At 36.3% G+C, this 72,089-nt stretch overlaps 3 protein-coding genes and 3 long non-coding RNA genes across 6 annotated transcripts; 4 read left to right on the forward strand and 2 right to left on the reverse strand.

The window, feature by feature from the left end:
* Positions 1-10,005: 10,005 nt before the first annotated feature.
* On the forward strand, positions 10,006-10,771 carry LOC108652594 (androgen-induced gene 1 protein). Its single transcript, XM_018102816.3, has one exon. It carries the CDS (start codon positions 10,063-10,065, stop codon positions 10,732-10,734), a length of 672 nt encoding a protein of 223 aa, XP_017958305.1. The 5' UTR covers positions 10,006-10,062; the 3' UTR covers positions 10,735-10,771.
* Positions 10,772-28,068: 17,297 nt separating this feature from the next.
* On the reverse strand, positions 28,069-28,946 carry LOC108650599 (thioredoxin-related transmembrane protein 4). Its single transcript, XM_018099787.3, has 2 exons — positions 28,150-28,946; positions 28,069-28,094 (listed from the first exon to the last, which is right to left on the reverse strand). The coding sequence occupies exons 1-2, from the start codon at positions 28,861-28,863 to the stop codon at positions 28,077-28,079; spliced, it is 732 nt and encodes a 243-aa protein (XP_017955276.1). The 5' UTR covers positions 28,864-28,946; the 3' UTR covers positions 28,069-28,076.
* Positions 28,947-29,485: 539 nt separating this feature from the next.
* Positions 29,486-32,164, forward strand: LOC149091487 (uncharacterized). The gene is made up of 3 exons (XR_016196813.1): positions 29,486-29,926; positions 30,856-31,915; positions 32,024-32,164. It is a non-coding gene; the product is annotated as an uncharacterized LOC149091487 (long non-coding RNA).
* A 3,080-nt stretch (positions 32,165-35,244) lies between these two features.
* Positions 35,245-49,290, forward strand: LOC149091488 (uncharacterized). The gene is made up of 3 exons (XR_016196738.1): positions 35,245-35,366; positions 35,542-35,973; positions 49,259-49,290. It is a non-coding gene; the product is annotated as an uncharacterized LOC149091488 (long non-coding RNA).
* On the reverse strand, positions 42,800-43,432 carry LOC149091489 (uncharacterized). Its single transcript, XR_016196814.1, has 2 exons — positions 43,332-43,432; positions 42,800-43,270 (listed from the first exon to the last, which is right to left on the reverse strand). It is a non-coding gene; the product is annotated as an uncharacterized LOC149091489 (long non-coding RNA).
* Positions 49,291-50,258: 968 nt separating the features above from the next.
* Positions 50,259-51,752, forward strand: LOC108652424 (alpha-tocopherol transfer protein-like). Its single transcript, XM_018102611.3, has 3 exons — positions 50,259-50,876; positions 50,944-51,316; positions 51,394-51,752. The coding sequence occupies exons 1-3, from the start codon at positions 50,572-50,574 to the stop codon at positions 51,652-51,654; spliced, it is 939 nt and encodes a 312-aa protein (XP_017958100.1). The 5' UTR covers positions 50,259-50,571; the 3' UTR covers positions 51,655-51,752.
* Positions 51,753-72,089: the final 20,337 nt, after the last annotated feature.

The raw sequence follows: 72,089 nt of genomic DNA on the forward strand, positions 1-72,089 counted from the left end.
TATATTTCTTCGTACATATTTCTTTTTAAACTGCCTAAAGATTTATAAAGAATATTTGAAAAGTCAATTCTGAATTATGCTGAAGCAATAATTCCCCTGCAAACCGTATTATATTTAATATATTCATGTCTAATCTACAGCACATCCAAAACCCCAAATTGATTTAATATCGAAAATATCAAACAGATGTGATTTCACTCAACTTCTGGAGGCAGAAAAAACTTGAAGTTCCAGTTAATTAGCAGCAGCTGATGCGACTCTTGAGTTGCTGCCGCACAGCGTCGAAAATCAAAAGAGAGAGAGAGAGCGAGATTGAGCGAATGAGTGAGTGTTTCGTGCTCTTGAGTAAGTTTTGTTGTATATTCTCTTAAATTGAACTCACTCAATGCTCTTAAGTGAATAATACGCTCAGCGCACGCTCACCTCTCACTCACTCTCTCTCTCTCATTTTGACTGTGACTCTCCATTCTTGTGGCTTTGAGTCAGTCTACACAGCACACCGACTGAGTATGAGTCTCTGCGTTTATGTGCTAAGTGTAAGAAAACTTGGCAATGTTTCCATTTTACCTATCTTCGAATAAGCAGCTGGTAGCCTGACTAACTCACAATGTGCTCAAAGTGTTGTAAATATATAATGATTTATGCACGAATGCAGCCCTATAGATCGTCTCTTATTGCTAGGCAAATAATGAATTCGCACATAAATCTAATATAGGTCTGCATATAGATATATGTATGTATGTATGTATGTGTATTTATCTATATATACATCGACATAATGAAACTAACTAGACAGCGTGTCGTTTATTATTTTGCGTGTTTACTTTTTGTTGTTGTTTCTTTTTGTCACTTTTGCCAGACGACTTAAATTTTATGTGCAAATATTAAATTTAGCACACATTTAACAACAAATGATGCAAATAGCTAGAAAAAAAAAAAACATAATAATAAAGAAAAAGAAAAATCGTTAACAAGCAATTATTATGAGTTTGTGCAGAGTATTCAAATTAAAGTTGAATATCTAGGAAAATTTTAATGTAAATATTTGATTTGATGGTCAACTATTTTTAAGCAATTTATGATTTGCGAATATAGTTCATTGCCTATAGTAACAAACAAAATATGTAAAATATAATTTTCAGCATTAACTTTAAAGCATATAAAATATAAAGAGGAATGCTGAAATTTCGGTTTTATAATAATAAAATGAATAAATTAAAAATAATAAATAGAAATAAATCTATAAAATTATTGAAAAACAAATGCATTTATATACAAAATTATTAAAATATTAATAATTAATGAAAAATATATTTTTTTAAATAATAATAATAATAACTATTAAAATTTAAGTCAATTCTGAAGGGTTAGAAGTTAGGGTACTTTTGACTAGCTGTAGCCTTAAAGTTTATAGATTCGATTAGATGCACAATGCGAAATTTTCGCAGTTTGCGTATTTGCTCAGTGCTTAAGGAACTAATTTGAATCCAGTAATATTTGGTAATCATTTGAGTATTGCTGCAAACTGAACTTAAAAAATTCCACTATCAATTGATTGCATTATTTTGACAAGAGTTAAACTATTTCTTCGTTTACAATGCACAACTATTTGTATTTGATTAAATTCTAGTTTAATTAACTTGAGTAAATTATGTTCAGTTCAGTTAAGCGCTTTAGTAGAAAATACTTAGGGTTAATAAAAGTACATATGCATACTTTATGTATAGATTATCCACGGATATATTTTGCATTTCAGTTTCATTAAGACATCAACATCTTATTACACTCCCAAGAGGGCACTGCATCTTCTCTCTCTTTATCTTTCTCTCTCTGCGTATACTGCTTTTCTGAAATGTCCGTCTTGCTGTCCGTCCGACTGTTCGTTCGAGATTATAGCTGTTATTATAGCAGTCAAGTTTACATATTACCCTCCCAAGCAAGCATCGTCAAACTGTCGATTAATTCTCCGCTATCTCTCTCTCTCTCTCTCTCTCTCTCTCTCTCTCTCTCTTTGCTTCTTTCTCTCTTTCGTTTTGTCGTGTGGCAATTTTCAATTGACAAATCGTGACCATTTTGTAACGTATTTCAGCAATTACAATCGGTCAACTGTCTTTTCTTGTTCCACTTAAGCTTACGCACACGCACAAACACACACACACACAAACACACACGTACTTATAAATAATCTAACTAAATATGTACACTGCAATTAGTACAAATGTCTATTGTAAATATTTGAATGTGCGCGCGCAGCTTATCAGCCGCAAAAATACGAAGAGTCTCTGCACTGAAATGAAAATGAGTGTGAATGCGACCGGGTGTGCCTTTACCCGTGTGTGCATGTGTGTGTGTACTTAGGTTATATATAAATATGAGCGTATATACTATACATGCATATACATAAATCTATGCATATAGAGTATGACATCTGCGCGACTGTAGCGATAAGATGAGTCTCATGGATTCGGAACTTTGAAGACAGCACGGGGCCGTCGCAGTCAGTCGTGTCGGAAAGCTTTGATAGTTGATGTTTTTGTTTGTACGCCGCTGCGTCTGGCAGCGAAAATTTTTGTTTTTCCTTTTTTCTTTTTTGAAAATTTTAACCGACCCTCCCACCAGAAAGAAAACCCCTTCACCCATGTTAGTTTTTATTTTATTTTGTCTTGGTATGGGTTTATGAAAAGGTGCGATAATTTGTTATTTAGCTAAAGAAAAGGGTTTGCTGGCTGTCAACAAGGGCGCTGCCTTATGTTTGAACTAGTTTTTTAATGTTTTCCGCTGTAACACTAGAACTTACTTCATTTACATAACATTTAAAATAGAATTTGTATATGCCTTCCAGTAGATAGCCAGACAGTAGATAGATAGATAAATATACATATGTATATGCGAAATAGTCTTTACGTTTTTTATCTGTGCAATAAAATGAGTTTGATTGAAATTTCAATCTTGATTATTGAGATATTTCTTTGAGAAAGTGTATAAAATCAAACAAAAAGTGTTTGTATATTTTTTAATTTGTGAATAGTTTTCTTTTTTTTTTTCATTCGTTCTGCAAGATATATTTTTATATTAAATATTATATAAATTAAACTTATAAAATTATATGGTTATCCAGCTATGTAGCTTCTAATATGAGTTTATTGTTAGATCATGCAAATGAACTAGAAAGGAAATATATATACATATATACTATTATTCAAATTCTGTTAATAAAATTCCAAGTTAAATTAAATAAGTCGTATATCTAGCGATAGTTCGGATAATAATAAATTTTATACAAATGCAGTCATAAATGGGAATACATTTATTCATGTTTATAGTGAATATTTGCGGTACATATTTATATTTATATAAAGTTTAGTAAGTCTATAAGATTTTAGTTTATTCTCTTATAGCATTCAATGTGTACAACATATGCTATTCAAGCAGCTTGTATTGATTTTCTACTGACAATTACTTATCGTTGCTCATAGAATACATAAACATACATATGTATATATATGTATGTATGTTATATATATAAATTGCTTTTCATGTCTTCGAGTTGTTCTTATCATGCTCGTAATTAACGTGTTCTATTTTTAGATGTCGTCTTTTAGTTGAGCGCTACGTTTCAGTCCATTATCAATTGAATCATCAATTGACTTTTCAGTTTGATGTGGCTGTTGTTGTTGGCATTGCTGTTGTTGTCGTCGTCGGACTCGTCAACGAGTGAAACGACTGCGAGTGCGCACAAAGAGATTATCAAGCTAAAAAATCAACAGTAGCTGCCTCTGCCTCTCATCTGAGTATTGCGGCAATATAAAGACAACTGCTGCTGATACTGATGTTGCTGTTGCTGCTGTTGCTGCCGTCGCTGTTGCTGTTGCTGTTGCTGTTGCTGCTCTTGTTGTGGCAGCATCTGTTGTTGATTGTTATTTTTGCTGTTGATTTAATAAATTAAAACCCGTAAATTAACTGTGAAGGCAAAACGACGCGCGACAAATCAAATAAATAAATAAATGGCAAGCAAAAGCTAAAGGCTCCAACAACAACAACAACAAAAACTACAGCAGCAGCAGCAACAGAAACAGAAAGGGATAGAGAGAAAGAGAGAAAAAAGAGACAGACAGCGCGACAGAGAGAAGTAGAATTTGCAAATTGATGCTGGCCTGAACATTAATTGAACAATTCTAAAAAAAAACATTGTACGCTCTGAACTCTATCTATTTCGGGCTTGGCCTAGACTTAGTTTAGTTCAGAGTAGATTACGCTGCCTGTATAAGGACGGAACTAGTAGAACATAAAGGGGTCTCATATTTTATTTTATTGTATTCCAAACTGAAGTAAATAAATTATCATCAATTCGAGTTTTCAATTCATCAGTTTATAAATAGAGAACCGCTGAAGCCTTGAATATGTAACCGATACTTTTACTTATACATTTTCATGTATAAAGCTCTACACCGACTTCTATTTATCGTTATATTTACTCTACTATTTATAATTTTGTTCATACTTGTTTTTATACTTAAACATAAACTCTTATATGTATACCCATACTGATACTTATATTTAGACTAATGACTTACTTAGACCTTTAATTATAATGTTTATAAATATTATATTATATATTTATATATTATATTATATTTAAATTACGTACATATAGACATTTACGGTAGAACATACAAGTTTTACTTATATTTATACTATACTATTATGAATAATAACTCATACTTATACATACTCGAACATATACTCTCTAATTTATATTTATAATTTAATTACTTTTAATGCTCATACTAATATATGCATATATATATTTTTATACTGAGGATGGTCTGACTTTTGCTAGTCATACATAACTGTCTTATATCTTTCGTACTTATACTTAGGCTGCTTCTAATACTCCCACTAAGAGCTACATCACATACTATTTCTAATTACATTTTTACTTATGCATACTTTAATGAAAATCCAAATATAAATTTTCTTTATACACATTCCTAATTATGCTTGACTAACACCTCAATTTATTCTGATTCGTATTCATATTTTGGCTATGAGAGCTATGAGAGTTCCCAGTCATCCTTGAGGGCTTTCACATCTATCAGAGTGCTTCTCCGCCCCGTTTATTTGTGTAAAGTCCTCTCACTTTTCAGCTGCTATTTGCATTGTTATTGTTGCTCGCGGCATCCCCATGAATTTCAAAGAGATGGAACATTTGTGCGGCTTCCCATAGTTGCTGTTACACTAACTAATATTTAGGGGCTAAGACCGAAAATTAGCACACGTGTGCAGGCTGCTCGGCTGACTCAATGATAAAGCCACTAAGCCAAAGGTATGCGACCCATGGGCAATTGTACGCACACACACATATGAGCATTTGAATATCTGTGTATATGCCCACATGCATATCGGGTATATATGCCCATCAATATCCCACCCACGGCCCTTTGGCGAGCTGCCTGTTTATTTAGCCACAGCTGGCAGCCCGATGACGACGAAGACTTATCAATGGGTCCCATCTGTGTTAATGATGCCATGGCGCTCTGATAACCGTTAGGTATCAGGCCGTACCGGCACGTGTGCCCTGTCTGCCAATCCATGTGTGTGTGTGTGTGTGCTTGTGTGTGTTCGTGTGTGGGGTGTGGCAGTCATTTCGTATGCCCCCAATTCCTTCTCCACTCCACCACTTGGTGTTTGTATAATATCAGCTGTGATAAAACCTTTGGTAAACTTGAGTCCATCGGGCAGTCAATCGTCAGCTTTGCTACAAAGTCGTTAACCCCTTTTGGTAGGTAATGCAGCATGATTGATTTATCACTAGGGTCGACCAGGGTCCATTCGCGAGCTGCTGCAGTTCACAAGGGGCCCATAACTTAATTGACTAGAGTGCGACTGCGACTCCGACTGCGACGGCAACTGCGAGTGCGAGTGTGACTACGAATGGGGGGCTCTGAACGGTGTTTGCTGAATCAAATCATTTCACTATTTTCATATTGATCGATCGTTTTTACGAGGCCTCAACATACCTTTAATAATGACTCCAGTGCTTATTTGCTGAAGGGGGAGCTTCACCCGGAGCTATTAGATAGAGGTATATGTGCTTTTGTTGTGTGAGCTTCTAGGGGGGTCATGGAAGATAAGAATTATAATCAAATAGCTAAATGGATGCATGAAGTTTATTTACCTACTATACATCCGATAAAAATTGTACTCATACCATATACCTATTGCGTTTTCTTAGCTTTGAACCAATCGATAAATCTCAACTAATATTCAAATAATGGATAGATTTAGCTAATCTATATAAATGTGAAAGCATGCCATATAAATATCACTATAATAACTTTAGTCTAACAACAAACATGCTTCTCTCTCAGCTATCGATTAACGATTTCTAGTTATCGAAAACTGTCACACATATCAACTCATTATCAAATTGCAAATATCGACAAACTATCATCACCTCTGATCACATGATTATAGGTCCATACATCATTTTTTTCGTCTAACAATTGATCGTCTATCGATACATCGATGTTGCAAGTCTCTGCTCTCAGCTCGCAGAGCGTACTCGAACATAAATACTTGAGTGTGTTGCACTGGGACATGTGTTGCCGGGCGCCATAAAGCGCCACTCACAGACGGCATACATACATATGTACATATATTGTATAGCCTATAGCCTTTTCCTTCCCGTCTCCTTCTCCTGCTCCGCCTTCTACTCATCTATCGGCCCCCATTTGTAGGACGCTTGGGGCAATCTGAAGTGCGGCACTTCAATTCCAATTCGACAGCAGCCAATTGCAAATCGCAGATGAGACAAGAACAAGGCTCGGGGGCGCACTCCAAATGGCAGTTTTTGTTTTGAAGACGTCCTGCGTGTTGTTTTTGTTTTCGTTGCTGCTCCTGTTGTCGCCTGTTTCTGTCAGCTTGCCTTATCCACTTGGGACACGAGGCAGCTGCAGCGAGGGGGTCGCTACGGGGCATAAACTGACATACAGTGCAGCTTTTGTTGCTGATGTAGTTGTTGTCATTGTTGTTGCTGTTGTTGCTGTTGTTGCTGGCGGTGCTCCAAGGCCCCTTCACATATCCTGTGCAGAAATTGAAAAACTACTAGAGCTAACTTCAATTGAGACGTGCTGCTGCTCGTCCGAGCCTGGCCTGTCCGAGCCACGGAACGGACACTATGATTGAAATTCCGAGCACTGCTCGAGGCGCCGCATCCCCGCCAGCCCAAGGGAACAATCCGATAAACACTTGAATACAAAACCGTTTGATGAGTGAACGGAACAACGAGCGGGCAGCTCTTGTAGGCCCTAGATGCTCGCATTACAACTAATTACGACGAGGATGAGAGCAGCGACGGGTATGGACACAGAGATGGAGACGGGGACAGGGCGCAACGAAATCAATATCGAAATTGTGCGCGCTACGCCTTTCAGTGAGGCCATTTCGCCATTTCGTTTCGTTGGCCATATGCTCGAGCCGGGTCGAGTCGGGTCGAGCCGTGTTAGTCTTAATTACAGCTGAAGATGCGCTCCGATAAGGCTACAAAGCGAATGGCCTGGAGGCTGGGCGCCGCCAAAGGAAAAACAAATAAATATTTACAGTGCGCACTCGCATTTAATTGCCCTGCGGTTGGGCTGCCACTCGCTGACCACACAGCCCTATGGCATATGGCGCTGAAATGTGAGTAGCGGCTCACTTCGGTGATTGCCACGTGAGTTGCAACGGACAGGCGGTCGATGGCAGACCAGATCAGCTGGCCAAAAAGATGAAACCATTAAGAGATCCCTTACTCAGTGAGACCCTGTCCATTTTACAGCTGATATTTTGCAGTTCCTGAATGTAAGTGAACCACGTATATCGATTTGGGGTTGGCTCTTCGAACATGAAATATGAATTATGGGATTTTCAGCCGATTTGAAGGCGCCATCATCGAATATTTATCATATAAAATAGTCATAGATCACGAAATTTGGCAAATAGATGTTTATTAGCTTTTATTAATGCTTACTTAGCACAAATTGGGTTTCATTTATTATATTTTTTTTATTTAGTTAGTATTTTTCAAATTATTTCTAGCTAGTTTCTACCTATATCTTATGATTACATTGGTATATTATGTGTATGTATATTACTGAGTATGATAATATTTTAGTGAATTAGTTATAGAGTTATACACATGGAAATTGCAAACTCAAATTCAAACATTCCTAGATCTTCCACAATCTTTAATCTCTATCGCGAGAGTAGAGTTATGTTTATGTCGATTCTATCTTAAGATTAACCTGATTATATATTTATTTATGCCAACTGGAGTCTTAAGGAAACGCAACTATATTCCTTTCTTCTTTCTAGGTACTAGAATTTCCCGCTCTTCCAGTTTGCTCGCTGTTAAGACTATCCATAGTTAGAGTCCATCCAATGGAACGATGAATATATCGATGAATAATATAATATAATATCGGTATATAATGCAATAATAATAATAGTCATAATATTATAATATCTTCCAATTAAATTGGAAGTCTATACGTTTTACTATGGTCCTATTCGATATATTCACAATGTCATCATTCAGTCGAGCTAGAAGGTTGTCATCTTTCAGTAGCATGAAAACTGCAATTTGTTTTGCTTACGTTTAGGCTTTGCACATGAAATGTTATAAGAGACAATATTTTCATTTCGAATAATGGCTCAGCACCTTGCTGTGTACTTCGGTTCCATTATCGCACCCACACACACACACACACATAGCCAAAAGGCAAAAGGGAAACGACGAGGCAGAGAATAAAACATGACGCAATAAAGACGTTTACATTCGCCTGAGACATGGGGTTAGGTCTGTGTCCTTTTCGCTAAGGATGCGCCTCACTGTTGCTGATTCTTTTTGTTTGTTTACTTTTTATTTACATGCGGCGCAAGTAATTTTTATATTTGCACAATAAATGTGGCGGCCTAATTGAGTTAGAGGCGTTTCGTGTGTGTGCGTGTGTGTAAATACGGCAAAAGTGACAAGAGTCCTTGAGCAGCACAAAGTTGCCTCCTCCTTTTGTTTGTCTTCGCTCTGTCACAGCAAAAGTCCCAAGCCAAAGAAAAATAATCTGAAAAATGTTTCACTAACAAGACAAGTAAACGCTGAAGTATTCAAGTTAACTTGACAATCTGTTAAGCCGCTTAGGTTTTCTGATGCACATTCAAAAAGCATTTGAAAATTTTCATATTGGAATCAAAAGTAATCCTAATCGCAAAAATACTATTAAAAGTTTTTCATTTAAATTTTGTTTGCTGATGTGCTACATTTGCATTGATGTTTTATGGAACATGTTTAAGATAGAGCTAAAAATATGATTTACTTTTAATTTGAATTTTGATTTTTGTTGTAATAAATTTGCATTAAAAAATTGAGGTTTAGTTTTAAGAAGGAATTCAGCTGCAATTTACTGAGAGCAGATTAAAAATTGAGAGACATAGAGGGAAGGATATAAACAAAGAAAGAAAAAGATAGACAGAGGGAGATAGAAGATAGATTCCTTGTACCATGGAATTGCCAACTTAGAATGTGCATTACCTAAAAGCTATAAAAAGAAGACTAAAATCAAATTCATAATAAAGGTGGGCGGATTAATTACAGCTTACTTAAAAGGAATTGTTAGTCAATTGACATATTGTTTAGTTTAAGACAGATTGTAACTAAAATAAAAAATTTCCTCTATCAAGATGGAAAATATATTTAAATGACATTTGTATTTTAAGCTAAAGCAAAACTTAATCAAAAGATGGGAACTCTGAACAAAAATTATTATTATATTAAACTTTACATTATATTATTATATATATTAAACAAGACCTTCGAAATATTTTGTGTGGAGGCTGGAAAAATTAAACTAAATGCCATTCAGCCAACACAAGGTGCCATGACGATTCTTGGCAAGAGTATTAACAACCTTAGCAAATCAAGTGTGTAACTGCAGTCCATAACGTCACAGCTGTTGCTAGCTTATGCCCTATTTACGCCATTGACAATTCGTAGTCCAAGGGGAGCAACGTTTGTGGTTAGCAAATATGCATAAGAAGAGCCTCGTGCTCCACTTGTTGGCCGGCGTGCATCTTGGATATACGGTCTACTATGAGTACTTTTATGTGCAGATGCCATACCTAGCCACATATTTTGGAGTGCTGCCGTCCGTGGGTGGTAAATTTAAGTACCTGACCTTTCTCAACGGAGTGCTGCAGTGCATTTACTATCTGATCGCCATTCTGCACGATCTGCTGAGGCTGCGCAGACTGCGCCAGCTGCGGGACTATCTACTGGCCAGCCTAGTGCTGCCGCTGGCCCTAACTGTGAGCTTGACCTTCTGGACGCTGTGCGCCATCGATGGCGAGTCGATATTTCCGTCCTTCATTGAGCAAATCTATCCCGAGTGGCTCAATTGGACCATGCACTGCGGTGTCTCGATCTATCCGTTGCTGGATCTGTACACCAGTGCACATCAGTATCCGAAACGTAGACATGGTCTTTTGGGCCTGACGACTGCCCTCCTGCTGTATCTAATCTGGATGTATTACGTGGTTAACTCCACGGGCAAATGGATCTATCCGTTCCTGGGCGCACTGCTGCCAGTGACACGGATTTGCTTCTTCGCTGTGGTCATCGTGTCGGCCTTTGGCTACTACCTGGCTGGCGAGCGTATAAACTGCGCGCTCTGGATGTCCTCCAGGGAGAGTGGGCCCTAAGGAATAGTTCCTAATAAAGCAATTTCCGTTTTTCCAATTCATGTTGACTGCTTTGGGGGGTTGGGGGTATTAAATTTGCATAGAAATGCGCTGAAGCCGACTCGCTGCTCGAGGGCCAACGGAAATTGAAGGCAATAATAATGACAATTGACTTGTCAAAATGTTACGAGTGCCAGAGCGAGTCCGAGTAAAGCAAAAACCAAGCCCAAAAACCAAATGCGAAGCGGACTGTGCTGTCCGTGCCAAGGGTTGGCCTGCACTTTTGTCAAGGTTTGAGGTTTTCTTCTTTTCTTTTGCGGTCGTCGAAGCGTGGAATTAACTCAAATCGATTCGCTGCACTCGAACTCAAGGGACGTGGCAATGCTTAGGGTTATAAACGTAGAATCCACTTTAGGGGCTTTCAGTTTTTCAATTGTTACAGTCGAAAACCTTACCGAAAACCTTGACCATGACAAGTGTATGATAATTGTATAGTGTGTGTGTGTGTAAGTGTGCGCTTGTGTGTGCTCAGAGTGTAAGAAAATTATATAATTTGTTCCCATAGTTTCTGGTAAGACACGATTGAAAGGTAAAATTCAACGGGTTCTGATTTGCGGCTCAGAAAAACAAAATATTCTCAAATGAAATCCTGAGAATAACTTATTCATTAGCGTAGGCAGTTAATACTAACCTTAACTATCTGAATCCTAAAAAAAAAAAATCCATTTGACTAGGACTTTAATTTAATATAAGGGATCTTTTAAGAAAGTATTGATTCACAGTTATTAAATTTATTAAAGTTTAAAATAATCTTATTTGTATTTTATATACGTATCAGAGAATCTCTTTATTCTGATCCACGTACTCAAAGTAAAGAAAGCTCTTACATCAACCGAATAAATTTAAATAATTTTTAATTATTCTTAAATAAAAAATAAAATAAATTAAAGGAAATAAATAAAAAATGAATAAGTAAAAAATAATATCAGAAAAATAAGTCCTCAGTAACTTGAGAGCTTCTTCAACTGATAATCGAAATATGTTTAACGGCAGTTAGAGCCAAACAAATCGATTAACATGAACTGATTGTTGCGAATGCATTTCCCACATTCGATGCGATTAGTCGAACCTTTTTGCTCTGTTGGTGTTGTTGTTGTTGTTGTTGTGAGCGAATGCCAATTCGGATATGCACTTCGATACAGATTTAGATACATAAATCATTGGCCGGCAGCTGTTTTTGGGTCACGTGTAGAGCTCGCTCGGGAGTCGAAATTCAGCTGTGAATGGCTGAGAAACAGCTGAAAAGGTTGGCTAGAGCAAACCCCGAGCATGCGTCCCTCAATCCTTTCAGCTTCAGTACGAGGCTCGTTTGGGTTTCAACGGAAAATGGGAAACAGTAAATGGAAAACATGCGGCGCACCCACACGCGGCACTTGTGCTAAAAATATTTCAATATTGAATGGGAACAGCTGAAATGCATTCGCACACACACATAGAGAGAGTGAGAGAGAGAGAAGGTCGCATGCCTGGGATTTGTTTATGGCAGGCCGGAACCAGTCGAACGTTACCGGAAACGTGTTTCATATGTCAGAGGAAATGCTGTTAGCTGCCTGCGCCTGCGTCTGCGCCTGCGCTCGCTCATGAATGGGCATTGGCAAGGACATGGGCAACGGGACTCGGGACTCGGGACTCGGTACCGAGAACGATGAGAAGAGCAGCACTCAGGTACTCGAGCCCAGCATGCAAATGAACCGACAAAAGAAACACTGGGAACGAGGGCATCAATTGAGTCATATGGCATCGGGCGCATGCCTGCCTCAGGGGCTGCTGAGAGGATGTGCCAGGATCTGTGTCAGCTGTCGATCGTGCAGTCGCTCGACCCCTGGACTGGCTTCGCCTGGCCTCGCATTGTTCACTTCCACGCACGATTGATTCAATTGGCGTGCTACCCCTACCCCCTCCCCACCTCCTGCAGCTACACATCAACGAGTCAGCCATTGCGGTCTGTATGTCGGATAGCTTTTATTTCAGATATGCGAAAGTATATGTATGTGTGTGCATATATTTTTTATTTCGATCTCTCCGCCCCGGCCCGCCTCGCCTCGCCCCGTTCCCAATAATTTGTGCAAATATTTTGTGAGCCGCTGGCAAACAATGGGATGCTCCTTTGTGTCCTCCTGCTCGCCGCACACAAATTGTCAATTTGTCACCCGCGTGAATTGCAGAGCCGTCCGCATGGCATGCAGCAAACAGTTACAACAATTGCCCGATGCGAGTATCTTTCAGCCATCGTGCCGGAAAATTGTTTATTTATTGTTATTCATCGCCAACGTCGACCTCCTCGTCGTCGCCGTCGCCGTCGCCGTCGTCGGCTCTCACAATGCAATTTCACGTTTAATTGCGTGCGTCTGTTCTACCAAACGATTTTATAACTCTGAAACTCGCAGCGGGGCGAGCAAAAAATGCAGGCTGTTTGTTTTACCAATCACACACAAACACTCACTCACTCACACACACAGGTAACATTTTAATGATACGGCCAAACAATTCCCAGACTTGTGCGAGTGAGCCGTACGCATATAAGTAGATAATGATATTTCATACCCTGCCACAAGCTGTGCACAGGAGTGTATCGAATACTTATCTGCATTAAGAGCTTGTTTCGCATAGCCCAAGAATCGAGTCTATATATGTATGTTATATAGAGTGAATGTATACATATATAGTATTAATTGAAAACAAGAGCTTATGCTATCTGCTGTCGGCTTTTATATATTTATTTCACTGTTTCATTATTCTGCTATATATTAAAGCCACTGATTCTACATTTTGCTGGAGAGTTAAAGGAGGTGTGAAGGAGTTTGAAAATGATCAAAGCTCTCCGTTTATATATAGAACCCATATTATAGATATATTTAGCTATTTTTTCAATGCATTTAAGCGGAATTAAGTAGTATATAAAATATATAAATGTCAAGGTATTTGTAAATAGATATGCCTAAAAACATTTTTGTTCATTGCTCATATTTCAGATGTATAAAAATTCTAAAATTAGATGACAAAAATATAATAAATATATTAATAAATAATATTAATAAATAATATTAATAATAAAAATTCTAAAATTAGATGACAAAAATATAATAAATATATTAATAAATAATATTAATTATTATTATTATTATTATTATTATTATTATTATTATTATTATTGTTATTGTTATTATTATTATTATTATTATTATTATTATTATTATTATTATTATTATTATTATTATTATTATTATTATTATTATTATTATTATTATTATTATTATTATTATTATTCTTATTATTATTATTATTATTATTATTATTATTATTATTATTATTATTATATTAATAAATAATAATTAAAATTTAGAATAAAAAGTTTAAATAAAAATATGTGTTATATATTATATTTATGTTGGTTATGAATGTAAAGAAAATATATAATAAAATTTTTAAATTGTTATCTTAAATAAATAAGATTAAATGGAAAAAACAATATATTACAAAGAAAATTCAACTACGAACATTTTGCTATGTCAGCTGAGTTTTGACTGCAATATTCTGCTCAGATTTGCAAAAAAATAGTTTAATGAGATGAGTCAATTTGAAGAAAAGTCTTTCAGGCGACTCTTTCATATCTCAATGAGCGGAAGTTTCATTTCAAAGATATTCAATTCCGTTTTGCTTGAGCTGGATTCGTGAACGTTGCCTGTAATCAGTCTTGAAGCGTCTCCTGCTGGTGCTCCTGCTGCTGCTGCTGCTGGTGTTCCTTCAAAGACAACGATTCCCCTAGTGCACCCGTTGCATCATTCATCGGCCCCTTTCCCCTTCATCCGACCATCGCATTGTCTTCTGTCAGCATTGATTAAACTTTCTGTCTGCGCTTGTCTCGCACGACGCGTCGCTGCTCCCCGTTGCATGCGTGAAATTTCGCCCATGTTGCACAAATTGATGTTGCATGCCGCTGACATTGTTGTTGCTGTTGTTGTTGAAGTTGCCTGTGCTTTTGTTGTTTCGCTTGCTGCTGCGCTGGTGGCATGTTCGCGAAAAGTCATGCGATTTCCTCAGACGTGCGCAATTAGGGTGGGGATAGCCGACCCCTGACAAGACGACCCTCCTTGTCGGTCGACCCTACACACAGGGGGAAACTTGTTTTCAATTTTTTTACGCTTTCTTCTTCTTCTTTTTCGCTCTTTTTTCTGTAACTTCAGTTAAGTAAAGGCAAGCAAAGTATTCAACTGCTGGCGCACACTATTAACCCAATTAATTGCAAAAGTTTAGCAGCTCTGATTAGAATCAGCTGCAAACATGATGACTACAAAGCGTTACGACACAACAGCTCCAAACATTGGCGAACTCATGTTTATGCTTAATCGCCTCGATAAGGTAGCGAAACTTACAAAAAGAAACAAAAATTACAAATGACCTGAGCACAGAGATAACAGAAGGCATTTAATTCGCTTGTCAATTAAATATTATTGTTATATTATATAAAAAAGTTAATCTAAGCACTTCATATAATAAATAAAAGCTAAAAAATCAACATATAAGATATTTATATATTTAATATTTTATATGAACGGCTTCGAAAACCAAATACTTTTTAATTAAAAGGATAAATAAAATATCTGCCACTCTACTGCTCCTGCTACATGCAAAATGTCCAATTTGCATAGATTCCTTTCAGCTGCCAGCTGAACGGCAGGATTAAAGATTCTAAACTATATAATATTTAAATGGAAAGCCAGGCAGCGCCATTTGCCCTTGTCGTTGAGCACGTTTGAGAGTGATGCGAATTTTTTCGCATACATTTGTGAGCAGAAGAAAAGAAAAATTTGTAAACATCGTTGAGCGGGGATTCTGTGTGTGTGGGTGTGGGAGAGAGACGGACAGAGAGAGAGAGAGAGAGAGAGAGAGAGAGAGAGAGAGAGAGAGAGAGATGGAGGAGTAGGCAACATGTGTTGGCCGTGCGAAGGGATTGGAGCGTGGCGTATCACGATTGCGGCAATCAACAAATGGAGCGGCAACCTCATTAGTCAAAAGGACGGAACAAAGCGCCGCAAAGAGGAATCACAACACAACCTACGAAGCCCCCCTCGCACAGCATAGCAGAGCTCAGCTCAGCACAGCTCAGCTCAGCTGCCAACCATTTGTACAGCTCCTCAGCGCGGTTGTCGGCCTGCAAAGAGGATGTGCGGCATATGTGGCCACATTAGTCAGTGGGTCGCTGAGTGGGTGAGCATGAGCATTCACTTACAGATGCAGAGACACACATACACACACACACTCTGGCACACTCGTGTACACACGTGCGTGTTCGCGAAATGGTCTCGTTGGGGTAAACGCAGCGGAAATTGTATATTTTTTACTCGCAAAGCGAAAAAAATAAATCATATGCGTGAAATGTTTGCAATGCCAACGAATATACCTCCGCGATGGCACACAACGGACTAACAGGACAGCATCAGCAGCAGCAGGTGCACAGTGGCACAATGTCTATAGAGAGAAGTCAAAACTATGTAGGGCTTCAACTCAATATTTTGGAGATGTTCTCAATTGTCAGTTTATGACTTGAAAAAGGTTTTTTTTTTTTTTTTTTGTTTGCTACCCTTTAGAAACTTAACTTAAACATACACTCTGGAAGGTGGTAATCACATAATGAAATCCTTAATGAAATTCAAAGAACAGATATTGAGTTTAACTAGAAAATACTTGATAAGTTGTAGGTAAAATATGTTTCGATGACACTTCTCCCAGCTTCAGTGCTTGGTCTAGCAGACCTTTGTGTTGCAATACTTAAGCTGCAATATTTCAGGATATTTATAGCCTAAGAGTATGCAACATAAAATAATAACATACGAATTTTGATTTAAATTACTTGTATTAAGATGTTTCAATAGATGACATGATTGAATATTTTGTCATTGGCTCATCAAATTATTCGGTTGGCTCTTCAGAAAGTGATAAACGTGGTATAAATACAGAACTTATTTACTTAGCAAAATTAATAGATATCTGAAAAAAATGTTTATATAACTATAAATAGTAAATCTGAATCAACAAATAGTTGAGAAAATTTATTAAATTTGTTTATTTACTCAGCTACTAGAAATATCGTGGTGACATCCTGACCACAATTCTTTCGATGCCTTCAATCAGAGATAAGTGATTACATTATCAATCTGTCAGATTATCAAGCTCAGCTCACTGTGCTGACTACCAAATGCACAGAATGACAGCACAGTCCATGCTTTAGGACTGTTGAATAAAAAGAAATGGCAAATAGGAAGAACTAAAAGGCAAAAAAATCTCGTAACACAGTCACAGACACAATTACGCTCTGCTGCTCCTGCTGGCTGTGAGCAGCAAGCGCCAACACACGCCACATTCCCTGCCAGCCAAGGCACACATCACAGGGTATCCTCAGCGAGGAGCGACACATGGCTGCCTTGCGCCCGGTGCTCGGTGCCTGGTGCCTGGCGCCTGGTGCCCTGTGCCAGGGATCGGGCATCGCGCTGAAATATATATTTACATATTCACAAATGCAAACAATCCACGTTTGGTGTGGCGAAAATAAAAACGTCATGTTGTTTGAGCCTCCGCCGCATGATGAAGAAAGATGCGAACGGTAAATTGCTGTGTCGCTTGAGCGAGTGTGAGTGTGTGGAGCGGCGGGCGTGGCAGCGAAAGGGGCCGGGCTCGCTATGGCGTAAGCTGTAGCCAACATTTCCAGTTGCCACTTTGTAAAAGACGAGATGACAAAAAAAGAAAATGTTTAAATTCGGAATAGAAGAAGAAGAAGCAGCAAAAGCAGCAGAAGGTAAAGCAGGAAATTTTCACAGCTATGAAATCCATAAGCAGCAAGTGTTTCCTTCGGGAATAGATAAGGGGGATAAAGGCGATGGAGTAGTGGTTAAAGGTGGTGGAGCAGGAGCAGAAGCAGGAGCAGCAGCTTGTGGTTTGAACAGGATGAGCCGCTGCTTGCCTGTCTGTCAGCTGCTGCCCTCTCACAGCGCGCGCGCACACACACACACACTTACACACATATCTCAACGCTTTGCATAAAGTAATTTCGAGTGACAAGCGCGCATTGTTGGAATTTTTGGTGGCACAAGCAGCGCCGCTTCCAAGTTCCGCTTGTGCTCATGCTTATAAGAAATTCTATTTCTGTGATTGTCACACCCACACACACACACACACAGAGACACAGCCCACACACATATACTCCCACACTCTCATAGGTATATAAATTATGTGCGAAAACTTTTTGGTTAGCCACAGTCGCCGCACAGGTGCGACCAAGTTCGTCGTAGGCCCCGAGGGGCCATCGGGTAAACAAGTGACATTTTTAATTATGTCGCATTTGAAATGATGTAAAATATACTCTACACACACACACACACACACACACACACACACACACACCCACATACACACACAGGTATATACATCGTGTTTTCCCGCACTGTTTACGCGGCCGTCGCTTATTTATTTAAATGCATTTCGCGCGCCCTGTCACAGACGCCGCCCACCCACCAGCACCGTCACCACCACCTTGAACGCACCTGTGCACCACCTTCATCATCTGTAGTCGTATTTCAATTTATTGCCTGTCCTAACCTGATGGCAATTTAAATAATGTCCTGCCGGAATTGCCAACTGCCTCAACCTGACCCCCAGCCGTGCTCATTTCGACGCCTCACCTACAGCCACGCCCATTCATTTGGCATTGTCAGTTTTGGTCGCAGCTGGCTAAACGGAAACTGAATTCCAAATACTTATTTATTTAGCCTTGTACTAGAAAGTTTTCAAAGCAAAGCCAACTGCGTACATAACCCGTGTCAATTGAACGATATAGAAATAATTAATGTGTTAATTGTAGTTGACATCAAATATGGGCGATCTATTAACTTGTATACTGTATATTTTCTGCGAAAAGGAAAATGCGCGTTTCAAGCCTTAGAGTTAATTTTAATGACTATTTAATGACTATTGAACATTATTTCAAAACAATATTCAGATTTCAGACAAACCCAAAATATTATTTAAAAATTAAAAATTTTTTTATATGCTAAAGCTGTTAAAATGTATGCAAAGCAAAGAAAATTCCATGATATTTATTGAATTTTCGCACTTACTCAAAACATTATGGATGAAGCGGTAAACTAGTCAACAGAGATCGGAACATTATTTTCTTCACATATATTGCCCATTCTTATTTATTATATATAATGGAGATTTGGTCCTTATAACAGAGAGCCTAGCCGTAAAGCATTCTAAGCTGGACAGTATTTTTTTGCTATATATATAATTATCTGATTGAATTCCACTAGTTTGGCCTAAATTGGGAAATTGGCTTTGGGCGAGACACACAATTGTGGAACAGTGAAAAGGCTATGGACCTATTTCAGTTCTACTCGTACTCGGCTTTTGTTTTTGTATGTTTTGTTTGCTTTGTTTGGTTGCAATGAATGAAACGTGCTGCGATAGGAGAAATAGCTAGGCTAAAGGCAAAGTTTTTTTTTCGTTTTCTGCTGAACTTTTCAACTCGGCGAAACCTGACACTTGAAATGGAGCCAGGGCCCAATGCCAACATTAGCAATTGCTGCGGGCCTACTAAACCCACTGGGCACAGACGCACACACTTACAGTGGTCCAAGGAATGCTCAACTTTAATTATCAAAAAATTGTTTTCATGTGCGACTACTACAAAGTGTGTGGGCTGCCAAGTTGTTGCCTGTTTTAGTTTCAGTTTTAGTTTCGGTTTTGTTTTTAGTGCCAGGCGGCAGCAGCAGCAGCAGCAGCAACAAAAGCAGCAACAAAGTTGGCACAAAGTAATAAGTGCACGCCAAGGGAATTTAAATTAAGTTACAAACTTTGCATATTAAGCGCCTTATATACCCGCCCCGCCCCCGTGGTATCTACCGCCTGCCTAGCAAAACTAAACAAACTCGCTTGCAAATACAAACACAAAGCTCGAATGAAATTTACCAATACTCGCAGTTACCCTTTCATAACCCGCACACAACCACATAATGGGCAACACTGTTGGGTCTGCAAACACCCACACACACACACACACACACAGACGAGTAATGGTCCTACAACAACAACAAGAATGATGTGTAATCATGGTACGACTAATGCATACCCTGTACTAAAGCTCTCTAAAATCCGAATTTTTCACAATCAAATTTCTTCAATTTACAAATTTGTGCAGGAAATATATATATGTATATACTTATATGAATACATACATACTTATATGGATACTCTGTAAAAGTAACTCCCTCGAATCAACTAAATTGTTGCAGAACCCTCAAGACCCTTTTTTTTTTAAACTAGAAGTCCTATCTTTATATTTTATCTACATTTATTTATTTTTTAATACTCTTTAAAAGTTATGTTTAAAATATTGTTTTCTCCTTTTATTATAGGTAGATATTTTATTTATTTATCTATTGTATTTTTGTAATTTTAATACAATTACTTATACATATACATACATGGACACTATGGTTATTGGTTTATGTGTTTCTAAAACACAGTACAAGATACATACACATGAATGTGTGTACTTAAGAGTGATTTCATACCCGTTTTGTACAACTTACAGGGTATTGGAAAACATTATGCTCTTGGTTTTTGGACTGCTCACTTGAAGGCTCTCGTTTGGTGCGGAATGCAGCTTTGGGCATCGTTTGGCATTGGGTCGAGTGAGTTGAGTGGGTCGGTCGACTGTGCTGAGTGGGCCAAGAACTAAATGCGGCAACGAACGGGCTTACATGATTCTCATATTAATGCCAGGTCTGCTAGTTAGTGGGTAACATTCGTTTTCCGTTTGTGTGTGTGTGTGCTCGCTTTTTTTATTTCTTTGAATAGCTCCTGGGTTGAAGCCTATTAAAAATGATGTTTTGACTTGTTTTCAAAGCTGGTAATTGCAAACTTTGCTTTTTATCTGGCCGCTGGGCGAAAATGCCAGAACAGATTTCAAGTTGTTTTCTGACTGAGATTGCGTTTCTTTTTTCCTTTTTCCTTTTTCGGATGGGGTTTAATAGTAACCGCAGCAACACATTTTATTGTCAAATGACATTTAATGGCATTCCGTGGTTATTCTTCAGCGGGCGTGGCCGGTACTCTAGCGGCCAACCCACAGCAGACACGCTCCGAAATTTTATGATGTGTAAATGGCAAATGAAAGGAGACAATCGTCGAGGCTGACCATTCTGTTCCGTTTCGTTCCGTTTCGTTTGATATTGAAATCAGACCATAAAATATAATGTGATATTATATGCACGTAAGCGTTCGGTTTCAACATTTTTGGCAGCCAAAAGCAGAAATACAGCCGGAATGGGGATGTGTTGAAATAGGTCGTAAAAGACAAGCAACAACAACAACAACAACTTGAGAATGTTTCGCACTATCTAAGAGCAGCTGATTTCAGCTGTGTTGTCCTTTACGACTGCGATAGGCCCGCCAAAGCGCTTTCCCAATTCCCAATTGCCGTTCGCAAATGCTGCTTCAATTTTTGCCTTTGATATGGCGCTTGTTGTGGCAGAGTGTGAGGCACATTAAAACCGCACACGTTTCGTTTTTATTATTGCTGCAGAAATATATCGCTGCCATCGAAGTGTTGTGGAGGTGTACGGCAAGACGCCCGACGCCCGACGTCCTGGTCTGCTCCTGGCAGTTGCCATCGATGACGTTGCGTCGTCGACGGACGACGGGCGATAAAAATAATCAAGTGCAATCAACTGTTAACAATTTATGACATTTATTACAGTTTTAATGTCAAGCGCTTAACTTTGTTGCCATCGGAGTGTTTCATCAAAAGGCCCTTCAAGTAAGCTACTTTGATTGCAAAATCTCTCAGGTTCAACTGACAAATATATATTATTTTTACAATATTTATAAAAATCAATGTATTAACATTTGACGTAGTTTCATCATAATTAAAGATACAAGCACTCCTTGAATTATTATCAAGGCAAAAAAAAAATATTATAAATATTTTTTAATATATAAAATAAAATGGTTTTGGGATAACCAAAAATAGTCGTTAAGGTTAAGTCCTTTTCAAGAAAGGATATACATTTTCACAATTATTTATATGTAGACAAAAGAAGAGAAGAAGGAAAATCATTGAACCAAAAATTTAACAAATCGTTAAATAAATATATATTTCATAAATATGTTTAACAAAAATTTTGTTTTTTAATTATGCTTCAAATTTTCACTAATAATTTTTTATAAAAATATATTTCGTACATATGTATAGATTTTTTTGTCATTATTGCTTTAAAAATAAGTTTTAATATAAATATATTTTATATATATGTGTTGATTTTTTTTTTTTTTCAAAAATGCTTCAAATATTTTGAAATAAATGTTTTTATGAAGTAGTGTTTGTGTAGCATTTAATTGCAGTAGTCACAAAATATTTCATTTCATTCAAAAAATAAAATACATTTTTTACATTACTTATACAAGTGTATAAAAACTCCATTAACAAGCAAGTGAAATGAAATTTCGATAAATATTTTGTTTTATTATATGCAGTTCAATATTTCGCTTTTTTTTTTAATAACAGTAAATTTTTGCTAACAAAGACTCAACTAAACATACATATGTATATATGTACATACATACATATTTGTAATTTATTTTGAGTGTTTGAATGATTGGCAAACAAAATTGTTGTAAAATCGACGGAACGTGTGCTGCAAATATAGTCTACGTATAGGTGTGCGTGTGTATGTGTGTAGCCAAGTGTGTCTGTGCTGGTAATTATTGGCATGTGCCATGTCTAACGGTGCACAATTTGAATATTAAATAGAGAACGCTGGGCGAGGCAAAGTCGGTAATGTGGAAAAGTCAAGCAAGCGTTGGCAATATGCATTTGAACACGCTGGGGGATATATAATTTTTTAATTGACGCCCTTCCCGGGTGTTACATGGGCTAAAATTGAACTCCAAGGATAGCTCAAAGCGATGGGAACTCGAACACGCTGCAAAGGATGAGCTGTCTGAGTGAATTGGCATGTTGTGTGGGGCAGGGCAGGAGGGCAATTGGCAGTGGCAATTTAAACATCAATAATTGAAAAAGTTGAGCCAAATTTGCTGCGTAACTTGAAACTAATTGCCAATTAAAAGTTAAATGAATCACATCAAAAATTTAGAAGCCCATGCGCGGTTGGGCAACAGTTACAGCTACAGCTGGATGATCCAAAAACAACGACGACCATATTGCCGGATTCTCAAGAATTTGAATATATGTCTGCCTATACATATATGTATATGGAAATGGCCTATAACATGTAGCTGCTTCTTCTGTCTATATGAAACTGTTTAACATAGAATAAGATAGAACTTTGCATATGATTTATGATTTTCTATCGCGATATTTTGATTATGTTTCTCAAATTATGTCAGATATGTTAGACGAAACTTGGGACTAACTGCTGCTGAATGTAAAAGAAGTTAGAGGAACTTATACATAAGGATGCACTGTTTCATAGCTTCGATATTGGAAACGTTGCGTAAGTGGATGACAAAGTTTTGGCAGTGTTTCACAAATTGAAACTGACAGAGAGCAGTTCATATTTCGATAAGGATTTCGAATGTGCAACAAAAATATTTGTTGCCACCGCTGCTGTCCACGTTTGTTGCTATACAATGCATAGAGGAATAGAAGCCGGCAGAGGCAGAGGCAGAGGCAAAAGAAAAACTGTTTCGGCGTGTACATTTCAAAAGAGAAACGCAGCGGAGTTCTTTGTAAACGTGTTTAAAACTAGAGCTCAATGCGAGCCATACAAACACAATGTCTGGCATTGTGTTGAGAGTCAGGCGCAAAAAAGTGATGGAAGAGGGCGCTGTGGAGTGGGAGTGGGAAGCGGAACCGGGGTAGCATTAGGAGTCGTAGCAGTAGCTGTAGCTCGCTAAGAGAACGACACTGTGCGCACTTTTGTGCGTTTTGCATGAGTGCCAAAGAATCGAGAGGAGTCCCTGACTAGAATACGAACTATGTGAGCTACGTGCACCTCGCCCATGTGAAACAATGCGAGCAAACAATGTAGAGCCGACAAAAACCTCGGGCAAATAGCCATACACCCTAGACACACGCACACACACACACACACACACATACATACACACACAGAATGGCAATAACAATGGACAAGTCCTAGTGCTAGTAAATATGCAGTCCAAGTATGTCTGTGAGTAAACACTGGGAAAGTGAACCTGAACCTCACGTCCTCGTTTTCTCGCTGTGCCCTTTCAAAAGTTTATTCCGTTATCTGCATCAGATGTCAGAGCAAGTGGAGGATGCTTCAAGTTTGATGATGAGCAGCCAGCCGAAAATGCAAGCATCTATTATGTATGCATGTGTGGGGGCTAGGCCATACGAGTTACTGTTAATTGAATTACGGTTTCTGAGAACAAATTGAAAACTGAAAAATGTAAAGAAACATATCCCTTCTTATATATTGATTTACTTATTTTCCTTTGGAAAGTACATATTTCAATATTTATTGGGAAACGCATTTAAAGCAAGCTTGTATTAATTATACTTTAATTGAAAAGAGAAAGAGGGAGAGAATGCTTTCTTATATGAAACTGTTATTAATGATCATTTTATTATAATATACATATTTAGAGACAGTCAAATATTCTGGAAAAAAAAAGAAATTATAATTGAAACATGCAATTACATATAATTTTGTGTTTTATTTCAATCATAATAATAATATAATAATATCTATATGTAGGTATGTACATATGTAGTTATATATACAGTCGCTCTATGTAAAGGCAAGTTTACAATTTGAACATATACCTTTCCCCTTGTTAGATATGCACTAAAGTTAGTTGTTCTGATTTCATGCTTAGCACATTATCGTATATTATCGAGGCTTCTGATATTGTCATCGGTGATCAGGGAAAGCATCAATCAAATTACATGGCCAGTCCGATTAGTCCTATCTGTGCAAGCAAATGTTGGGCCACAATATCGCCTATCAATCCTAATAGCAGCTGTCGCAGCAGCGTTATCATCGAATCATGCCCCCGAGAGTTCGATGTCAATATGTAAGCATTTCTATTAGCCGGCTATCTGAAGTTATCCTAACCATTACGAAAAACCCGCCCCGTCCTCAAGGAACTCAGTTGCCGGTTCATTTGGGCAAAAGCTTTCCATTTCTTTCTTGCTTTTCCCTCTATTATTATTATTTTTTCTTTTGGCTACCCCATATCCTTTTTCCGTTTGACCTAGACATGTGTAAGTAAGCACACGAGCTGGAGTGAGTGTGTGCATGTGCATGTGTTACATAAGTATTTGTGCTCTGTTTGCAAAATACGCACATTTTTACCCAATTGACATTTCAGCTAAAAGTCTTTGCTAACAGCGGCACGGAAGTGCTGGGCGGGTCTGAAACCGAATCGAAGCAGAAACCTTTCCCAGTTTCCTGTTTCTCGATTGTTGGTTGTTGGCCTGCCTTCCCACCGGCAAACGACCAACAAACAAAGGTGGCCCTTCTGCTCTGCTTCTGTATGTGTTTCTATGTTTCCTCTCTCTCTCTCTCGCACCATTTCTTTGCCTCTCTTTCTGTTTCCTGGCATTTCGCTAATGGTGTGTGCGCTATAAAGCCGGCTAATGCCCCTTAGAACCCTTTCACTCTGCCTTCGCTCATTCTCTCTCTCTTCCTCCCTCTGTCACTCTCACTCTCTATGGCTCTCTATGGCCCTATAATTGCTGTCCTTCGTTTGGGCATGCGAAAAAATAAGTTGTAAGTATTGAACACCGCCTACCCTCGGTGCCCTTTATAAAAGGCAACAATGGTTCAGCAAAGCAGAGGCCCTCAAAGGCTTTAGAGAGCACAACAAAAAAGGAAAATAATTGAATGGAAAAGTAACAGTTTGCTGCATTTATATATATGTATATATGTTATATATATACAAAGATGTATGTAGCTCGTCTGATGGATGGATGGCGAGCTAGAGCTGCTTAGGATCCTTCGAACGAAACCCCGGCGAGTGCTGTCATGGCCAATGATGTGTATGCTACAATAATTGTGGGTTTTCCGCAGACAGGCGACAATTGAAACGGTTAATTGTCAACTCTGTTTGGCAAACAGCAGCAATTGAAATTTGACACATTGTTAATCATGGGCGTTTTTTTAGGGAATTTTCAAATATGTCTACTGAGGAGCATTAAATACTTTCAAACAGTCTTTGATTGTAGTGCAAATCGTATGATATTCGTTTATACAAATATGTGTATAACATATATAAATATTATTCTAGACAAACCAATTCTCGGAATAAGGGTGTTGTTTCTAATTTGACTAAAGCCTCTTTAAACATGTTGACCAAGGCCCCAACGGCAATCAGGGAAACTCAATTACGAGTAGCTGCCAAAAAACCGTAGTAGATAAGGGGCCGCAAACCAAGAGGCAAGAAACCGGCACTACGGACAGTACCAAGACGTAACGCAACAGTTAAATGGGTCATTTGGTCTATTTATCATTTTTGACTGGGCCTGTTTTGAGCAGCAGTTGGTCATTCAATTTGTGCGCTGTAACTGGCAGCAATCAATCAAAATGCGCAAATCGCAAAAAACAAAAATAAAGAAAAGGGGGGAAAAAGGGAAAGGCACAAATAGACCGGATCAGGGCATGGCTATCAACCCTTTTGTTTGTTGGGTACTACAATCTAAACACGTGAAATTGGGTAATCGTTTGTGCTTCCAAACAGGACTGACAGGACAGAGTCAATTCAGGAACAGCTCAAACTTGTAAGTCCTTAAATCGATACGGGCAAGACAAATGGACCCATTTGCCGGCAGCTGGCCCCGCAGCCATTAAAATGTATGTATATATTCGCCTGCCAAATAAATAAATTTGCGTCCATTGGATGCTGTAACTCAATTGAAAAATGCCATTCTAATCGAAGCATTGATAAGAATATGAAAATATTAAATAAATTGTATATGCAGATATCTCAGGGTTTACATGAAAAGTGACTCTGATTGGCAATCGTTAACCTGTAATTCCATTGCATCTCTCTTTCACTCTCCCTCACTCTCTATCATGTACATTAAAAATGAGTAACATTGATTCAAATGTATTTTTAGCAATAGAGGATATATATATATACCATTGCGTCTTCATTTAGCTCAAGTGATTTACACTTTTTGTGTGGGTTGCATGAATATTGCATTGCAATTTAAAAGCATTCTGTAAGTTTCAATCGTAACATTTCCATCATAGCCATCATTATTATCATTGCCATTCTTATTCCAATTGTTATTCTCATCATGTTGTTTCAACGTTTTGAATTACAAATTTATGCACCAAGTTCTGTCTAGTTGTAACTTTGCTGCTCCTCGCCTTCATTTATGAAAATACCAAATGCGAAATGCAAACTTCAACAATTTTTGTGGTTTTCCATGGAATTTTATTTTCCCTCCGACCAAAATGAACGGAAAACAAAAATATCTATGATTTCAATTTATACTAACTGCAATTATAAAACTTTCTAGCAACGAAAATAAAAAGTAGCTGAATATGAGATTCTAAGAATTTATGAAGCGCCATAAAAAAGGCCAGAAAATTTGAGGGATACCTTAAATCTGTATAGAAAGGTTTTTGCTGACTTTTTCTTTACTTTTGTTAAAACATATTTACCTATTAGGGAAATCAATTAAAGGCAACTGTGATAGGTTCGAATATTTGCTGGTTGAAATCGCTGTTAATCCACGCCAATTAAGGTCTAAAAAAACTGAAACTAAACACCATCTCGTTAATGGAGGGCAGTTGCCTTGTTTAATCTACGCAATTCGATTAGGAGTTGGAATGGAAGAGTAGATTTAAACTGAAGCTGAAACTAAGAGGAAATATTGAACTTAAGATCCATTTTATTTTATGAGAAACTATATACACAGAAGCCTTTGATATGTAAATATATAGATACATCAGCTTTTTCATCAACTTGGATATTAAACTCAACCCCTCGCTCATCGTAATAGTTCAATTTGCGTTCTTTCTATTTGGTCAACCAAAGCGTATATGAAGCGTGAATATGAACTTAACGCTAAATAGAGCAAACCGCAGTCAACTGTTATCCATTTGCCAAATTGACGAGCATTTGCTTTCATATCTACATATATATTTTATTTTAACACGACGACGAGGCGGCGCCTTGTGGAAAGAGTGAACAAATATTAAGCTCGAAGGACACAAATAGCATTTAGATGTTGGCGATTTTGAGTCCCATGCTCTAAACGATATTATAGTTGTTAGAAACAGCACGAACAGCCAAATATCAAAGGCTCAACCCAAGGCAATTTTCTGTGGATCAGGTGAAAAGTTGAGAATCATTTTGTTACAGATAGAAAAAGCTAACTTGACTCGATGATCCCTTCTGTTTCCTGACAGAATGACCCTCGACTTGTTTCTTCGATTTTTTGCCACATTTTGGCGGCTTTGGTCTGTCATATAAACAGTTGTAAATGTTGCAGAAAATTGTCAAAATGATGCCCATGATTAGGATTAGGCCAATGCGCACAAGCCAAGTGGCATGCTCGTAGTCCGCATTGAACCAGGAGGCTCGGTAGACCTGATCTATGGCTTGTATGTAGCGTACGTGGGCTCGTATGAGCAGGCCATTCGGATGCTGCCAGAAGGGCATTGGATCTATTTCCTGCCATTTGAAGCTCGCCAGCTCGTGCAGCTCCTGAATGCTTTGGCCTGTTGGCAGCTTCCGGAATACGCCATTCTTAACATGCAAAATGGTGGGCAGCTCATGCAGGGAAAAGCGCCTGATCACGGTTTCCGAGTACTCCAGTTTCATACTGGCAACAGTCATGTCGCTCTGCTCCAGCTGCTTCTCGTGAGCGAACTTGCTCCACACACGCTCAAACTTAATGCAGGCCATTATCAGCGGCACACAGAAGCCGATCATCCATTCGCCCTCGAGCGTCAGTTCCCACGAGCTCTCATCCAATATAAATTTCTCGTTCCTTGGATTCTCGCTCCACACGCAATGCTGCAGCTCGCCAGCAACGCCGCAGGCTACCAACAGGGCAGCTAAGCACAACGTGTTTGGCCAGATTTCCATGTTATTCGGTTAGTCAAAAAGATGTGATAATTCAAAAAAATTAAATTAAATAAACTGTATTATATATGTATGTATATACATATGTAATATGTGAAGCAGGAGGAAGAAAGTGAGTTTGCAAGGCCTCCTCATTACAGAAAGGGATGACAGGTGCTCAATGCTCGAACTTTCCTAACCACAAACAAATTGTTGTTAGTTGTATTGATTAATATTATTTTATTTATTGATTTATATTTAATATTTTCATATTTAGTCAAATTCAAAAGATCATTTTCTCTATGGAGATATAAAAGTATAGTCTACTATTCATTCTTATTTTCTTTATTTCTTTTATATATATATATATATATATATATATGTGGCTTTTTACAGCTTTGAATTATTATTTATTATATTATTTTCTTTACTCATAGTACTTGAAATTCAAAATGCATGATGATGATAAGATAAAAGAGTAGGAAACCAAATGAACTAGAAATAGACTCGACATCAAAAAAGCTTTGAGCTTTATGAATCCTGAAATATTAAGAATGAATAGAATCGGGTCGAGGGCACCTTATAACACCTCAAACAGTGCGAGCGCGCCTATTAGGGATTTGGGATTTCAGAGGGATTCGGAAATGAGATTTCTAAGGTGAATTTATGGGATGGTGCTGCTATCTTTAGCTGTATAGGGATACGTACGCATGGCTGAGCAACTGGAGAGCAAATGACTATTCGATGCGCTGGCAACCTGCGGCCAGGTAGCGCGAGGCCAAATTGCTGCCACAGAGACCCATGTCAATGGCGACCTGAGACCTGCTCTCTGCGCCCTGATCTCTGACCCAAGGCCCAGTTGCATTGTCTGAAAAACGCTTCGCATTTTCAATATATAGGTATTGTCAGTATTATGATGGATTTTCTGCACATGCCAGAGTTAGGGTCCTATTTGTCTCTAGATTTTCCCACGGTCGCAGAAGCGCGCTAAACCTGCAGCCATCACCTGTGTCCTTTCACGTTAAGGATACCTACAATTTTCGGATAGTCCGTGACCATTTGCAGCGCTTAAGGCAACCAAAAGAAGGTAAATACTTATATTTAATTTCTTCAAATATTCCCAGACATTCACGCGCGCTTTTCATGCTCTCTATGCCTCTTGGTCCGTCGGATTCGATCTTCCTACTCTGAACTTAGAATATATTAGTTTATTTTTCTACTCATTGAAGAAGGAGAATTCAGTATATTAATTTTAAGCAAGGTGCGTCTCGATTAACCCATTAGGGGAGTGAATATGAATGTGCAACTTGGTTTTTTAATATATCTAATAAGAATGCGCGACAGACTCTATAAAGTATGTCCCCAAAATCAGAGATGTCGTTTACATATTTAGCAAATAAGCAAAGAAAAATTAAAGATATATTTAGGGCCCAGGGTATCTTCTAGTTGGACAATCCAAATTACTTTATGTTAGAGGATATCCTTTTTGTTGCAACTTATTCCACGTTGACTGTTGATTATTCCGTCTTTCTAAAAAAAGAAAGCAATAATAATAGGTGTCGACGCCGCATTTTCATGTCAAAAAAACATTCGTAGGTCAAATAAATTTACCAAGGACAACAAAACACGGCCAAATTTTCATAGTGAAGCGCAAATACCAGCACTAATTAAATATAATATTGCCTTCTCATGGTAGAGTCGTGTATACTGTTAGGAATATTCTGTATAAAATATTAGAAAAACAAATTATTATAGGGATTATTGCCGAATATACAGATACCGTGTAAAATATTTCAAATTTATTCTGATATATGTGACATATGATTGAAAAGAAAATTCAAAAGGTATTCAACATAGTTATTTTTCATAATACTTTCTTTTAAATTAATATTTATTAATATTAATAAGAAATTAAATTCTGTGAGTTGTAAGAAACCCTGTCCAATTATCCATGTGTCACAGAACTATGGGAAATAATAGGTCCATCTTAATTTAGTGCTTGTATATACCCATTAGGCAGGCAACCATTCTGAGCGAGCATCAAGTAAAATATCGCCCCATTAGTGGCGTAAATTATATTCACTGCTGAAAACAAATGAATGAATGTGAAGCACGTGAGTTTGGCAAATAATGTTATTTCAGATAGGCATGCCGCAAACGCGTATTTTGGCTTCGTTTTAATTAAAGCGGAACCCAAAGCCATGCACCACGCACTACGCACCACGCACCACGCACCGCACAGACCGGATGTCGCAAGGATGGCCGCCGCTGGGGAAACTGGTGAGCTGTACTAAAGGAAAATAAAGATTACAGATCCAATTCAAGAAAAATTGGCCATCTATTGCACTTAATAATGCCAGCACAAACAGAACCAAGAAAACCATTTCGATTCAATTCTGTAGTTCTCTGTAGCTTTCGATAGACTGCTGCACTACTCCGATGTAAGCGATACTATTTAAGGAATCGAAATTCGTTATACTTATGTGACTTTGCATAGCAAATTGCAGGCTTGAGAAAAATTAGTAGCGTTTCAAAATTATTCTGGAATGTATGCATATGTAGACGCCGAATTAAGCCGAAACCGATAGCTTGTGCCTCAGGAGCTATAAAGACGAGCTTTTTCCCTCCTTTTGCCAGTTACAGTACAATATCTTTGAAAATGAGAGTTTTATTTGTAGTTCTACTTTTTGCAATTTTTACTACCGTAACTCATACTAAAAAAAATCCGCATTTGAAATTGACTGATGCCAAGCAACATCATCATCAAAGTCGTCCTCTTAGGAAACAATTCCATACCGATCAATCCAAACTCGATTATGTCAGCTTTTTGCACTTCCCTTCCAAAATACGTCATCATCTAAGTAGATTTAAACCACCAATACAACCACACAAAAAATATAGAAAATCAACTCAAAAAGCAAAACGGCGAAAAACAAAGAAAACTTCAACAAGAACCACAACTATATACAAACTAATAACAAAAAAACAAAAAAGGAAAAGGAGAAAGAAGAGGAAAAGACCGTCACTGTCAGTAGCAATCAATATTAAGATTCCGAATTATTGTAGAAGGTTTTAGGTAATTAAAAAACATTAAAGCTATTTAATCAATTACCTGTCGAAATAACAATAATAATATATATGTATGAATATCTTGTATTTATCTTCAATTCATTTGCATTTACAGTTATGTTTGACTGTGTGTGATCCCATTACAGATTATTCAGCTCAAACTGTTGAGACAAAAACTATAACTGATGTATACGATACAACTGATGCTAATACAACAAAATCCATGATAACTTCGACAAAGTCATTATATGATGCTTTGGAAACTGAAGAACTGTTTTCAAATAAAAAATATATAAAAACAAAAATAAAATATGAATCGAATTCTAAAACAACAAATTCATAGTTGAGCAATTGGATACACAAATACGCATTTACATACCTATTGTATGTACTAAATTAAATCATAAGTTGGAGCTCATCATTTTGACCAATCAGCAGAATCCACTATGCAGCTAAGGATCCGAGTCAGTTCAAATTACGATTTATCATGCATCCAAAAGGACGTAAACAATATTTGTTGGTCATCGATAGATATATAGTAGGTAAATTATCCATCTAAGTTTGCTCTAGTTTGCAAATGCTCTACAGTTAAGGTCTCTAGCTTCAAGAGTATCAATATGATTTGCGTTCGTACAGATAGGCGGACAGAGGAACGGACATAGCATACCACCGAAGTTCCTAGTTCATTTCGAAATTGAGAGTCTTTCTACAAGGTAATGCAGCTCAAGAAAACCATTTCGATTCAATGCTGTAGCTCTCTGTAGCTTTCGATAGACTTCTGCACAACTCTGATGTAAGCGATACTATTTAAGGTATCGAAATTTGTTATACTTATGTGACTTTGCATAGCAAATTGGAGGTTTGAGAGAAAATACTAGCGTTTCTAAATTAGTTGTGTGTCATTTTCTCAGGTGTTAACCACATCTAATCCAAATTAAGCCGAAACCGATATCATATGCCTATAAGCTATAAAATCGAGCTTTTCCCCCCTTTTGCCAGTTACAGTACAATATCTTTTAAAATGAGGGTTTTATTTGTAGTTCTACTTTTTTCAATTTTTACTACCGTAACTCATAGTAAAACAAGTAAGAAAACTCTAGTCGAGACTGCTCGACTAGGAGATACCCTGAATCCTCCAATCAGATATTCGGCTCACTCTACACTTCTTTTAGGCACACATACATAAACACGCACGAAGTAGAACTCGCTCTGCCAACTGCGCAGTAAGCAGCGACTGCGCTTGGGCTGCGCTGCAGTGTGGGCAATATGAGAATTTATTTGTTGAATAATTTAATTTCTAGACGTACGATCCTAATTAAACTTTCAGAACGTAAACATAATGTTTGAATGTGTGTATATTCCAAAGCACAAGTCTCTAGTACTTGAAATGCGCCTTTTACAAAAGTGAAGGAGAGGGGGTGAATTTAGGGCTGGGGGTAAATTTTAACAAATACCTAAATACACAAAAGTCTACATTTAAAATTTAGAAGCTCTAGCTCTAAAGGTGTAGGCGCTATAATTAAATAACTAGCTTTTGATAAGGTTTTTAATCGATAATAAAATATCGGAAGAAGTTATCGATTTTTAGTGATAAACTTGATATGCGCGTGATATACACGGACTTAGGAAAAAAAATTTCAAGTCTCTAGCTCTATCTTCTGAGAGCGACGCGTTCATACATACGGACGGACGGACAGACAGACGGACAGGGCTATATCGACTCAGCTTGTCGCCCTGATCAAGAATATATATACTTTGTGGGGTCTGCCACGCCTCCTTCTGCCTGTTACATACTTTTACACAAATACATTATACCCTGATTTCCCATTTTCAATGGGTTCAGGGTATAAAAAAAAAACATGAAATAATTAAGAAAGTTCAAAAACTCGTTTCCCAATCTACGTTTTTAAATTACTTCACATCATATATCTAGTCCAAACTTATACAAAATTATTCTAATCAAAATTTTAGAATATAATAATGTCAGTCAATGTTACATATCAAGAAAGCCATAGGCTCAAACAAAAACAGGCTTACAAATATTTAAAGGAAATGGAAATTGTTTAGTACACAATAATTTATAAAATTATTTAAAAAAAAAAAAAATTACATTTGGAGTCCTGATCTCCAAAGATGTAGCGGATAATATTTCTTTGCTTTTTAATATTTATTATATTTGATACCGGTTTAAATTGATAACATTTATGAAGAGAGAGATTTGAAATAAATGCTTATTTTCTTGTTCGAACAATAAATAACGATGTCCACTTTATTACTATCGAATAATGACCCTATTTAGAATCAGCTATAAAATTATATCTCCTGAGACTACAGTTTCCAAACTTGGCATTTAAATTTAAATTTTCGTTCTATTTTCGATAATGACTGATAATTTCATCCAACTTCTCTTTGACGTTCTGTTTAAATTTCCAAATATAGCTTATGCGAATGAGTTGGTATTTCTTTTATAGCATGCCAATTGAAATTTCATTAAATTCCATTAAATACCTAAAAATTTATTGAATAAAATGAAACAATCAATAATGTCGAGTAATTCAAAAGAGTATTGCCCAAAACATATTACCAGTTGAACGAAATAAAACATTCAGTTTGTATTAAGAGCACTTTTATTTAAGTTCCACAAAGAATTAATTAATTAATTAAGCACCATCCTTTGATGATCAATACATAATGTCGGATACAAAGGTTAACGCTGAACCTAGTAGATCTCGTGCACTCGGTAATTTACAAGTATCAGCTGTTCTTGCATTTAAAAATAACAATTTTTTCGTTATGTCAATTACTAATTTGTAGGCACCTTGATATTTCGCCACTGTTTTGTTTAAGTTGTCATTCTGTTCCGACAATTTTCGCTTAATTTCTCTGGCAGATTTTTTTACGTTGACAAAATCAAATCGTCCTGCCGGCGTTTTTGGACAGTCTCGCATTTTGGTTAAAAACCTTTCTGCGTTTCTTATTAGGACATCAATCACAGTCTTATGACATTCCGAGCGTTGAAGCCTTTTATTTCCCTTCAATATTCTTAAAAAATTTATGGTGTGTTGTACACCCATCCCAACCGTAATTTGAGGCATATTAGGAATGGCGAGCGTATGTTTTATCCCCGCACTGATTGAAAAGTCTCCACGAACCACCAAAAAAAATGTTGCACACAAAATCAGCAATGCCAACTGCCCACCCATTTCTACGCGAGGTCCGAATTTCAATGATCGCAAGTTACGGCAATTGTTTAATACCATGCTAAAAAAATAATAATAATAATAAAATCTTTAAATTAGTTAGATATGGAAAATTTAGATTTGGATGTGGTTCAAAGTGAATTATATATATATATATATATATATATATATATATATATATATATATTATTCATATTCTCTACTGAGTATAGCATTATAAGTCTGTGGCGGAGACGTATACCAAACTAGAAATAACAAGTAAGACTGAGTTAGTTATTTCACATTCTACTCATTTCATTATTGCATTATGCAATATGTAAAATGTATCATAATATTTAATATATATCATACATTTTATTAAGCATCCATCGATTTATTAAGTATCTAGAACAAATTATAAGCAAAAATTTATATAATGAATTGGCCAGCACAGAGTCCCGACCTCAATCCTATTGAAAATATGTGGGCAATAGTGAAAAGATGGCATGGGCAGTATGATGCAGCCCCAACGCGTAGAAGCGGAGTGGAGGCGAATTCCAAGCGAAATGATTCAAAGTTTGGTTGAGAGCATGCCGAACAGAATCAACAAAGTTATTGCTAAGAAGGGTTTTTGGACCAAATATTAAAATTTGTTAGTTAATTAATTTTTTTTTTAACATTCAAAATTGAGTTTATGTGGATCTCTTTGGTTTTTGATTTCTAACTCTTTGAATTTGGCATATCCAGCCTTGCAGTTTTTGTTATGTGTTAAGAACAAACTAATAAACAACCAAAAAAAAAAAATCCTGATTTGCTTGTATGGTTTAATTTTTATGCGTGATGAAAGTCAAAGTTGTGAAACATTCACTCATTTTTGCTCGGTACTGTATACTAGCTGGCCCGGCAAACGTTGCATTGCCCTATCCATTATTTCTAGATAAAAAATTGTTGAAAGCTATGTTGTTCTGATTTATTTATTAATCGGATTTTCAATCAAGCACCTTGTAAACGACATTCTTCGTTTTTTGGTCAGGTGCAAGAGCAAATGGTTTGCATGCCACGTACAATTGACCATGAGAAAAACACGCATTTTCTAGATTGAGGCCACAAATAGTCGAAGATTGGCCCTGTGATTTGTTGATCACCAAACGCGTTCCATTGCACAGTTTTGGTTGATTTAAATTTCTAAGCATGATAATTACCGAGCCAACCTTCAGTTGTAAATTGCGCGGTGGTAAACCAGGCACATCCAATGAGTTCAAAAAATCAGTTGGATAATTAGTGGCTTCTTCTTCGTTTGTTACACAGTCGATAGATTTGAATGAATACAGAGTACCTACGATTTGATTTTGAATTATAAAATCTTTGTCTTTATTTTTAGCCGCCAAAAATGCTCGCTCACTTAATACTTTGTTGATAAGCTCATCTTTTAATGAGACGAAATTGCAAAAATTTTGAGGAAATGAAATCAAGCCACTCGATTCGTCAACAGGAATACGGCCATCACCGATATTCAGCAATTGCTTCGAGAAATCATCAGCAGATAGATCGTTCAACAATGCAACTCTCATATCTACATACAGTTAAAGTTTGGTTACATTTGATTACATTTGATGCTTTGAGGCAAGCGTTTATTTCGTCGGCAGCAGTAGATCTTGGAATTACTGGTAGTGTTTGTCGGAAATCGCCAGATAATAAAGTCCTTGAACCATTTCTTATTGCCGTTTCACGGGCTGCCTCTCTTTAAGAAGCACGAATTAAGGCCCTTCTCTGCTGGGTACTAACGTGGCGCCTTTCTCAGGCAAAGGGTCAGCCGGGAAAGATTAAATCTTCTAGGACGCAGCATTTTTATTAATAGTAATACTGAATTTGCCCTTGCACAAAACCACATAAAATAAATCGAGAAATATAAATATAAATAATTTAAACAAATTTATGTTTGAGACAAACAAATACCTGAACTTTCGAGATATTTAGCGTATTATTTTTATCAAATGTGCTTTTTTTATGAATAGTCAGGTTCGCCTGAAGCTGTGCCGTAGACTGACTGACTACATTTGTTTATTTACTTCTATACTATTGTATAATATGAGAGCAGGGCCGAAAACTGTCACTGTTATCAAGCCTACTGAGTATCAATGGAAATTTGAATCTTTAGGGAAAAACCGCATTTGTCAAGTATTCGTCAAACTTTTTCAGTATTTTTAAGATCTACTATCCTACTCGTAACGGAGACAAATCCAACAAATCAAAAACCATGAAAATTGGTCCAGCAGATCTCGAGTTATAAGTGCTGGAAAACTTTTCACAACTCTCTTTTATATATATAGATACATATATATTGTGTGATAATCGTACTTGAAGGTTTGGGCTTATCTCAAAATTCAAAACAATATAAGAGTAATAACACAAACTTATGTAATTTCCGACTTATTTATATATTTCAATTCGTTTTTAGACTAACAAGTCGGTTATTGTTATACAACCGATTATTTCTTCTATTAGATCAGCATATGGAGGAATTAAATTTCGTATTTCCTTATAGCTGCACATTATCAGTGGTTTTCCAAAGTTTAATTTTCCATTAAGAGCTGTTTCGATTAACTCTGTGCCCTTGTCAATGATTGTCAGCGCATATGCTAGCATACTGGCTTCGCAGCGTGGCTGTTCAAAGGTGCATTCTGTCTTAGTTTTTTCAATTGCCTGGACAAAACGTAACAAGTTTTTCGTCACTTTGTCCTTGGTGAAACCCTTGCAGCTCTCCGAACGGTCACGAAATGCAGTTGCTGCTTCTTGTAGAGGTTTGACAGACTTCTGAAAACACTTTAAGACATCGGGCTGTGTGAAGCTCAGTATAAGTGAAGTGGTAAAGCCCAGCGGGAATTCCAACGTCAAGCACGTAACGCAGTGCAGGCCTACGGCAAGAATAATTAGAGTAAATAGGCTCTGCATGGATGTGTTTCACGACTGTACAAATAAATAGAATGCAATAATTTTATTATACATATACATTTATATTTGATCTTTAATCTGCTTTCTCTTCCATTTAATAACATCCGCCACGCTAAGTATATACAATTAAATTAAATTACTTCATAGATCATATTAGTAAGGCATTAAAAAACATATTTGAAACTGTTCTGAAATATACTGTATGTATACAACCTGGAGAAAATCTATTCAAAAAGTTTCATTATATTATTTTCAATTTCTTTAAATCTTATATATTTTCAAATAAACATTATTAATATTATTCATTAATTCGAAATTGTAACTGTACGTTTTACGCCAACAATATTAATTTCTATATAGACGAATCCCAATGGATTCACAAGCTGAATCAGCGTCGTACACACGGCCAACTGTTGGCCATGCCAACTGGCCGTAATAAGTATATCATACATGCAACATTAAGCTGCACAGGATAGTTCAGGGCCAACAATTTGTTGGCCAAGTCAACACGTAAGCAGAATCCCAATCTGTATGAAAGGATTGCCAGTTTGCTAAATGTGTGTGTGTGTGTGCGTGTTGGTGTATGTATGCTGACCTCAGTATATTTTGCAAATGTCAGAGTCAAATCCGGGCATTTATCATGATTCGAATGAATTATTGAAGAATATATCTTTGGCATTCCCTATGGGACCATCGAAAAACTGTTCTCGCACATACACACACACGCACTCACACACAGTTAACTGTTCTTCTTTGTTGTAAATGTGTTAGGTCAACGGTTGTTTGTTGGGTCACAATGCCAGTGTGATTTGTTGATTTACTTAATATCTGGCACTGCGCTTAAATAGCAGACGTTCTCTCTCCTAATGCTCTTAGAGCTTAAGCTCAAGCAACTAAAGTTCGATAAAGACTTTCTATTACCTCTCACTGACGTATGCTATACACGTATTACAATTACTTCTCCATTTAAACTAAAAAGTTTACTATCTAGATTCCTAACCTGTGCATGCCCTCAATTTAATGCTTGCTGATGCCATCTGGAGTCTCAGCCGGTCGATATAATCTAATCTCTATTTATTATAGTATAATCTTTTACATGCAATTATAAAATAAGGCAGCCTTAAAAAATTGTATGTAATTAATATATTTACAATAGATGAAAGTAATCAAGTCCAGAAACTTCCTAAAATGTTTCTTGCTCAATTTCAAATTTAATTTGGCTTAAAAAAAATTTTGTACAAAACAATTATGCTTTTTGATTATATTGTAGCTTTTGGTAATTTTTATCGAGTAATCGATAATTATTATATTGATCGTGCACTTTTTGAGTAATTTTCGTTAATAGCTTTCGGTCACACCTATTACAGTTTCTTAAGCGTTTGCTTACATTACAAAAGCGCGCTTTTTAGCATTCTAAGAATTGCGATTGATTTCTGGATTTTCTAGCTGTTATTGTAGTTTTCTCAAATGACGCTCTGTTATTACCTTATTGTATTTTAGCTACCAAATTGTAAAGCAAAACGATAGCGTGGGTGATACAGGCGTCGCAAGTTATGTTACAGCGGCGGAGGTTCAAAGCCCATTTAATGTTGTGTGTTTTTTTCATACATATTTCGTTTTTTATAAAATAGATACTTATTTTATTCTTTTTTCTTATTGAAAAATTTTATAAGTTTAAATTTGTTTCTTCTTAAATAGCCCTCATTTATGTATGTACGCATATATGCATGTATATGTATGCACATATGTAAGTCTGCACGCATATGTAGCATCAAGCATTCCAGCCTTTCTTATGCACGCGCTGATTTGTATGTGTGTATGTATGTACACATAAATGCATACTCTAGCGTTGAAATGAGACTGATTTGTTTTTGCTTTGTTCTTGAATTTACCATCAGCTACTCTCATAACAAGAATCTTATTTTCGGATTTCATTTTAATTACAATTGTTGACAGTAGGTGGTGGCGCTGTCGGCAAAGGCGCCGGTTCAATTCTTGTTTTGTTATTTTGACAAACATGACTTTGATGCGAGTTCAAATCCCGCGGAAAACTCTTTTTTGTAAATTGCAAATTTTGTTATTTTAGCTTCTTTTATATTTTTTAAATATTTAAATTTTATTTTTAAATTTTATAAAAATGTTTCCTTCCGTGTTATCAATGCCTATTAAGCCTATTTGTATATACATGTACATACATAGGTAGCTCAAGCATATAAATGTCGCAATTTGATAATACAAATGCCGATTGCCACGCCCCTAGTACCAAATTTTAAAAATCACTAAATCTTCATTTGCCACGCCCCTTGTAGGCGTGGACATAAAATTTTTTCATCAGTTATTATAGAATTATAATAGCATTAGCTCACGTGCGAAATTTCAACGTTCTAGCTTTAGAACTTCAGGAGATACAGTTTTATCTGATTTGCCACGCCCCCAATGGGCGTAGATATATCCACCATAGATTTTTGGACTTGGGGGTCAACGCGGATCTACATACCAAATTTCAACTTTCTAGCTCTTCAACTAACATGATTTCTGGTATATCGGAAAATGCATTTTCCGATTTGCCACGCCCCTAGTGGGCGGATCGGGAAAATTTTAACACTTTATAAATCGGAGTTATACACGAGTATGTGTTCCAAATTTCAAGTCTCTAGCTTCAATAGCGGCGAAATGAACTGCGTTCATACGGACAGACGGACAGACCGACAGACGGACAGACGGACGGACGGACAGACGGACGGACAGCAAGACGGACATTGCACAAAACCAATATACTAATTCACTTCGTGAATGAGTATAATAATTCACTTCGTGAATGAGTATAAAAATGGCAGTAATGGTGCTTTTATATTTTATAGTCGCTCGCTGTCAATACGATTCAAGATTTATAAGATCTTTAAGAAAACTAATGCTCGAATTTAGTCAAACACTACACTAAACTCAATGCAGTCGGTACATTTGAAGGCCATGTAATTGGGTGTATCACACTTTGAAATGAGCTTGATACATGTATAATGTCAACATATTCATTACAGGAATCTCACAGTAAATTGGACGCTGTCATCGTTTGTAGTATTATTTCGATAAGTTATCGAAAAATACGCGTTATTCAAATTTTGTATAGTATTAACATTTAAGCATTTATTTGAATATTTGTGGTCATTTACGCCAACTTTCACCTATCATTATACCCTGTAATCACCTTTCAATTAAAACAAGACAGTCTCAAGGAATTGCACATAAATTAATTGATTCACAAACTAATTTTACGAAACCAATTTCATTAGTTGCGAGACATACAATAAATAAGATGAAAGAAATTATGTCAAGAACTTTTCTAAAATTATTATTAATTATTTCTTGTTCGATTCAGCACCCATGTAAGTTTCTTCATATGTCCATTAAATGGACCTTTGACATTTTACAGTCGCCCGCTTCAAATATAATTGTCAGAACTAAGCTAATCTAAACGCATTCGATACATTCGTAGACCTTGTAATTGGATATCTCAGACATATGGTGCATTTAACTTACATATGCTGATGTGAAAGCTGTAAATAAATAAATCAACGCAGCTAATTTTAAAGCTACGGCTCTTTTGCCGTTCAACCTACGTTTATAAAACAGTATCAAGCCTACGATTAGTATTGCTAATAAGTATGTAGTGAAATATGTTATTGGTTATCAAATTACATTCATACGGACTTAGCTTAGATCGTTATCCTGTTTAAGAATATGGTTATAGGTATACTTTATGGGATCTGACATGCCTCTGAAATCTCGATTTCAGTTCTCGGACAGATAGTCTGATGCTCAGTCGGATTTTACTATACCATGATTCGGTAAGAAAAGAAATTGTTTATATGCATTCATGTTGATGATTAACCCAATTAACTATATTAATTTAATTATAGACAATAAAAACAAAATACTATGCATATGCAAATAGAACCATCTCAATAATACCTCAAAGTATTCAAATTGTCGGGTATTAGCTAATTGTGAACACGAAGGGACAGAAGCTTTTGTTACCAAATTACTTAATCTGCATGCGAAGACAATTATCAATCAACAAGATATTACACGTTAATCGCTTTAAACAATGCCCAGCCAAACGATTGGGGAAGTGGAATTTCGTGGCACGCAATGGGCATTTACTGTCTTAGGCAAGTTCTCGGCCCGGGGAAATTGTCATAGGCCCGACCAGCAGCATTTAATGAGCGGCCCCAAATCGAAGACAACAAACGATTTTTCGAAGAGGCAATCAGTCAACACTGCAGCTCGAGCAACTCGAAGAGCTGTGTCACCCGCAGCTGCCCCATCCCTAGAACGTGTCCAATTTTACTAATTAGAGCAAATATTTGTCTACTTGATAAATTTGGTGGGTGGCAGTGGGTTGCCCGCCCGGTCATTACCAGCACGCACAGCGGAGCATTTTGTCCCCCGGTCTCCCAAACCTTCTAAGCAAGCCCCACTGCCTTGCCAAGAATTTAATTACGCGCCCACTCAATGGGGACGAAAAATCAGTCAACCCCATGCCAACCCTCTCATCCCCTTCACTTACGGTTAAACAAGCAACAGCTCCAGCTGTTTGTTAGCTAGAAATCGCTTTTATGTGCCTGACAAGAATTTCCAGGACTCAAGAGTCTCGCTTCTATTCGGTCTGCTCCTTTATTAATGGAATCAATTCTCTTTAAATAGTTTGCAGGCTCTTAGTTTTCATAATAATACCATAATCTATACACTATAATTAAAGGTGATTTGCAACATTTTATTGAACTCAAATAATATACTATGATACATGTAATGCTTGAAGTCATTATCTCTTATGTTCCGAGAACTTTTTAAAAATCAGTCTAGCATTATTGTATGATATTCTCAACATGTGCAACATTTTCTCCTTACATGGCTTAGGGCTTGAATCTTCAAGTGTCTCAAATACGCCATCGATAGTCAACGCATTAACACTCTCCATTAACGAATGTGCTTCGTCGCTACAGCCAAAGCTCCCCCACTTGCGACAGTCTTCGGCAATATTTGAAGAGCTTTGTATAATAAAATCAACTCTCGTTATCACCGGCCTTTTCATTCAGCTCAGCACATTTATCAAAAGAGCTCTTAATCTCTCGCAATTTCTCCGAAAAATCAGAAAAGAATGTTGGTGTTAGTTTTTGTACATATGCCACAACATTTGATTTACTGAAAATATTGGCGTTTGTTGAATAGATCTAAAGGTTATTATACTTCTCTCTTTAAAATTTGATCTGATTTAAGTAATCAGAAATTTACGTTAAAAACACAAACTCAGAAAAATAGAGCTAATAAATAGCCCATTGTGCAGCAGCTCAATTTCAATATGGTTTAATTGTTATCTTTGAGAAAATTCAAATTCGAACATGAACTAAACACGTTCTATATATTTGATAGCCTTTTGTAATTGGATTTTGCACATATTTGAAAATTCACATAAAACTTAAATTGATTACAGCATGTTTAATTCACCATATCTACAAAATATACTTTTAAGTAATAAATAAAAATAAACAGAATACTTTTGTCTGATGACTTTTATAATATTATTGCATTAATATTCTTTTTGGAATAAATCGGAACAGAATATCAATATCTCCAAATTCTTTTGGGATAATTTAAGCTAATAAGTTGATTAATTCAAGATCTTATCTTTTCATAATTTAAAGATTGCAAGTGAGCAAAGCCAGAGTCTTGGCAGATTGAGGTATGGCAGATTGTACAAATGAGAGACATGAGATTTTTTTCCCGATAACTCATCTAATTTTGTTGATAACAATTGATCATTTATTTTTAATTGTATATTATATAAGTCTATTTGATTAAAAATAAAAAGTATTTTAAGTGAAAGAAGCTTATGCTTTGGCATATACACAAATATATATGATATATATAGGCATCTTTTCTATAGTTATCAAATTATAAAACACTGTAAAGCTTTTGGCAAATTGTGCCGACGCATTCCAATCTATACATTTACTTATATACACGTGCGCAGCCCACGTCTTAGAAGAATACTAAACATATATAAGGGATTAGTCAGAGAATATACCGGTTCGCTGATTACTAAATAATCAGAATAAATAGTAATAAAAGTAGGCACAAGAAACGAAATAAAACACACATAAATGTTTAAATATTTTTGGCAAATGGTGGAAGATGAATGATGTTCACCATGTGATATGTGTGTGATCTACGCTTCTTACATTGAGTTAGCTGCTGTCAGCCAAACTACCCAATTAGTTCCGTTCGCGTGAAGATGACGAAGATGTCTGCATAGCTGTCAATTCACTATATTATATGGCTGGTATTATGGACAGCGTTTGTGGTTCGGTCCACGACTCGGATTCGTATAAATATTCATATATAATTAATATTAAACTCATGAGAAGTATATCATTTTCAACAAAAAAACACGTATTCTGAAATAGAACTAGGAGCTTCCAAAACTATAAAAAGATATTCTTTTGTATGTATTATAAGAAAAATCGTATTAATTAAAATGTTTTTCATATACGTTATAATATTTGAAGTGCACTCTTAGTGGAAGTCCAAAGGGAGTTCCTTAGAAATGTCGCCTTTGGCAATACAAACACAGCACGCAAATGAAGTTGATTGCTCTTTGCTGAAATTGGGACACTTTCTAGATGAAAGGATTATTAAGAGATTTTCTAAGAGAATCAGAAGTTTTGCTATTTGCGACAGACTCAATAAGTCTCGCATTTTATGGCCCAAGTTTTATTCGTATTGTTTTGTGTGCCCTGTCCCTACGCCCTTGTCTTTCTTTCTCTCTCGCTCTCTCTCTCTCTCTCTCGCACTCTGTCTCTGTGTAGTTTGTAAACTTTGCACTTCGTGCCATAAAATTATATAAAATATATCCTCTCGCAGCCGCTCTTTCGTTTGAGCTGCTGTCAATGTCGTTTGCTGCCAAAAAGTTGAAAGGATACAATTTGTGGTACCATCAAAACAATGCCTGAAGAGCCAAAAAAAAAGGAGTAGATACGCTAGAAGTAGCACAAAACAACTGTGCACTGTACCCTCAATTAAGATAGGATGAAACAACTTTTGTATGTAGAGAAAAGACTCGATGTATTTTTACTATTTTTCCCCCTTATTTACTATTTTGTTTGTCATACAATAGCAGTTTGATATCAAATAGGCTAAATTTATAAGTGTATGTATAAACAAGTGATGTCCTGTTTAATTGATAACTGAAGCTCGATAATTCTTATTAATAAATTTATGTTCGAATGCTTCAAGCCCAAAATTGTTCAAATTAAAACAATTATACTTATAAAGCAAATGACAAACTCATATATTATGAGTAACTGATTCAATATTATTATGGCAATAATATATTTACTTATGTATATACTTTTACAGAACAATGTATGCAAAATTGGTTTAATAGTTTATTTAAGCAACAAAAAATTGAGTGAGCACAGAAGGTTTCCCAACTTCGAAAGGCGATGAGCTCTACTCTGCTGTAAGCATTGTTATTGTAAGCATAGTTATATTGTTTCAGATTGTAACAAGTACAGACAAATTGTCCAAGACATCCGGCACAGCAAGGCTAATGAGGGGCCAACGAAAAGTTGGTCAAAATTGTTGCACTGATTGTAAATTAAATGCTGAGAAGCACTACCGACAAATTTAAAAAACATTACGAGTAATGGGTGTGAAGCATTTATAAATATCAGTTCTCAGCTGGGGACAGTTGACAATAATTTGCGCAGATTAAAGAAATGAGACCCCTAACAAAGAGCTGTGCATAAATATGTACCCGAAAATTAGAATATATATTAGATGTATATATTCCACTTACTAAATAATGCAAACATTTTAAGCTCATCCAATTTTTGCCTGTCACTGACGACAAATACGTAAATGACAAGCGAAAAGACATCTTAATGAGTATATATGCATGTATGTACATATACTTGTACATATGATTTAGCTATATGCCGAACCGATATATATTCCCACAGTCTGTCCACTGAAAATAATTTCTTACCTCATCGAGAACGTTGATCTCGCGTGCCTGAATCCGAGCCACGTACCACGTACCACGTACCACACCAGGGAGCACAACTTGTGCTCATAGTGAGTTTATTTAATTTTAAAAATGATCTGTGCTGCGACGAGCAATTTTGTTTTCTAGCGAACTACACCAACTAAGATGCCATACAAGAGATCTAAGCAGATAGACATACATACATATATACAAATACATACATATATGTCTAGCACAAAGAAATGTTGAAATATATTTAAATAAAGTAAAAGTAAAAATGTATCTTTAATTATTCAAATATTTGACTGTCAAGCTATTTACTTGGTATTCCCCAAAACTTTTGGCGTTGAAAAATTGTGCAGAAATGTGATTCTATCAATAAGTGAATATTTATGATGAGAAATTGTTAAACAAAAATAAATAATAATAATAATAATAATAATAATAATAGTTACAATTTTAAAAAATATTTTCAAACTTTAAACCGTTTCAACTTAAAAAAAAATAGTTTAAATAATTTTGTATATTTAATTTTTTTATTATTAATTTGAGTAAAAGAATACAAACTATTTACAATGTTATCAAAGTATATTTTTTTACACACGTATAATATAAACATTTTTTGAGAAAATTATTATTTTTTCTCTACTATTCGCTCTTGATGATATACGTTTTTTTGTATATATCAAAAATTAGCTTGTACTTGCAACACAAGTACTTGGATATACTTTGTAAGTTTTCAAAGCTATATATTTGTTTACAATATCGAAATGTTGTCGCTGACCAAATGGATATCACAATACCGAATTTTAATGTAAAAGCGAGAGCGCCTATTACGCCGAATATTCAATACACTCTCTAACTTTAACTGATTGGTTAATTTTTGAAATTCATTCCGACAGTTGGACAACGACAAAATATACTTTTTTTTATACCTTGAACCCATTGGTTTCTCTATTTTAAGGTCTAAAAAATTTATTTAACTATGTATATCTAAGTACCTAAATTACATATTTGTTGTCAAGAAAATGTTGTAAAACACACGTTGTAGAACATCAATTTTAAATTAAAACAAGTAAGAAAGCTCTAGTTGAGGCAGCTCGACTACGAGATCCCCTGAACCCTTTAAGACACTGATATTTTAATAATAATAATAATTAAACATGCATTTGTGGCAGTGTGGGCTTATGAATGATTATGGCCTGAATTTGCATGCATTTACCATACCACAATTCCCTAGTATAATAAATACGCCTTCTACAAATATGTGAGTGAGGTGGTAGATTGTTTAATGAAAACCGAAATTGTATAAAATGCAGCTAAATATATGATTAATTAATTAATTTGGAGAGTCTAGCTTTAAAGATGTAGAAAATCTAATTTTTTTTTTTTTTTTTTCAAACTATATTCTATATTTCTCTCATTGTTATTTTATATTTTTCCTATTTATATTATCATCAGCTTATATTTATTATTCGATATACGAGTTTACCTCTATATAAAATTTATAATTATACGCGGGCTTAGGAATATCTAAGCAAAATATTTACTTCAATTCCTTGAATAATTTTCTTTCAAGTTCGAATAAAAACCCAGACAAAGTTTTAATGGGCGAAATGTATTGTGCAACTGTGGAAAAGTACAAATGTATTTGGATATATGTAAATGTATGCATGTATATACATATTCGCTTTTACTAAGAAAAATGTGTTGAAGGTCAATTCGAATAACAGCTGAGGGAGCTTCACATACTTATATACTTACATACATATGTACATACTCATATACATGTGTAAATAAGCATATGTATAGGGGCGAGAATGAATGCACATGCATGTACATATGTAGTGTGTGTGCGTATGTATGTGTGTTGTGACTCTTGTCATATGCTTTTCGTTTATTTGTTTGCTTGTTGAGGCTGCTGTTGATGTTGCCATTTCGCTTGTATTTTTTTGGCACAAAAGGCAACGTGCATTAAAATTGATAGCCTTTGACACGACTGCGGGGTGCGCGGGCAGCAGAAGACCTTCAAGCAAAAGACGAAATGGAATTGACAGTCACTGTGAGAGATGGCTTCAAAAGCTTTGCCTTTTATAATGCACGCATACATGCACACTTATACGCCTGCCCGTACTTGCCTCTATATGAATGTATAACTGAACGAGTGTATGAGAGTGTGTGTGTATGGCAGCTTTGCACTTTGCTTTTTGCCGCCTTTGCTCTGGCAGCTGTTCGCAGTGGTGCCAATATGTCTGCCATAGCAAATATCAAATCGTGTTTGTGTACCTGTGTGTGTGTGTGTATCTGTCTGCTTGCTGGCTGTATACTCAGATAACTGCCAAAACAACAACAGCAACAATTACCTCGACGAAAGAAGAAACGAAAGCATTAAAATAACAAGAAGACATGAAACTTCGTGTCTAGCATAATTTGCAAAAAGTAAAATATAAATAAAAGCGCAAAAAAACTGTGAAAGCATGTTAAATAGAGCCAAAACAATTAAGTTGACTGAGTCAGTAACACAACCAAACGCACACAGGCACATGCATCATAAATAACATCATTTTGGAAAACATAATTTAGACCTAGACTTCAAAGATCACTTTACCAGTAGCGTTTTTGAATGGAACAGGTAAAAATTGATATAAAACTAAATGTCAAGAAAGTCGCTATTTCTCTCTAATTTTCTCTGTCTTTCTCATTTTCTTTCCATCCCTCGCTGCCTTTTCCCTCTATTTCGCTTTCTCCTTCTCTACGCCTGTTTAATTTTCTTTCTCTCTTCCTTTGTCATAATCTTTCTTTTTATACCCTGAACCCATTGAAAATAGGAAATCAAGGTATAGTGTTTCAAATACTAGATACTTCTGCATTAGAATGTAAATACCATATAATTACGCTCTGAAAGTTTTATTAAGATTGTACGTCTAGAAATTGAATTATTCATCAAATAAATTATCATACTATTGCCCACACTGCAGCGCAGCCCAAGCGCAGTCGCTTGTGTATGTGTAGTTCTCTAGTTCTTACATCTTCTTGTACGGACGGACGGCCAAAAGGACAGTGCTATATCGACCCGAATATACATATGTATATACTTTATACATATTATATATTTTTCACAATTATGATTAAGCCGTTGCAAGTGATGCAAGTTATGAGAACCGCAGGGCAGTTTTAGTGGTATTTTTATACCCTGAACCCATTGAAAATGGGAAATCAGGGTATAATGTTTTTGTTAAAAAGTATGTAACAGACAGAAGGAATTATCGCGGACCCCATAAAGTATGTATATTCTTGATCAGCACGACGAGCTGAGTCGATATAGCCCTGTCCGTCTGTCCGTCCGTCCGTCTGTCCGTATGAACGCCGAGATCTCAGAAGATATAAGAGCTAGAGAGCTGAAATTCTGTGTGCATACTCGTGTATGCCCTACGGAGTACGAGTTTGCTTTATTTTTTCAACAACTCATCCGATAACTTTTTTATCGAGAATAATCGAATGATTGAGAATGATTTTGTAGTTTGAGCCTTATTGGAATACTATTAGACGTGGAGACTTCAGATTTACTGTGTATATACATATGATGAATACAAACATTTTGTATACATATGATGGATGCAAACATTTTGTAATCAACAGATTTTGGATACCATGCCCCCTTCGCCCCCAATTTCGTATTTCGTATTTCAAGTATTTCAACTACTAAAGACTTGTGCTTTGGAATGTACGCACATTTTGACCACATGATTACGCTCTGAAAGTTTCAAGATTGCATGTCTACAAAAAAAGTTATTCGTCAAATAAATTCTCATAATATTGCCCACACTGCAGCGCATCCCAAGTGCAGTCGCTGAGGGCGCGTGAGGGTGGTTGCATATGTATGTATGTAGCGATGCATAAAATAAATGCAGAATGATAAGAATATCAGCTTGGAGGGTTCAGGGTATCTCCTAGTCGAGCAGTCTCGACGAGGGACTTCTTGCTTATTCTTTCTCCATCTTTATCTTTCTTTATTGCCATCAATTTTTCACTCTTTTCCGCACGCTTCTTTTTCTCTACCCCTTTTCTTTCCCTTTTCCTGTTTAGTTTGTCGTATCACTCTGTTCATCTCTCTCTATATCTTTTACTCCCTTTCCCTCTACTTAGGCTAACTATTTTATATTTAATAGAGTATACGAGCATTTATGATTTTTATATAGCATGGGACTGTAACTCTGATTGCTTTTATTAATTTATTTTCAATGTGAGTATGAGAGTGCCACAAATAAATATTTGAAAATCATTATCAACGAAATGCTTAGTAAAGTTCATATCAGTCAATGTTCAAAGTAGCGTACGAAAATCGAAATTATGGAACCCCAATTAAGTTCAATCTAATCGTTAGAGATTAGATTTCATATCAATGTCAACAGAATAGAAGTTATCGTCGTCGTGTAGCTGAATTTAGTTCATTTTCTAACATCAAACAATAAACTTGAACCACAAATGACGCCACAAATACGCCCCCTATCGGCCAATTTGCAACGCATAGCCATTGAGGAGCTGAACGAAGTGCCCGAACGTCTCGATGCGGATATTGAAGCATTACGCGCCTGGCTCAAACAGCAGCCACATTTACGAGCACGCAGCGACGATCAGTTCCTGGTCGCCTTTTTGCGCGGCTGCAAGTTTAGCCTGGAGAAGGCCAAGTCTAAGCTGGATAAATTTTATACGCTGCGCACTCGCTATCCGGACTTTTATACGATACGTGATGTGGACAGTCAGCGCCTACATGAGCTACTGCGCCTTGGGTGAGTGGCTATTCCAGATGGACGCGAATACTCTGAACTGGATCTACATATCTTAACCCTTCCTTAGCGTCGGCTTGCGCTTGCCACGTCCGCTGCACGATGATGGGCCACGGATCATTTATGTCCGACCTGGCTCCTATGCGGCGGACAAGTATACCTTCGAGGAGATAATGGGCGTGTCGCACGCACTGAGCGCGTTGAGTCTGCAATTTGACGACTACTCCGTCGTTTATGGCTGCCTGCTCATCCTCGACTTTAGCGGCTATACGGCGGCCCATCTGCTACAGCTCACGCCGAGTATTGTCAAGAAGATGTCCGTCTTTGCCGAGGAGGCCATGCCCATTCGGGACAAGGGCAGGCACATGATCAACACGAATGCCGTCTTCGAAAGGGGCTTCAATATGATGCACTCACTACTGCCTGCCAAGGAGCAGAGTCGGGTATATACCAAGATACATGCATACTTAATATGTCTGTCTCTCCCTCTAACAGCAGTTTCTGGTTCTGCTTTAAACAGATCTCAGTACACGGAAGCAATTTGGAATCACTTTACAAACACATACCGCAAAAGTATTTGCCCACACACCTGGGCGGGGAGCAGGGCACGATTGAGGAGCTCCAGCAGCAGACATGGGATATCTTTCTGGAACAACGGGAATACCTTAGGACGGAGGCTAAATATGGAGTGGACGAAACGCTGAGGCCTGCTGGACAGAGCTGCGATTATGAAAGCATTTTTGGGGTTGATGGATCATTTCGTAAATTAAACATTGATTAAAACAATGATCAGTGCACATAAAGAAGGATCAGTGTCTCTTGAGTTCCTTTTGAATCTATTTAAAAATTTTAATAAAGATTTCTTCTAAAGGCGATGTATATCTTCAAATTTTATATTATTTATATTATTATATTAATATATAATCTATATAATATAGAGCAAGCCAAGAGCTAACGCAGGGTGTATTATAATATCTTATACACTCGTCTGATAAAATATTTTTCAGTAGTGTACGACTATTAAATGTTTATTCGATAATTTTACGAAAAGGTATGTGATTTTGGGCTTTGGACTCAAATACATTTTTTGTATTATTTTTTGCATTTTTATTCGGATTTGCAATGAGTGGATATACGACTCCCACGCAAAGAATTCAGTTCATGTTTAGGAATTGCATTTTCTATTTGTTTTCTGCTCAGATGAGTATATACTTAATAGTCCGATTTATGGCCAAAGTCTTCAATGAAATCGTAAGAACTCGGCCATTCACCTGGCATAACGCCCACACCGGGGCCGCCACCTGCTGTCGGAATATGTACATAAATCGAACTCATATTCGATGTCTGTATCAATATACATCCATGTAGAAATTTCTAAATAACCATATACGAAAACTTTCTTTTTGCGGCTTTAAAATGAAAATTTTTTAATATTAATATTAAACTTCAGAATGAGAATATTATTAGGGATTTATTAATTTGTACAGCTTTTGTTTTCTCAATTTTGTTTTTTATGTCTGCAATCTACTTTGTTCTTTATCAATAAACAAATTTTAGGTAAAATGTTTTTTTTTTCTCTCTCTCTCTTTTTCCATTTGTATTCTTCCAGAGTCAACAAATTATTTGTGTGTATAGATTTTCACACTTGAAAATCGCAAGAAATAGCATTTCGTGCATAAAGAATTGGATCAATTCGATCCAATTTATATTTATGTCTAATAATTTATACTGAAGAGCCATGGCGCAAGAGACATGAACAAATTGGATTCGTTTCTTCTCACTAGCTAAAAACGAGGTCCAGCTAACATCAATAAACTGTAATATAAATGTGCAGCTCCAATTGGTAAATCTAGAGCTGAACAGTCCATCGATCGTGTCAATTTGCATTCCGAATTTGTACTGTCGTAAATTTACTCTTTCATGACTGATTCCGGTCGATGGCAAGTGCTATAAATCGAATGTGAAAGGTTTTGATTTGGTTGTTTTTTTTTTTATGATTTACGACGACTCATTGATTGATTTTCATATTTGGAATGAGATTACTGATCGGGATAAATGGAGATGTGCCGGGCTACCCAATGACAGCCAACACGGTGCTTTTATGCATTACTCTAAACTATCTTTCGAAAATGTTGTAAAATTATCTTGAAAGTTGTTAATCAAAAGCTTCTCAGTCCATAATATTTCAATGTAATTCATTTGAAAAATTGAAATAAATTTCATTTCACCTTCATGATGAGTTGTGAATGTCACCGTTCATAATGTAATCAGTAGATAATTAGAAGCTGATTCACCTCATTTGGATTTAAACGAACTAAGATGATGTCAAAAGCTGCTCTAGCATTGACCGTGCTCTTCGTGGCACTATTTGGTGTCAGTGCGTTCGGCGACTACGAGAATAACCCGAACTTATTTTGCGTCCTTAAGGCAATGTTATATGCAATTAAATCCCTGAAGTGTCTGCAGCTTACAGCTCGATCTTTTGAACAGACTACAAGCAGATATTATTTTGCTATTTTAAAGTCCAATCCGGCCACTGATGATTTTATAAGTATCATGAGAGACATCCACGCAGCTAGCACCAATATGATAAATGCTTGCAACTTAAATACAATGAGCATATTTAAAGGGGGTTTATGGTGTACCTCGACGATTATCTATGAATACTTCCAGCTGCGACTTTGGATTGTCACGGCGGAATCTATTGGGAGCAAAAGTGAACAATTCAATAGTTGTGTAGCACCTAATGTCAAAGAGTTTGTTGAAAGTGGAGTTCCTGTATTTTCAAAAACCAACAAAAATGCTCAATGAGAAAATTTGCTCGAATATTTTAATTAATGTATACATACAATGGGGTATTGTCTATAAAGCTCGAACTGAATTAGGATAAATGATCTTATCTGTAGAATTAGTTTCCTAAACTGGAGAAGAAGCGAATACGGAGTATCTTCTAATCAATTATGTCTCACGAATCGCTTTCATTGATTTGCCCAATGCAGTGTGCCAACACTAAATCTGTGAATCACATAGTAGAAGGTCAGACGGTCTAGAAATAACAGCCGATTATCAAATTTAATCATTTAAACTACAACCGCCTCAAAATGACAATAATAAATAAAGTCACTCACAGAATAAACAACAAATTGAATTTACTTCCCGACTATGCAAATCTATAAACAAACTGAACAACAGTTCGCTCTCATGTTAGAATACTATAAAACTAAATAGTGTATCAAAAGGAATAAAGAATGGAATGGAATATAAATGGAAGCGAAAATTAAAATGGAAATGGAAATGAATATAATGGAATAAAATATAATAGAATTTACATTTGGGTGTTGGTTAGATTCGCTTTGTGAGCCGCAGCTGCTCAGTTTTGATTTATGGTCACAAATATTTACTTGTCGTATTTAAATATGCGAAGAAGCTTTTTCATTAAAATCATAGAAATAGAAACTAAATAAATATTATTTTTGGCTTGCTCTCGCACTTTGTTTACTTGTTGGCCAAGGTTATAAATCAAATTGTCAAAATAATGCCAAGAGCAGCAGGTGAAACCAGTTAGGTGGCTCCTAAATACCCTTTACAAACCTTATGCTTAAAAAATCAACTGCATTGACTAACTAATATCATATAAATTGTGTTCTAGTTATTATTATTATTTTTTTTTTTTTTTTTTTTTTTTTTGGTTTGCTAAAAATAAAAATAAAATCTCTTAGTTTTCTTATTATTTATATTATTTATAAAAGTATTCTAATACAATTGCTAAGATAATGATTAGGTTCCTTTATTTTCAATTAAAAATTTCATTATTACATTTTTTATTTATTTCGTATAAGTTATTCCAATAATTATTATTGTTATTTTTTGTTTAGTTTTTAAACATAATTTTATAATTTTAAATGCACTTACAAAATTATTAATATCGTTCTTTATCCCTGCTTTTCTTTTATGTTTTCTCGAGAAACAAAAAGAAAGACAGGAAAAGTAAATAAGATCACTATATTCAAATTTACAGATTGATTGAATTTATTTAGTTTATAAAACCAATAGCGTATGTATTAGCAAAATAAATATGACCCATCAAAATTATAGAGTATAGTGAGTATATATAGAATTTATTGATGATTTACGCTTATCGCACATCACGAATCCGTGATTCGCGTTAAGTTCTTAAGCTAATATTGAACGGTGGCAAACAGTGTGGGGAATTGGTTCCGCTGGTTCCATTGGTTCCATTTTGGGTCCAATTGGTTGCAATCGGCTCCGCTGGCTATTTCCCACTAACAGCTTATGCGGCGCCCTGCAATGACAAACTAGTAGACAAATCGATTTTCGGCTACTCTGTTTATTTATTTAAAATTCTTATTTATTATTATTGTGTTCTCTGCCATTTTTGTTGTTTTTCTTTTCTTTCCCCTCTTATATTTTTCGATTGTTTTTGGTTCTTGTTGCTTGACTCGTGCTGACGTCAACGGACGTGAGGCTCAGTACACGGACAGGGGCGCGTGCCAATGGGGCAGCCAAAGGTACATACATATGTATATGTATACACATATAAGTATGTACATATAAGTATGTATGTATAATCGCCAAACAGCTAAAGAAAACAGCATCAGTCGCATAGTCGCTTTGTCTGTCAGCTGTGCTGGGCCTGTTTTGGCATTGACCTTGAGGCAAATCGAAAAGTGGGAAACTGAAAATCGAAAATTCGTTGAAAATTTCATTTTGACTTTTGGCATCAATAACAACTTTTACAAAAGCCTACAAAATCAGCAGTGCCAAAAAGAATCAACTCAAACAAATACTTGAACATATCGAGAATATATATATATACATACAGATGTACAAATATTCAACCAATCGATAATTAATTAAGGTTGGTCCTTTAAGTAAATATTAGAGAAATATGGATATATGAAGCGCATACGGTTTTAACATCGCTTTTAAGTACCCCAAAAAATAAGCAAGTTATGCATAATACTCGGACAGCTGAAAATGAGTGCTAGTTAGATAGTTTGGCTCGAGTACGCCTTCCTCTGTGACAAGCAAAGTGGCGTTACAAAATATGTATGTGCGAATAATTATTGAAATATCAATTGCTCGAAAGGTTCATAGGATCTCGTATATAACGGGCAGAAGGAGGCGTGGCAGACCCCAAAAAGTATATATATTCTTGATCAGGACGACGAGCTGAGTCGTCCGTCTGTCCGTCCGTGTGAGTCCGTCGATCTCAGAAGATACAAAAGCTTGAGAGCTGAAATTTGGCATGAATACTCGTGTATACCATACGCAGTAAAAGTTTATCTTATTTTTCGATATATATAGATAAATACGCCATAGCTCGTGATCTTGGGTGGTCGATACGGACCTACATTCCAAATGTCAGATTTCTAGCTCTTCACTTAATATGAATTCTGCCATATTGGAAAATGTTTTTTTCGAGTTAACTTAACACATTATAAATCGGAGATGGACATGACTATATGTTCCAAATGTCTCTAGCTCATACGAACAGGCGGGCGGACAAGACGGACATTGGAGGTGAATGAGCATACAAATGAGTACTTGAGAAATTTGCTCGAATATAATAGAAATGTATACCATACATATGAATATAACCTGCTCATTTACTATTTCGCATATGATCGACTGGGTATAATGGGTGTCACGAATTGTAACGTAAAGATACACAAAAGCCTATTTCCAATTGCACATACATATATGTGTTCCATTATAATTGCGCGTACCAACGAACTCCTGCTGTGGCTTAATTCTTTTTACAAAGCTCTTTCTTGTTCAAGAGTGTTTGACCAAGTCTCCTTTCTCCTCCCCTGTTCACATATCTCGTTCATCGAAAGCACAAAGACTCTGTGCGAAGGACATAACTAGCCGTCTCGCTGTCACCCAGCGTCGCCCGGGAGCACGTTCAGCAATAACTATAGTTATCTCTTTGCGCAGACCCCATAAACTATATATATTCTTGAACAGCACGACGAGCTGAGTCGATATAGCCTTGTCCGTCCGTCCGTCCGTCTGTGTGAGTGCGTCGATTTCAGAAGATACAAAAGCCAGAGAAATTCGGCATACTCATGTATCCCATACGCAGTACCAGTTTACTTTATTTTTTCGATAACTCATCCGATAACTTTTTTATCGAGAATAATCGAATTTTTTTTTTTTTTCATTTTGAATACTATTAGACCTGCTTCAGATTTACTGTGTATATACATATGATGAATACAAACATTTTGTAATTTACAGATTTTGGATACCACCCCCCTTTCGCACAGATTTGCAAAAAAAGGCATTTCAAATACTAGAGACTTGTGCTGTGGAATGTACATACATTTGAGCATTATAATTACGTTCTGAAAGTTTCATTAGGATTGTACGTCTAGAAATTAAATTATTCCACAAATAAATTCTTTTAATATTGCCCACACTGCAGCTTGCAGGGTTCGCGGTATTTCCTAGTCGAGCAGTCTCAACTAGAGCCTTCTTACTTGTTTCCAAGTAGAAATTGTGTCAAATGGAACGACGTTTCACCTTTTATTTTATTTATCCACTTCTCTAGATCGGGGATTATTCTAGCGGTCCATCTTTCATGCCTTTCGCATAACCATCTCGCCTTCCACGAGACTATGGTTTGCTGTCGTACGCTCATTGCCTGTTCTGAGAATGTTCCTCTTTGCCGTAGATTCAATATTTTTTTGCGCTCTTGGGCAAGCAAGTCCGACGGTATGACTGCTGCTATCACAGTCACGGTAGCCCTGGAGACTGCGTAGTACACCGATGTTATACTTGAGGATTGTTTATTTAAATATAATAAATTTAAATTTAATTTGTTTCATTTTATCTTCATGGTCTTATGTGTTACCGTTCATAATTTAATCAGTTTAGATTTTTGAGTTATTAGACAAAGATATTATCCATGAAATTGGCAATTATTTCCCGTTGCGTAATTGGCTGTATAAGTAGAAGCCGATTTGCATCTTTCGATTTAGTTTTTATTTAAAGGCTGCATAATGATGTCCAAAAATCCCCTAGTGTTGTCCGTGGTTGTCGTGGCACTGTTTGGTGTCAGTGTGCTCAGCAAGTGTGAAGACAACCCTACTATACTGTGTGTCTTCAAAGCAGTTCTCCACCCGCATGTGTCCGTGCGGTGTCTTGTGAATACATCCATACCGTTTGAAAAGGTTACCGACAAAGCTTTTGTTCAACTTAGCCAGTGCAGCCAGAAAGTTCCACCTAATCCAGCCGCTAGGGATTTTATAGGCCTTACTGAAAACATACTAAGAACTTTGAGCCAAATTATTGGCTCTTGCGGCAACAAACCAAATGGCACACTTTCACCTGGTATCTGGTGTGGCCTGAAGGCTTTTGGTGGATTCGTCAAGCTGCGAAAGTTGCTTAAGAAAGCGGAAAAAAGTGCCGAAAGGCTTGAAAAATTCAATTATTGCGTAGTAAAACATGTCTCGGACTATGTGAAACAGATTCCACAATTCCGAAAAGATTTGAATTATTGTATTTTCCATAAACAATAAAAAAAAAAGTAAGAAAGCTCTAGTCGAGGCAACTCGACTACGAGATCGAGCAACTGATATTTCAATAATTACTCGCATATACACACACACGCACATACACAGGCACCATAATTGTTTAATAACTTTGATTGTCGGTGGACTATCTTCATGGAACATTCAGATTATGATGATAACACGAATATGCCAAAACACAATTCCCCAGTATATGAAATACGCATTTTACAAATATGTGCGTGAGGGGACAAATATAGGGGTGGAGAATAAATTTTTACCTCATCAACAATATATATACTTTATGGGGTCTGCTACGCCTCCTTCTGCCTGTTTGGACTCGCCACGCCCCTAGTGGGTGAATCGGGAAACTATTTCCACTTTATAAATTGGAGATATACACGAGTATGTGTTCCGAATTTCAATATTTACAGATTTTGGATTCCACGCTCCATTCGCCTCCAATTTGTAAAAAACGTTTTTTTATTATTTTATTATGATTACGTTATGAAAGTTTCATAAAGATTGTACTTCTAGAAATTAAATTATTCGACGAATAAATTCTCATAATACTGCCAACACTGCAACGCTGCCCAATCGCAGTCGCTGATGACCGCGCAATTAGCAGAGCGCGTTTTTATACGTGCGCGTGGATGCATGTGTATGTATGTAAGTGTGCATAAAATAAATGCACAATGATTAGAATATTAGATTGGAGGGTTCAGGATATCTCCTAGTCGACTAGAGTCTTCTTACTTGTTTATCATTATTTATTTATTGATGATTCCTTCTGCCCGTTACATACTTTTACACAAAACCATTATACCCTGATTTCCCATATTCAATGGGTTACCCTGAACCCAAAAAAAAAAATTAATGAAGAACGTGATTGATTCCACCATTTTGATTGGTAAGCTTCAAGGCGAAATGTATTGCTGCCACAAATCCCTATGATTCCTACAGATAGGCCAATGCGTTTGAAAGCAACGCATCTATATTTTTTTATGTCATTATTATTATAAATAAATAAATCATACATACTTCGGTTGTATAATATTCCCTAGAAATAATAGATATGGCAAAGCAACGTTTGCCGAGTCATGAATATATATGAATTCATATATTAACAAATTTTGTGTGGACTGCCCACTAGCAAATGGGGAAACTTGTTGAGCGCCACGTGGGGTCAGCCACCTAGTTTTTCTCATACATTTCCTAATATGTATTTCCTTAAATATAATAAATTTAAATTAAATTTGTTTCATTTCACCTTCATGGTGTCTTATGTGTTATCGTTCATAATTTAATCAGTTCAGATTTTTGAGTTATTAGACAAAGATATTATCCATGGAATTGACAATTATTTCCCGTTGCGTAATTGGCTGTATAAGTAGAAGCAGATTCGCACCTTTCAATTTAGTATATTTAAAGACTCCACAATGATGTCCAAAAATCCTCTAGTGTTGTCCGTGGTTGTCGTGGCACTGTTTGGTGTCAGTGTGCTCAGCAGCTGTGAAGATAACCCGAATGGATTTTGTGTCCTCCCAGCTATGCTCCACCCGCATGTGTCCGTGCGGTGTCTTGTGAAGACATCCATACCGTTTGAAAATGTTACCGACACAGCTTTTGTTCAACTTAGCCAGTGCAGCAAGGAAGTTCCACCCAATCCGGCCGCTAGGGATTTTATAGGTCTCGTTGAAAAAATACTTGGAACTTTGAACAAAATTATTGTTTCTTGCGGCAACAAACCAGATGGCACAATTTCCCCTGGTGTCTGGTGTGGCCTGAAGTCTGTGTTTGCATACGTCAAGCTGCGAAGGTTGCTTAAGAAAGCGGAAAAATATGCCGCAAGGCCTGAACAATTCAATAATTGCGTGGCAAAACATGTCTCAGACTATGTGCAACAGATTCCACAATTTCGAAAAGACTTGAATTATTGTATTTTCCAGAAATAAAATGAGTAATTGAGAAATTTATACCTTACATATGTATATAATCTGCTAATTTATAATTTTGCATATGAACCATAACCAAGGGCTATTGCCCAAGTGCAAATATATAATATACATATGTATGTGAATATATATGTATATATATATAAATATATATATATATAGCCGGCGGCCGCTTAAACCGGAGGGCTGCCATGTTTTTAATAGGCTTTAACATAAAACCATTTAATTATTTAGTCAAAACCAACAAATTTTAGAAGTATATTTCAATAATACATGGTATAGAAACATTTGTGTGACGTCGACATTGCAGTTTGTCTCTCTCTCTCCCTCTCTCCCTCTCTCTCTATCTCTCTCTCTCTCTCTTTCACTCTATTTCTCTATCTCCCTCCCTCTCTCTCTCTCTCTCTCTGTCTTAGCAGCATTTGTGTCGCTGCTACGCAACACGCAAAGGTACTAGCACTCATAAATAGAGACATACATATGTATGTATGTGCATTTCTATCAGCGTCCTTTTATGCTCAAATGTTTTGTCATTATTTCGCCGTATTTATTCGGCATGTCGTAATAGACGGTGAATGACTGAAAAAAATATGAAATAACAAGTAAGAAAGCTCTAGTCAAGACTGCTCGACTCCCAGATCCCCTGAACCCTCCAAGCAACTGATATTTCACTGATATTTAGCACACACCCACGCACACAGACACACATGCATATACAGGCGATTGCGCTTGTGCTGCGCTGCAGTGTTGGCAATATAATGAGAACTTATTTGTTGAATAATTTAATTTCTAGACGTACCATTGTAATAAAACTTTCAGAACGTAATCATAATGTATAAATGTATGTGTATACCGAAGCTCAAGTCTGTAGTATTTGATATACGACTTTTACAAAGATTAGGGTGAGGGGGTCGATTTAGGGGTGGGAATAAATTTTAACAAAAACCGAAATTGTACAAAATGCATCTTAATATACATTTTAAATTTGGAGACTCTAGCTTGAAAGATGTAGGAGATATAATTTTTTATATGATCTTCGATAAGGGTTTTTATCGATAAAAAATATCGGAATGAGTTATCGTTTTTAAAAGATAAACTCGATATGCGCGCCACCCTTAAATCCACCCCCTCACCTTCATCTTTGTAAAAGTCGTATCTTTGTAAAAGTCGTATATCAAATACTAGAGACTTGTGCTTCGGTATACACATACATTTAAGCATTATGATTACGTTATGAAAGTTTCATTACGATCGTACGTCTAGAAATTAAATTGTTCAACAAATAAGTTCTCAAAATATTGCAATCGCCTGTATATGTGAGTGTGTGTGTATGCGTGTGTTTGTATGCGAGTGTGTGTGCGTGTATTTGTGTGTATGCGTGTATGTGTGTGTGTGTTTGCCAATTATTATTGAAATATCAGTTGCTTGTAGGGTTCAGGGGATCTCGTAGTCGAGCAGTCTCGACTAGAGCTTTCTTACTTGTTTAATAATAAGCTCGATATGCGCGCTGTATATACGGGCATTTAAAAAAAATTGAGGTCTGTAGCTCTTATATCTTCTGAAATCGACGCGTTCAAACATACGGACAGACAGACGGACAGGGCCAAATCGACTCAGCTTGTCGCCCTGATCAAGAATATATATCCTTTTGGGGTCTGCCACGCCGCCTTCTGCCTGTTACATACATTTCAACAAAACCATTATACCCTGATTTCCAATTTTTAATGGGTTTAGGGTATAAAAAATCGCCGAGATAAGCGGAGTGTCGTCAAAATCAAAAACGTACTAAGCGGAGGTTCTTTCATATATGTTTGTATCGGAACCAAACAAGACATCGAATTTTAGTTGATATAACCGGTTGAGCGCTTTAAGTGGAATCGTTATAGCCGAATATCACTGTATGCTTATATATAAACACATCTTTTTTGAGACTGGCGGCTAGCAAAAGTGGTCAGCTATTCTCATAAATTTCCTTAATATATTTCCTAATATACATGTCCTTAAAATTTCTTTCAAAATTGTAAAATGTTTTTAAGGATTGTTTATTTCTATGTGACAAATTTAAATGAAATTAGTTTCACTTCACCTTTATGGTGTCTTATGAGTTATCGTTCATAATTTAATCAGTTGAGATTTTTGAGTTATTAGACAAAGATATTATCCATGAAATTGACAATTATTTCCCGTTGCGTAATTGGCTGTATAAGTAGAAGCAGATTCGCACCTTTCAATTTAGTATATTTAAAGACTCCACAATGATGTCCAAAAATCCTCTAGTGTTGTCCGTGGCTATCGTGGCACTGTTTGGTGTCAGTGTGCTCACCAGCTGTGAAGATGAACCGGACGTCGAATGTGTCATCAGCGCAATAGTCGACCCGCTACAGTCCCTGCAGTGTCTTACTAATGCAACTGAACTGTTTGAAAATGTTACCGACTCAACTTTTATTGAACTTATCCAGTGCGGCGTGAAATTTCCAACTGATCCGGTACTTCTAGCTATTCTGGATATCTTTGACAACTTAATAACAAGTGCGGTCGGACTTATTAATGGTTGTCGCAAATATCCAGAAGATGAAACCTATTTCTATTGTAGCATAAGGGCTGTATATGGGTACATCAGGCTGCAAAAGTTGCTTAAGGAGTTGGAAAAAAATGCAATACTTTATAAAAACAGTTGTATAGCAAGTTATGTCTCAAGCTATCAAGAACACGTTCCTAAGTTTCGACATGAGTTGAATTATTGTATTTTCCATAAACAATAAAAGGAGTATATTTCATTTATCATTTATTATTTTACATATGATTGAGTCAATGTTTGCAGCAAATTGTAGAACAAAGATTCACAAAAGCCTATTTACCAATAAAACACACATATATATGATATATATTAATATATATGTATACATATATTAACAAATTTTATTTGGGACAGGCCGCTAGCAAAAGTGGATATTTGATAAACACCGTGTGGGGTCAGCCAACTAGCATTTCTCGTACCCTCAGATGTACAGATGTGCCGACCGCTAACAGGCCCCACAGTGCGCAATGTCAAGTAATTATAATTTTGGCAAGGGCCCAGATACATTTATACTTTTTATTTTATTTTTATTTTATTATCTGTGTGTGCGTATGAGTGCGTGCCCCATGTATGCCGCTGCTGCTTGCGAATCGCGTGCGTCTATATAGGAAAATAATTTAGTGTCTTGTAAAATACATATTTTTGCTACAGCAGCTCAGTAATACGACAAAATAAATACTTTCTAAATACAAAATATCAATAAATAAAAAATAAGTTTGAAATAAAAACTAAATTCGACTTAAACTACTGATTTACAAAATTAATTATCTTAAAAATTTATTTTAATATGCATTATATGATTTATCTTTCTATTTAAAAAATCAATTATTTTAAATATATTTTAATATGTATTATATGATATATCTTCCTTAGTGAACTGAAGTCACTTGCTTTGTTTTTAACCCTTTCGAATATCAATTTGGGCCACTGTATTCACACATATGTGCGTTTGTGTGTGCGTGCTATTGCCATTTGGCAACGTCGACCCACTTAATTGCCAATCGGTTGTCAGTGGACGTGCGGTACACTGTGATCGCGTTGCCCCTTAGATCATTATTTGTTATTTATTCGAATTTTTTTTTTTTAATTTTTTTTTTTTTTTAATTTTTTTTTTTTTTTAATTCAATAACAGATTTCCGTCAAAACAAACAGAAGGTAAAAATGTGTTAGGATGGGCGAAATTCAGAGGAAAACAAGAAAAGTGCGTCAGCAATGCAAATTGTGTTTTTCGGCTTGTCTGCTCTGTACACATTGATAATAACTCGAATGGGGTATAATACATTTTGGCACGGATTATGATATGATCATGATCTATTGCAGATCTTACAGTCAACGAACTATTAATAGATGGAGTTCTAGGCCATGAATGTGTTTTATTGTTCGCAATGTACAATGAAACGAGTCATACGAAAGATGAACCATATATTCTTCATACAATTTTAAGATACATTTAACCTGTCCATATTTAATATATGTATATTTTCTACAGAATAATCGATGTCCATGACATGATTCACATTATTCATTCTATTTAATTTAATTTTAAATTTAATATTGCTTTCATTAACTTACAATTATTATTCGTCTTTGTTCGTTCATATTCATATGTATTCATGCCTGGGTATTCTGTAGTCGAGCACAGCCACATCGAATACTTTTGCTGTTCGTCAATTTTCAGTTGTGTGCCTTATATTCTATTCTTCAATTTAGCTTGAGTTGTTTTTCCCCATTTTATTCGCCTGTTTATTTGTCTAGCGACTGTATCTGTATCTGTATCTGTATCTGTATCTGTATCTGTATCTGTATCTGTATCTGTATCTGTATCTGTATCTGTATCTGTATCTGTATCTGTATCTGTATCTGTATCTGTATCTGTATCTGTATCTGTATCTGTATCTGTATCTGTATCTGTATCTGTATCTGTATCTGTATCTGTATCTGTATCTGTATCTGTATCTGTATCTGTATCTGTATCTGTATCTGTATCTGTATCTGTATCTGTATCTGTATCTGTATCTGTATCTGTATCTGTATCTGTATCTGTATCTGTATCTGTATCTGTATCTGTATCTGTATCTGTATCTGTATCTGTATCTGTATCTGTATCTGTATCTGTATCTGTATCTGTATCTGTATCTGTATCTGTATCTGTATCTGTATCTGTATCTGTATCTGTATCTGTATCTGTATCTGTATCTGTATCTGTATCTGTATCTGTATCTGTATCTGTATCTGTATCTGTATCTGTATCTGTATCTGTATCTGTATCTGTATCTGTATCTGTATCTGTATCTGTATCTGTATCTGTATCTGTATCTGTATCTGTATCTGTATCTGTATCTGTATCTGTATCTGTATCTGTATCTGTATCTGTATCTGTATCTGTATCTGTATCTGTATCTGTATCTGTATCTGTATCTGTATCTGTATCTGTATCTGTATCTGTATCTGTATCTGTATCTGTATCTGTATCTGTATCTGTATCTGTATCTGTATCTGTATCTGATCTGTATCTGTATCTGTATCTGTATCTGTATCTGTATCTGTATCTGTATCTGTATCTGTATCTGTATCTGTATCTGTATCTGTATCTGTATCTGTATCTGTATCTGTATCTGTATCTGTATCTGTATCTGTATCTGTATCTGTATCTGTATCTGTATCTGTATCTGTATCTGTATCTGTATCTGTATCTGTATCTGTATCTTCTATTGACTATTCTCTGCTAATCGTGGCCGTGTTTATTTGATTTGTTTGCCTCTCTGTCTAGTCATCTACCGTTTAGTTGCACCACGAGGCGAATGACTATGGCTATACCGAGTGCCATTAACGAAGAACTTTGGAACAGACCAGATACGATTACGCATATAACGATAAATATTTATTTGTATTTGCTTGTTTTTGCATTCCTTCTCTTTCTTTCCCTTTTTATGATGATTGCTTGATTGATCGTTTGTTTCTAGACCCAAAAGTTTCCGCATGTCACATTATACCGTTAGTAAAAATCAAATTAGGTACTCGATAAAAATATATAACGCTAAATTGTGTTCATTTTGTAGTCTCTTTTTTAATGCAAGACAATTGCAACTAATTATTTTGCCAACTGAGAATTATTACAATTTGACAAGCTATTTTGTTGTATTTTTCATTTCGATTTTCGCTAAATAATTAACAATGCCTGCTTTTACCTAGCTGCCCATACCGCGCACTACCTCACTCACTCTCGCTGTCTTTTTTCTACATACATATATCTGTCTATCTAACTCTCTCGGTCTTTCTCTCTATCGGCACATGGCAACAGTCGAGCATTGACTAAGTTTACCTCACCTTTGTCATGCTGTGCTCGCTCCCAGTTTGCTGACGTATTGGGGTAATTTTATGATTTGCTCAAGCGTTGAGCTTTAGTATTGTTAAAGAGTTTCACTCTACTAATACCCTATTCATTATTTATGTATCTGTAATGGCAGTGTCCTCGGTCTCTATGTCAGAAGCCTTTGCCAATTGCAAAAATATGTCAAACATTGCAATTAAATTGGTTCTCGGTTTCAAAAGATGGCGACTGGAATGGCGTCGACTGAAAAACTAGCTGTAACGGCGACATTACAAGGCAACGGTTTAGGCAATGGCGATGGTGAAATGTTGATCACCGTTTGATTTAGCTGCTGGCGCAGTCACCGTTGCTGCTGCTGCTGTTTGCGCTGCCACTGACTCTGCTGCCGCTTAGCAACAGCAACAGCAACAGCAACGGGCAAACTTCATCAGTTCGCACCGCTCGCGATTCGCCTTTGTCTTATGCTTTGACTCTGTGACGTCGGCTGACGCCAAGGAGGAAATGAATGTCAATTACTCACGTACAAATACATATGTAGATATGCGCAAGCATATGTAAATGCATATGGGCATGTGTGTGTGTCGCTGCCGGCCCCTGACGACAGCCAACGGCAGCGTTTGTCGGTCTTGCTGTCCGTCTGTCGCTCGATTGCAGCAATCGCACGTTTTGGGCTTTTAATTTTGTTTCTTTTCTTTTCTGTTCATTTATTTATTTTTTTTTAGTCTTTTCTGCTGCTTTGGTTTATCAGACGCAGCGAAATGAAAGTAGCAGCCGCACCATTTGCATAGGCGCCACAAAGAGACGTTAACCTTTCGTGTTTGTCGCCAGTTGGCCCCAGATACAGCTGCAGATATACACAGATACTGAGATACACAGAGAGATACAGAAAGAGAGAATGAGATAGAGAGATAGCCACAGATATTCATTTTCGCCGGCTTTGATTGATTGTTACCTTCATTGATCGTATGCTAATTAATTTCAACATTTGTTTTCTTTTCGTTTCGTTTATTTTATTTTCCACATTGTTAATATTGAGTTTGGCTCGGCCATATCATTGAACTCTGCTAAATTTATGCAGTGCATAACCCAAAACTGGGCCATAAAACACATTCGAAACGCATTGCGGGAGAAGTGCTAATGGATACTCTGTAAATGAGTTTAGTTAAATGGCAACCAAATTATGGCATGGGCTCTTAAAAGATCTTGGCAGTTAGTAGACTACTGAGTATACGAAACTTCAACTCTTTAACTTTATATTTAACGAAAGTAAATTTGCTCTTATTGATTAGATTTTAAGGATATGTTTGTCGATCAGTATTGTTTCAATAATATATATTTTGAAGCTTAATAATTACAGGGTATAGTCCGAAATCTGTACTTCCAGCTGATTTAACGGTATTCCAGACCTTTCTAACAATTTGGCAGTGTGCAGCTGTTCGCTGTTTGATTGTTACATCAGTGCAAACTCAAATCGATATTTACATACGTAATCCAAATAAATAAACAAACAAGAATTAAGTGAACAATACTACTTATATGCAAATAATGTTCATTTATATATTTATTTATATATGTATATATATAAAACACATTCATATTTGTTTACTTACAGCAGCCAAAATGCTGACGCAAAAGGCGACGCTTCGCAGATTTTGATGCGCTGCAAAGACGAAAAACAAGAAAACGAATTCCACATATGCATATGTATATATATACATACATGTATAAATACATTTCCGATTTTTCGCACGATTTCAAATGCGCTCAGTCACATTTTGTATGATAATTGACTCTACATATATTGTAGATACATACATATATGTATATATGTATGTATGTAGATTTCTGGAACTTTAGCTGTTATCAAAGCTAATTGCATTAGTTGTTCGATAATTATTTGTTCTTACAATTAATAGCTAAAAGGAACTTTTGTAAATGTCGAGTAAATAACAAAGCTGCAAACGTCAAATGTGACAAAAACAAACTTAATCAGATAATCCACTCGAACCGGAAATAATTGCTGCACTCGTGATTAGAACAAGCAATTCGCAGTTCGAATTCAATTTCGATGCGATCTGATGCAATCGTATGAGCTATATGTTTAGAAATTATTATATACATCTATGTATATACATACATTTAGTACTGTATGTATATAAATGCGTATATTTGTATGTTTAAATATAAATATTTATAAGTTTATATGCATGAATGGTCAGCTGTGTATATAGAGAGCTCTAATTGTAAGATAAACTCAATAATATGAAAACAATTTGAGGCAAATATTAATATTAACAGATTTTGTATTAACTTAGATGCATGGTGGTTATTAGATAAGAAACTTTAAGGCATAAAAAAGAAAAGCAAACAGCATTTAGTAGTTCATGAAAATAGTAGTGTATGTGATGGTATATAAGGAAGTATAAAGTATAAATATTTATTTAGTTATTTACATATCAAAAGAACCAAATTATGTTTTACAAATCTGTAAAGTTTCATTTAATACAAGTTTTGTAATTATTTTAATTAACAATTACTATTAAAAGTCATAGAAAACTTTAATGAATTTGAAGCTAAAACACCAGGTAGGACTTATATATTGCAATAAATTCCCTTGAAACGACCGAAATAAAACAAATATACATGCAGATTTATAGAGATATACATGCATGATATACATGTTATTGGCTTGACTTCATAGTCTTAACTTTCCTAAGTTATCATACATATATCATATTGGAATATAATGGATATTCCGTAATACATATATCTTTTTGTACTACAAATTTTCATCTATCGCAATGAAGCCCCATCAACTGCCTCTCTATGCGATTTTCACTTTAACTTAACAATTAAACGAATCGCTCCCAAGGAAGCTGTTGACTTTAATTACAAGTATGCTCGACTGTGATCAAGAATTGTGCTGTGCATGCTCGAGCATTCAGCGACACGTTCGCAAGCAACTACTATGAGCCACCCAATGAGTGCCTGTGTGTAATTAGTGCCGGGTGTCAGTCAGAGCCTGGCGACACGTGATTTCGACGTCATATGCAGACGACCCCTGCTTAAACTTTGGAGCTACCTTTGAGGGTGCCGGCTGCCGGCTGCCGGCTGTTGGTTGTTGGCTGTTGGCTGTTGGCTGTCGGCTTTGATTACCATACAAATTCCGCACGTGAGCTCGTGGTCGTCTTCCTTGTTCGTTACGTCACAGCTCATCCAGCTGACGACGGCGTGAATTGTATGTGTTGTGACGCCACGACCTCCGCATGGACCCTAGACAGCTAGCTCAGCTGCTAGCTACGTCGCGTCCGTGTCCGCGTCCGTGTCCGTGTCCGTGTCATTTGGTCAACGTGTCTGTCATCATAGTTGCGGGCCTTTTGGCTACGTGACTGCAGCAGAATGAAAACTCAGTTTTAATAACCATTTAATTCCGAATATGCTTACACATGGCACATATATAATTTCATCAGCAATTTGCATATATAATGGCACGACAAACGTAAGCAAAATGAAATTCTTATTAGAACTAACAAATCTTGCGCTATCAGTAGAGCGATCTAGTTACCAAGCTAAAGCTATTACTGAACTAGGTCTACATGTCTAATATAGATATATATAGATCATATTCTGGACTCCAATTTGAGATAGAAATATTTACGATTATAATGCACTTTCCGGTTAGGCTCCAATTTAAATGAAGTTCTTCACTAAAAAACTAGAAGAAAAATGGAAGATTAACTAAAACTGAGTCACATTAGTTCAGTTAGTATTCTTCCTGTCAAAATCAAGAACTTCACTAGCGAGCATTTCCGACTGTAGCATTTTCATTCGCAGCCCAAACACAAAACCAATATGCTCCTTAAACTTACGTGAATGATTATAAAAACTATACAAGTTGAGGATAGTCTGGTTGAAAATATTGGCATTATATCACACCTGCGGCACAAGTGTCACCATTTGCTTGCATTGCTTAAGTAATTTCTGTGCTCCATAAACTTAATACTTAAACAGCATTACGGAGTGCTCAGAAAATTGGGATGGCAATGACCCGGTTAACAGCGCAGCGCAGATGCATCAAGTGTAAAGCGCACAAAATTGCCACCATAAAAAAAAGACACAAATGCCTCACTTCAGAGTGAAAACTTTCGCCCATATGCGCACAGAGAGAAAGAGAGAGAGAGAGAGAGAGAGAGAGAGAGCGAGAGTGGGAGCAACTGATAGAGATATAGAAGAACTCACACACACAAAAACTTGCTGATAGAAGATGGCTGATAGTGCGATTCTGTGCCATAAAATTGAAAATTCTGATGATCAAGGCGGCTCGGGCCACGGCAGGGCGCGCCAAGCCCAGCTGGGTGGCAAAAAAACAGAAATAAAGAGGGGGAAATTAAAAAATAAATACAAAAAAAAAACCGAAAATAATAAAACTAAAGCCCTGGCTACGTACGCACTGCAAACGGGTGCGCCACAGCAACAGCTAAAGCTAGAGATACAGCTACAGCTATAGCTACATCCATATCCACATCCACATCTACATCCACATCCACATCCACATCTACATCTGTGATATGGAGCAAGGCAAGCCATGCAGTCAGTGGCAAAGGCAAGGCGAGGCAAAGTTTGGGAGTCGTAAAAAGCGCCCGCGTCTGGCGTTTAAATTTATGACTAGTTGAGGCGCGAGTGACGCTGATAGATGATAAACCTCCTCCTATACCATATATACGCCATACATAAGTGTGTTTGTGTGTTCATGGAGCTGCTGCTGTCGCTGCTACAGTCGTTATTATGGCAGTCGTAAAGCTGCAAAGTGGACGCTGCTCAACGCTGAGCGCTTGTCCAACTGGAACAAAGTCATCAAAAATTAGCTCGACTGGAGCGCCTCTTGCGACACACTCGACATTATCGCATGCAACTGCCAGATGCGAAAACTCATTCTCATTACACGCATTGACAGCCCTCATTTATTTATCAATTTTCATTTGCCTACCAAATCTCGCTCAGTCCGCAATTAGTCTGCGCAATTTGGATAAAGTATACGAAAGACTTATCTAGAGGGACTTTTGTGCTATGCTTTGAGTTTATACTGTACACATTAGTCTCTGATAACCCTATATGAAATAATTTGGATTCGCAGTTATAGACCAGTCGATTGTATTGTTTTTGTTTTCTTCATTCATTTAAGTTTCAAAAAAAAATTAAATTAAATAAAACAAAAAATTTTAAAAATAAACAAACTGTATTTTAATATTCCTATAATATTTTTGTTTAATTAAGTGCAGAATAATTTAGATATTATATGAATTAATTCTTTCTAAAGTAAAAATAAAATAATGAATATAAATATAGCGAGTAACATTAATTTTTTTTATTTATTTTTTGTTTTTTTACTTTAAAAGCATATAAAACATAAATTTACAAAGATAAAGTGTAAATTGCATTTTAATAAAGAAGTATTTTAACCATAACTAACAAAAATTAAAAAATAATTTAAAAAAAAATAATAAGCGTTATTTTAAAATTAATACTTATTAAATGAATAAATTTTTTCTGAATGATATATATATATAGCGAGTAACATTAATTTTTGTTTCTTATTTATTTATTATTATTTTTTAAATTATTATTTTATTTATTTTTTACAATTAATGTTACTGTATATATTAATTATTTAATTTTTATTTATATTTTATTAAATCATTACTTGGTTATATAAATGAAATATAGTAAAGTAGTCCACAGATTTAATTTATTTAAAATTCTATTTTAGACTGAAATTGTTTAGTTTAATATTTTAACCAACTTTCAGTTTGTTTA

Source organism: Drosophila navojoa, chromosome 4 (genome assembly GCF_054131105.1).
Source record: "Drosophila navojoa isolate 15081-1374.11 chromosome 4, UAZ_NAV_1.0, whole genome shotgun sequence".
NCBI lineage: Eukaryota > Metazoa > Arthropoda > Insecta > Diptera > Drosophilidae > Drosophila > Drosophila navojoa.

What these genes read in the sequence shown, in the direction of transcription:
- LOC108652594 (XM_018102816.3), top strand. Translation starts at nt 10,063, where the DNA reads ATGCATAAGAAGAGCCTCGTGCTCCACTTGTTGGCCGGCGTGCATCTT.
- LOC108650599 (XM_018099787.3), bottom strand. Translation starts at nt 28,863, where the DNA reads ATGGAAATCTGGCCAAACACGTTGTGCTTAGCTGCCCTGTTGGTAGCC.
- LOC108652424 (XM_018102611.3), top strand. Translation starts at nt 50,572, where the DNA reads ATGACGCCACAAATACGCCCCCTATCGGCCAATTTGCAACGCATAGCC. An exon ending in CATGAGCTACTGCGCCTTGG is followed by an intron (nt 50,877 to 50,943) that starts GTGAGTGGCTAT and finishes ACCCTTCCTTAG; the next exon opens with CGTCGGCTTGCGCTTGCCAC. An exon ending in CTGCCAAGGAGCAGAGTCGG is followed by an intron (nt 51,317 to 51,393) that starts GTATATACCAAG and finishes TGCTTTAAACAG; the next exon opens with ATCTCAGTACACGGAAGCAA.